Source organism: Ostrea edulis, chromosome 6, assembly GCF_947568905.1.
Source record: "Ostrea edulis chromosome 6, xbOstEdul1.1, whole genome shotgun sequence".
NCBI lineage: Eukaryota > Metazoa > Mollusca > Bivalvia > Ostreida > Ostreidae > Ostrea > Ostrea edulis.
Window position 1 is genome coordinate 3,337,631 of NC_079169.1, and position 72,089 is coordinate 3,409,719.

At 34.8% G+C, this 72,089-nt stretch overlaps 3 protein-coding genes, 1 long non-coding RNA gene and 1 pseudogene across 5 annotated transcripts; 2 read left to right on the forward strand and 3 right to left on the reverse strand.

The window, feature by feature from the left end:
- The first annotated feature begins 2,445 nt into the window (after positions 1-2,445).
- Positions 2,446-3,890, forward strand: LOC125682836 (uncharacterized). The gene has a single exon (XM_048923424.2). The coding sequence runs from the start codon at positions 2,446-2,448 to the stop codon at positions 3,682-3,684; it is 1,239 nt and encodes a 412-aa protein (XP_048779381.2). The 3' UTR covers positions 3,685-3,890.
- Positions 3,891-6,833: 2,943 nt separating this feature from the next.
- Positions 6,834-9,126, forward strand: LOC130047024 (putative nuclease HARBI1; annotated as a pseudogene).
- An 8,854-nt stretch (positions 9,127-17,980) lies between these two features.
- Positions 17,981-26,458, reverse strand: LOC130047060 (multiple epidermal growth factor-like domains protein 6). Of its 2 annotated transcripts, XR_008796130.1 has the most exons (6): positions 24,958-26,458; positions 24,733-24,785; positions 24,537-24,595; positions 22,408-22,533; positions 18,928-19,068; positions 17,981-18,611 (listed from the first exon to the last, which is right to left on the reverse strand). XR_008796130.1 is itself a non-coding variant. In XM_056141259.1 (5 exons), exons 1-5 carry the CDS (start codon positions 24,840-24,842, stop codon positions 18,598-18,600), a joined length of 450 nt encoding a protein of 149 aa, XP_055997234.1. In that variant the 5' UTR covers positions 24,843-26,458; the 3' UTR covers positions 17,981-18,597. The 2 variants fall into 2 exon arrangements, 1 of the variants encoding a protein (XP_055997234.1); XM_056141259.1 differs by having other exon boundaries at positions 24,733-26,458.
- A 6,501-nt stretch (positions 26,459-32,959) lies between these two features.
- On the reverse strand, positions 32,960-35,664 carry LOC130047061 (uncharacterized). The gene is made up of 3 exons (XR_008796131.1): positions 35,575-35,664; positions 35,354-35,412; positions 32,960-33,077 (listed from the first exon to the last, which is right to left on the reverse strand). It is a non-coding gene; the product is annotated as an uncharacterized LOC130047061 (long non-coding RNA).
- Positions 35,665-43,930: 8,266 nt separating this feature from the next.
- LOC130047062 (uncharacterized) lies at positions 43,931-57,314 on the reverse strand. Its single transcript, XM_056141260.1, has 6 exons — positions 57,262-57,314; positions 51,267-51,392; positions 48,130-48,279; positions 47,692-47,806; positions 47,101-47,141; positions 43,931-46,721 (listed from the first exon to the last, which is right to left on the reverse strand). The coding sequence occupies exons 3-6, from the start codon at positions 48,266-48,268 to the stop codon at positions 46,441-46,443; spliced, it is 576 nt and encodes a 191-aa protein (XP_055997235.1). The 5' UTR covers positions 48,269-48,279; positions 51,267-51,392; positions 57,262-57,314; the 3' UTR covers positions 43,931-46,440.
- Between the last annotated feature and the right edge of the window lie 14,775 nt (positions 57,315-72,089).

The window sequence follows — 72,089 nt, forward strand, 5'->3', positions numbered from 1 at the left end:
CAAATTTCTGTGTATGAGAAAATGAAGAAATTAGATAACCCATGCAACGTATCCTTTGTTTCATTTTGGATTTGACTACGAATAACTCCAACTACCTGATAAAGATATAGTGCTCTAGGCGGGTGTGACCGGTGGACAGGGGGTGCTCACTCCTCCTAGGCACCTAATACCACCTCTGGTGTGTCCAGGGGTCCGTGTTTGCACAACTCTCGAATTCCGTTTGCTTATTTGAGTTATGAGATTAATCACAGATCGTTAGCTTTGCCTTTCATACAAAGCAAACTACGACTCTCGAATTAGGAAGACGTAGCAGATTGTTACAGGACATTTTATAGCCTCAAATTGATAGGATTTAGCATTGAGAATGGTATCGTTTTTCAATAGAAGTCAGTTATATAAGGAAAAACGCAATGGAGCTTTCCCCATATCGAGGCTTCACTCAGAAATATGGTTCTAGATTAATTCCTCCGAACGTCTTGCTTTAGAATTAGACTCACCCATTACTTGTACCTTACAAAGATTTGTCCCAAGTAGTATTTATAATTTTGAATTTTCTCAACTCTTTTTCTTTCTTTGATTTTCCTTAAATACATTTTTAAGTTAATTTGTTTCAACATTGTTTGTCATTCACAAAATAAGTATTGGAATTAAGTTAATCTTATTGTACGAGTATATTATGAATTGTATTAGAGTAGCCTGATATCCAAACTTGTGCTGCTTTCATTTAATTTCAGTGAACTGTCACCTTCGAATGAAGTACAAAGCATTGTCAAACCAACCGAAATTCCAAAGAAAACACCAAAAACCCGTGAGTTCAAATTCTTCGAATGATATGGTATCAATGATGAATCTCTTATAAAAGTAAATGTCAAACAATCCCATCCACCTAAAAATTAGAATGTAAAATAACTACATGTTTTCTGTGAAACCTATCGACTTCATCAACATCTTCGACGAGATCAGAAGCATTTTCATCCTGAATAAAAAACCTATCATCAGGATGCAACTGGTGTTCAACGGTGTTGCTGAATGCGGGCTCGTTAATAACAGCCTCTTCGGGATTTCTAATTTTCCTATTATATTTCACTGAATTTTACGGCCGATTTTTATACAATGGCCGCGGTTGTACCCTGGTAGTTTCGTCTTCTAAATCATGTGAATTGTTGCTGGTAAGTACTTAATGTTTCTACTCTCCCCGTGGAAAGTTTCAGAATCAGTGCTGCCATGTCGATGAGATGGTTTCAGTTTTATCTTGCTATAATCGCTGCTGAAAGCAGGCATTTACGGTTGGGTGTGCTGTACGAGAAAATTTAACTGATCGTAGTCACCAAAGCGCTTATTGAATTGTCTGTATGTGTCTTGTGAATGAGATCGTGAGCGAGTTACAAGTTTTCTTTTCTTAGCCCCATGTTAAAGTGATTTAGACCGTACATGTCTTCCAGATTGCACTGCTGGTGTGTTTCGTTCCGGTTCCCGTTCTGATTCAACTTGACTTTTGCCAGAATGGTCCTCTTCTGAAGGACACAAAATCACTCCAAATAATTCACTAAAACAAATTGGAGAATGAAGGTGTATATTCATGAAAATTAAAGATAACGAACAGTGATCAATCTTATAACTCGTATAAGCAAAAAAAGCAGATAGTTGGCCAAACACGGAGCCCTGGACACACTATAGGTAGAACCAGGTGCCTTGGAGGAGTAAGCATCCCCTGTTGATCGGTCACACTCGCCGCGAACCTTATATCCTGATCAGGTAAACGGAGTTACATGTATCCGTATCAAAATCAGTGTGCCAAGAACGGTCTAACAATCGGTATGAAACACGTCAGACAGCGGTTGACTCAATGATAGGTAGTATTGGCAAACTGTAACGAGTTGGCTAGTACAATATTGTAATGTGAATTGTTTATCTAATGAGTGAATTCATCTATGAATAAAATCAATATTTGTTATAACGACCATAGAATTTGCGAAATGCTGACTTTAATCGAGACTGTTGAAACCCCTTACTACAAACTTGTTTGTCAGTACCTTGCCTCGATTAAAAAAAAAAAACCTGACCAAGCTCTTACGTATCGAATCAGTTGAGATATATAAACACCATATGCAGGTGATAATGGAATATTATTACATGTACATCAATATGGGAAGTTGACGATGGAGAAGCTGAACTCATCCCGTTTGTCATACAGTTGAGTTGTCAGTTTGCCGTTAATGTCTACTTTCAATAACATGTTTAAGTAAGAAACAGAAGTGGACGATGAGATGGTCACGTGACCTACCTGAGGAATGACCACGTAAAACTCGACTCCCGAAAATTTGGTCGGAAAGAGCTATTTTTGAAGCTTTTTAATAGGTGATTGCTGCTTCTCTGCAACCCATATAACTCATGAACTTGGATAGTTTTTTTTGAAGATTTTTGAATGTGTTTGATGCAGTAAAAATGCCGTTGAATCAACAACAAAAGAGTGGTCAGAGTGGTCAAACAAGTTTTAGAAAGACTGAGCAGTGTTCCGCAAATCAGGTTAGTGTTAACAAAGATATGAACTGTAGAATTCAAGAATTACAAAACACTATTGATAGTTTAAGGAACAAACTATCCAACTACAATTCGTTATCAAATGACATTGCCCAATTGAAATCTTTAATCCATGATGAGGAATCGGGATTTGTGAAATCACTAAAATACGTGGCAGAACAATCGGAGAGCAATTACGACGATATATATTTTATACGTCAGGAGAATGCCCAACTTCGAAGCGAAGTCGATTTATTAAGGGCCTCAGTGATTAAACTGGATAGAAAAATTGCACACCAAGACAAGGAACTTAATGAATTACGTTCCCGTTCAATGCGAGATAATATTCTGATCCACAACTTTGAATATACACCTGGTGAACTCCTATCAGATGCTATTCCCAAACTGATAAAGGAATCTTTAGGGGTACAAGTTTCCTTTGTTCGCATTCACAGAAATAGCGCCAAGGGTACTTACAATTCTAGACCCGTCACAATAACAGCAAAATTGGTGGATCGAAGCAAAAAAGATGAAATACTGAAAGCGCAAAAAGCGAGAAAGCTAGAAAAAATCAGGCTTCCTTTCTATATAACATCGCAAGACCCCCCTGCAATTCGGGAAGAACGTAAAAGACTGTATGATATTTCTGACTCTCTGCGCGAAAATAAAATCAAGGCGAGAGTGGAACGGGGGCGAGTAACTTTGCCAAACGGTGATGCATATATTGATCCAGTACAAAAGATAGAAACATCGGATACTCTACAAATTACACCCGATGAAATAGAAAACCTGGATATCTCAGACACTACAACTGAACCAACCAAACTTAAGGGTTCTGAAATATTCGCCACCGGAGCGAAGGTTACTTCAATAATAGAAGTTCAAAACTTATACAAAAAAGTTTGTGTAGACCCCTACTCAGCCGCAGCCGATCATCGAATCCTAATCTACAGGTTTGTAGATTCTTCAGGGAAAATTCACGAAAGTTACTGGGATGATGGCGAGCATGGAGCAGGGAGGCGCCTTATGACATATATGAAAACAAACAAAATTGAAAATCTGGGTGTAGTTATAACGCGCTGGTGTGGCCCAAATCATATTGGTCCGGACCGCTTCCGAATCATGGAGGACCATGTGTGTGAAGTGGCCAACACTGTACTCTAGGAGTGGCTACTGTGGGTTATATATGTATATATATTATATTATATCAGTGTGCATTACTTGCAAGTTATATTTAGAAATGTGAATTATAAAAACTCAATATTACTAATTACTATTATCAAGGTACTATTTGCAAGTGGTGTGTATAATTATGCTATAATATGTCTCTATTAATCTGCATATGATGGGTCTATAAAGCTTTGTATCGCGATCATCCTATTCTAATATTGTTTTCCGGAATTTGTAATTGTGTCAATTTTGGTTTTGATAATTTCCTTCAATATTGCAACTTCCGGTATACAAGACGACGACGACAAATGTATATATATATTATATGTACTAGGTTTGGACAATAGCACTCTTTCCGACTAAATTACTCGGTTATAATATAATGAATCAACATCTTCAACTCTTTTCATACATGATTATTATTTTTTTCTCATTTCTCTCTCTCTCTTTCTCCTTTCCTTTACGTTTCAAACTTTTCAAGGGGGCCAGTATTTTGTCAGTCCGTGTTTTGCTGAAATCTATATAACAAACAAACAGATACATGGCTGAAATTAAAATCATCTCTGTGAACTGTCAAGGATTAAATGGCCATAAGAAACGGAAAGACATTTTCCAATACTATCGCCAACAGCATTGCAGCATTTTATGTTTAATAGACACACATTTTACAATGGAAATGGAACAAGAAATAAGAAATGAGTGGGGCTATGAAGCTCGATTCAATTCTTTTACTTCAAACTCAAGAGGGGTTGCCATTCTATTTAATAATAATTTTGAGTACCAAATTCATGAACAGCCTATTTCAGTACATAGGAGAAAACAGTAGATTAATATATGATCTAATGAATCATACAGAAACAAATCATATTCCTGGAGTGTTAGTTATGATAGATTTTGAAAAAGCCTTTGATTCTGTTTCTTGGAAATTTATAAAAGATACTTTGCAATACTTTAATTTTGGACCTTATTTCTGTAGTTGGATTACAACATTTCACTATAATGCGGTTTCATGTGTGACACAAGCAGGCTTTTTATCTAATTTCTTTAAACTAGGACGTGGTTGTAGGCAAGGGGACCCACTATCACCTTACATATTCTTATTATGCGCTGAAATTTTGGCTATAAAAATTAAAAATAACAGAAGTATAAAGGGAATTCTAATCAATAACACAGAATATCTAATGTCACAGTACGCAGATAATACATCCATTATCCTTGACGGATCGGAGGTTTCATTGAGAGAAACCTTGAAAGAACTTGATGAATTTTATAAATTATCTGGTCTCAAAATAAACCGAGATAAAACTCAGATTGTATGGATAGGAAGTAAAAAATATTCAGATGAAAGATTATGTTCTGATATGAATTTCAAATGGACAACTCGATTTAAACTACTAGGAATCCATTATGATGTGGATTTAAATAAAATTTTGAAATTGAACTATGACAAAAAACTTAAGATTAAGTCAATTATTGACCAGTGGAGTAAACGAAAGTTGACTCCAATTGGGAAAATAACTCTAGTGAAATCACTCCTAATTTCACAACTAAATCATTTATTTATTACCTTACCAAACCCAAAGAATGCTTTCATAAAAGAACTTAATACTATTTTATTTGAATTTGTCTGGAATTCAAAATCTGATAAAATTAAAAGAAAAGTTGCCACACAAAAGTATGCATATGGGGGACTAAAACTGGTTGATCTAGATTGTTATATCAAAGGATTAAAGTCGACTTGGATAAGGACTACATTGGATTCTAAATTATTATGGTTTCAATACAGAGTTAACCACCACATTTTAACTACTAATAGCTATATGTACAAATTAGGTAGAGTAGATTCTAAACTATGTACCTTTTGTGATAGGGAAGACGAAACAATTTACCATTTACTTTGGGATTGTCCAAAAGTACAACAATTATTATCAGAATTTATCAGATATTGCAATTCAAAGGAGATTGAAATAGAATTTGATGTCAAAACTTTTATATTTGGTGATACAAAACAAAAACATTTCAGGTCAAATCTGCTTCATATAAATATAAAAACAGACCAGCTAACAAAGGAACACAATTTGTGGTCATAGGATTTCGAATAGACTGTTGGAAGACCTGATCACCAAAGACCACGAATATATTGTTAATGAGGATTTCTTCAACCCCCAGGGGCCATGATTTGAACAAATTTGAATCTGCATTATATCAGGAAGCTTTCATGTAAATCGCAGCTTTTCTGGCTCAGTGGTTCTTGAGAAGATTTTAAAAGATTTTTCCTATATATTTGCATGTAAAACTTTGATCCCCCATTGTGACCCGATCCAATCCCTGGGGGCCATGATTTGAACAAACCTGAATCTGCATTATGTTAGGAGGCTTTCATGTAAGTCTCAGCTTTTCTGGCTCAGTGGTTTTTAAGAAGATTTTTAAAGATTTATCCTATATTTGTGTATGTAAAACTTTGATCCCCTATTGTGGTCTCATCCCACCCCAGATGCCATGATTTGACCTTAGCTTAAATCTGCATTATGTCAGGAAGGTTTCAAGAAAATTTCAGCTTTTATGGCCTAGTGGTTCTTGAGAAGATTTTTAAATAACCCCACCCTATTTTTGCATTGTTGTGATTATCTCCCATTTGAAAGGGACACGACCCTTCATTTGAACAAACTTGAACGCCCTTCACCCAAGGATGATTTGTGGCAAGTGTGGTTGAAATTGGCCTATTGGTTCTTAAGAAGAAGATGAAAATGTGAAAAGTTTAAGACTACGACGACGCCGACGACGACAGACAACGGACAAAGGACAAGGCACGTTTGGGGCCAAATTTGGTCCCACCTCCAAATTAAATGATATTCCTCAAAATTCTTTCATATGGTGTATACTTCCATACAATGGTTATGATGTCTTCGTAAAAAGCTTTACTTATGTATAATACATATGTAAATACAGCATAGTTTACGATAACGTTGTGCCATTTTGACGTTACTTTATGCGACGTCATGAACAAGAAAGCTATGCCATGAACTCAATATGAAAATAATTCAATTTATGTCGCCATATGCTCAAAGTTTTATTAAACAAATGTGCACTATAATTTTTATTTGAAAAGTTTAATTGTCCGTAGCCAGTCCATCTCGGTTGAGATGCAGGTAATTCTTTTCTTTCTAACTCTCATACTATAGATAGTTTGAAGTAACCAATGTACAGGGGAATTCCACATTCAACAATACCATGTACAAAACAACGAATTAGCATATTTTTATATGACGGAATTGAAAAACTGAAATTCAAGTGACGTTGATTAACATGAAATATTATGAACACATAACCGCAATATATAATACAATATTTAGTACAATGCTAGCTTGTACAGTTAGTGTAATCTGAATAGGCCTTTGTTTCATACTATGACAATTGCTTAAAAAAATAATTCGAATATATGCATACATGTCGTACCTTCATTTCTTATTTGAAAGCAGTTTACGTGCACATACACAACATTTGAAATTCGATTATAAAGGGGTTTTAGCAGACTGTGTATTACCTTAGAAGTTCATGTAGCTTCTATTTAATCGATATTTTGAACAAGTTAACCGTTTTTTGTTGTTGTTGTTGTTGTTGTTGTTGTTGTTTTGCAAAATTATTACGCCACTTTGAAGTGAACAGTGACTTCACATCTCACGTAACAGTTGTACTGCCTTATGATCAAATGTACTTCTACTTCTACTAGGCTTAAGGCAATCCATAAAAATCAATCAGAAAAGGAGATGAGGGGCTGTAAACCAGAATTGTCCTTTTCCACGTGAAGCTGAAGTGAAGTGTTTGTGCTTTACAGGAATATTTGATCACAGGCACCTGCATGGAGTATGGATATTATCCACCCCCTCCCTTCCGATTTTGTTTTTGCGGCGATAATTTTCCCCTTTCTATTTCATTTCAATTCGTATAAATTTTTAACGTGTTGTTTATTGGTGTTTTGTTTTTTGTTAAGCTTTAGAGATTAGCCGGGAAGCTTCTAACAGTAGAGTATATAATAAATGTGTATTTTATACCACGCCGGTGTTGTAGTATAGGCTTTTCCCCCGCATAGACTTCCCCCCGAAAAAACGGACCCGGGATAGATTAGGGGGGAAAGCGCACCAGCATATGATTCCCCCCTATGTACAAAGTCAGTATAGAGTTTTCCCTCTGGGTGGAAAAACCGCCCTGGTATTGAATTTTGCCCCTCCTATTCTATACTGGTACGGTTTTTCCTAGGGAGGAACTGGGCCTGGATTAATTCTTCCTAGGGGGGAATTTTATATCAGGCCCATCTTTTTGGGGGGATGTCTATCCCGGGCCCATTTTTCCGAGGGGAAAGTCCATGCGGGGGGGAAGTCTATACTTCAATATCCGTTGAGTGTACATATGCAGTAATTTGTAGTAATTTATTTTTTCCATGTTGTAGGTAATACTTGCTCTTCGATTTTATGCTTCGGGGAGATTTCTTGAGGTAATTGGGGACACGATGGGTGTAGACAAAGGCACGGTAAGCAGAGCTCTCACCAATGTCACCGAAGCTCTCCTGTCTAAAAAAAAAAACCCAGTTTCTGCGGTGGCCTACACAAGATGATATGATGAAGTCGCAGAGAGTCTTTTTTATGCGTGGAGGATTCCCAGGGGTAATTGGATGTGTCGATGGTACTCACATAAGGATACAAGATCCAACTCTAGACGAACTAACTTATGTCAACAGAAAAGGGTGGCACTCAATCAATGTGCAAGCTATATGTGACCATGAAGGTAGGTATATTTCATGCCACAAACCGTGAATTTCATAATTTCCTTTTCAACCGGTTATGATTATACATCTTATTTGTAATCATTACAGTACGTGTTATTGTACCATATCCATCATCGTCGTATCAGGACAAATCATCAGCATATTTCATGTAACAAAAATGTATCATTGTATTTTAGGAAAATTCATTAGCATTCACGCTCAATGGCCAGGGAGTACACATGATAGTCACATCTTCCGAATGTCCGATGTCAGTTTGTATCTCGAGAGCCACAATCGAAGCGTTGATGATGGAATTATATTGGGCGACAGTGGTTATGTATGCTCTCGGTACCTGTTAACACCATACCTGCACCCTGCAACACCCTCACAAGAAGCATTCAACTCGGCCCATTGTAAGACACGTAGCACCATTGAAAGAGTTTTTGGTTGGTGGAAGAGATTTCATGTTTTGCATGGTGAAATAAGAATGAAGCCGGATAAGGTTTGTAGAGTACATTGGAGCCTGTGTCATATTGCATAACATTGCACTTCTGTTAAAGGGGGACATGGAGCGCGATGACCAACAAGACGGAAATGGAGTAGGCCATATCAATTACAATGGACCCGAGGACGGAAGAGTTGTGAGGAATTTCATCTCCACAACATATTTCTAATTTCAAGTTGAATATGTGCCATGGGGTTTAACAACAAGAATAACTCTTGGTGCAGGTTATGATTTCAGTTAATTTATTCCAACGTATGGTGTCTCCATTTATATATATGACGATGACCTATAATGAAAATGAAACAATCGCACATGCAATGTCTCTCACATACGATAATTTGAGCAATATAAATATAAAAAGGATTTAATTCTTATACCAGTAATATATCGTCATTTCCCGTACAGGAATATGTAGCTGTATATATAGTATCTCGGTGCGAGATTCAACCTGATGTACTGTGTTACCAAAGTCAATCTTGTAAACTCTTAATACGTAAATTCCGAGTTACCCAAAAGTTATTTCCCTTTGTCGAATTCTTTTGCATTTTATGACGTATGGTGGGTACACAATGTATACATTATATCGTAGACTGGCACTGTACATAACGATTACGTACGATTAATGTAATGAAAGCGTAACCTTTGTTTATATCAATCACTGGTATGCATATTCTGGCCATATCAAGCATAATTTGTTTGAATAAGATCATCAAATTGGCTATTAAATCATTATTCGTTTCCTCTTCGACATGAGTGATCCTTTTATCAAAGAAAGATGGCAATTATCAATATTTGTTTGAGCCATTTTGTTATTCAATATTCATAAACTCACTAAAGTTGCCTTTCCCCTGAGATAGGATGGTCTCATAAACTCTGGATATCATCTTCTAAGAAATAATACAACGATAGTAATTAGCAAATGTACCCACTGTCATCATATTTTGCGTCATAATTTACGGAAGTGTTCGATAAAGGAAAAAAAACTGTTGGGGTACTCGGAACTTCCGTATTGATTAGTGTTAATCCTCTTTGCATAAGTTCACACACGTGCGTTCACAACTACCACTCCCTAAAAACTCGTTCTTCAAAATCTGATAAAATACTCACTCATCCTACAAATATCTATCTCAGCAAACACTATTCACAAAGACATTACATGACACCACGTACACAAGAGTTAAATGACGAATACGATGACTATGTATACATGGATTAGTAATAAGGTGAAAGAATGAATGAAATTGAATTCTTTGTCTAACTTTTCCCTCTTGAACAATGTCACCTAAATTTCATTGATAGCCTGTAAGGCAAACATGGCACTTTCATTTTGGCTTACATTCTGTTTTAAACATTCAATCTCCAGAGACAGCTTTACATTTCTTAATCTCAAGTTTTATTTTTCCATATCGTCTCTGTCCATTTCCTTTTTTTCATTTCATAGTCTGGAGCTCGAAGTGTGTTTTCTGACAACGTAATACCTGTATTGTTTAATGAACGTAATATATTTTCAAACTCAAGGTTTTGCACCATACTAGTATTTTTTTAAAATTTTATCTATTATTATCAATATTATTGTTTATTTTTTTTTTTCCTTTTTACATATTTCTCTATATTATTATACGTATGTGTCACCTTATATTGCATTCTCTGCAATTCTTCCATTGATACTTTTTTCCTCCTCTTTGGTTCACTTTCTAAATTTTCGGAGACAGCAGGTTCACAGTTTTCATGTATCTCGTCTGCTTGGGGTACAGTCAGATTACTAAATCAAATGCAATATATTATTTAATTAAGTGAGCATTTCGCAAATTCTATGGTCGTTATAACGATCTAGTTCGTCAATATAACCTCGCATTGGGTCAAATGCTGTCTGACGTGTTTCATACCGATTGTTAAGCCGTTCTTGGCACACTGATTTGACTGTGGATAACTACGTTTACCTGATCAGGATATGGGGCTCACGGCGGGTGTGACCGGTCAACAGGGGATGCTTACTCCTCCTGGACACCTGATCCCACCTCTGGTGTGTCCAGGGGTCCGTGTTTGCCCAACTATCTATTTTGTATTGCTTGTAGGAGTTTATGAGATTGATCACTGTTCGTTATCTTCACCTTGTATACTTACAAAGAATTGTCTGGTTGGGAAAATGTATGTCAGTCTCGGTTGATAGTTAACAACATTTTGATTTTAGCCTGGACATACCATACTGAACTTTTATTATACTTTTAAGATATACCTTTCACAATTCGAAGTACATGCAGATTCAGGTATGGAAGCTGGTACTGAGTCCACAGGATCAGTTGTCTGCATCTCAGTAATAGTGAGTCCAGAAGGATTTTCCATCACGACTGTACTTAATGAAACTTGAAAAATATATTACATCTCAGCAATGTTATAGTCGACTTGGTATAATCTTTAAACATGTATTTAAAAAAAGAAAAGAAATTGCATTATACTACTAATTATTTGCATTCACCTCAAAATCAGAAAATTCGTCGGGAAATGTCATTTACAATCATGTTCTTCAAGTCAAAATTGATGTTGTGTATGTGCACATTATGCAATGCATATTTATTATTTTATCCGTGAATAAAGATTTATTCAATTCATTTAATTTATTTATTAATTCACTTTGCACGTTGGGATAAAATCACGTTGCACATAATGAGATTGATTGATTGAATATTGTTTAACGTCTCACTCGAGAATATTTCATTCATATGGAGACGTCACCACTGCCGGTGAAGGACTGCAAAATTTAGGCCTATGCTCGGTGCTTATATGGCCATTGCGCAGGGAGGAATCTTTATCGTGCCACACCTGCTGTGACACGGGACCTCGGTTTTAGCGGTCTCATCCGAAGGACCGCCCCATTTAGTCGCCTCTTACGACAAGCAAGTGGTACTGAGGACCTTTTCTAACCAGGATCCCCACGGGACCACATGATGAGAGATATATAAATAAACTAAATACTTCTAAAACATTTATATATTTTTCTTCTTCACAAGTACATTGTACGGTTGAAAAGCTACATACTCGATGTATAACTTTCCACTAGACCTATTTTGCCAACAACAAACTGGCTGGACAGGAACGTATAGTGTCGCCTTTGAAATTTGTGGGGGGGGGGGGGGGGGCAATTGAAACAACAATTGTCTAAAATTAAAAAAAAATTATCAAGCAACATAAAAGGGATGATAAACCCTAAAGATGGTCTTTGGTCCAAACTTCAACGTTCTAACTCTTTGGAGTGTTGGGTGTTCGTCCTTCACCAGTTGTTCAAGCTTGCAATCACTTATACTGTCAGGGGGGGGGGGGGGGGGGTTCAAGATACCTTTCTATGAAAATGACTTAACTTTATCATACGTTCAAAATTAACGGAAATTAAAGAAAATAAGCCTTGCCCCCCCCCCCCCCCAATTACAAAAATGTCTGATGCCGGAATGCAAGGTGGTCGATATAAATGACGTCACAATTTTGTAATATGTGTGGTGATGATGAACTGTTTACTTTCATAGTGTAGGCTTAGTCTGAAGCGAGTTAAATGTTTATTTCGTAACTGGACTTTTCTAACAACAAACTAGATTATTACACAGCTCTCGGGTCTCAATGCAGTGAAAGGGGTTTTATAGAGCCTTGCAGGTTTATAAAGGGGCTATGCATATGATACCAGTCTTACTATCGTAAGTACTCTTAGTTTGATATCGATATATATATTTTTTTATTCACATCTGATGCAAGAAAATTTAAGATTGTGTTATAAGCTCTAAAAATCCTAAATCTTTGACATGGCGGGCACCTCCATGCTCTTTATATGACGTCATCCTTTTGTGTGTGTTTTGTCTGTGTGTTTTGTCAAACGACAACGTAAATTTAGAACATAGACTGTCAACATTCTTATGAAATGAACTTGTAAATAATATTAAATGCAATTTCAGTGCTTCAGATATAAGAATTATTTTAAAACAATTCCGAGTTTAATTACATAAAGTCATACATAGGCCACGAATGCATATATTACGGTATATATGTACCTGCAGAGGGTGGCATTGACTACTCGAAGCCTCCGACAATGCCACTGAAGTTTGACCTGTCTTTCATCTTTCCGATGATTTTCTCCTCAGCGGCAGTCGGTGGCTTAGATGGGGGGCCTCCACCTGTCATCTTCAACGACTTCTTCGATTCGCTGAAGCTCTTCTTTGCCCCCCTGCTACAAATTCCCCCACTTAAACTTGACCTGCTATACTGTCCTTCTCTGCACACCCATTGCATTGATGTTTTCGGTGAGCTCCTGCCATTTTGCGTTTTTCTTAGCGTTTGTTATTAGATTCAAATGCTTGGCCTTTAAAATATGTTCGTTTTTTTTTTAACAAAATCCGTCAGCGCGCTTATCTCTGCTAGGCTCCAGTTGCAACTTCTGCTCTTTTTAATAGTGGCCATATTTTTTTCAGTAGGGAAGGTAAATGCACGTGCAGACGGATTTAACGAAAGTTTAACAGAGTTTTTTTTTAAAATAATAGTTAATTAGGAGTTAATAACTTTTCGTGCAACCCGATTTTAACTATCTATTAGCTAACTAATAGTTTAAAATTTAACTATTAGTTACGGAATTAACTCGAAGTTAATTTAACTAACGTTCGTACATCTGGTTCCTGCTTATTTACCAACCAAGTCGAAATTTTGCTCATTACTGACTGTCAACATGATTGATTTGTACACAAAACATCTTTGTGGTTGTTGCATGTGCTCGATTTTAAAAATGGTTTCAAAAGCATAAAAAACGTCTAATTTCGGCGATTTCGGTAAATCATGTCAATCGGAGATAGGGGAAATGACGTCACAGAACATATTACGTCACTAATTTCCACATGTACAACTGTATCATCAGGGCCAATGCCCTTGTGCATAATCACAATGACTAAACCAAGTGAAACCACATTTTAAATTTATTCTAATTTTGTGGCGAAATTTGGGCCTTAATGTACCTTGCTCTTTTCATCAGAAAAGCTCACTTGAGCCTTCGGCTCAGATGAGCTAAAATGATATTGCAAAACGCACACTCAAATTTTTCTCTGTACACCTTGCTGTATAAATATAATACTTTAACCAAAGGATGAGAACATTTTGTATACCCTTGTTTTTCTCAAGGATGCCTACTATAAAAGACTTTTTTGTAAAGACTAGTTGACAATATGTTCTCTGTTCTAAGTAAACTTCAAAATCAGCTAGAAATGATTGAACTACAATTACATTCCCACATTATATGTTCTATTGTTTCCTCCTCATTGTGACAAAAGGTACACATTTTATATGTTCTAGTGTTTCCTCCTCATTGTGACAAAAGATACATATGTTTGAGTTCACGTTTTTTATTTTAAATACAAATGAGGTTGTTGCTAAAATTTTATTAAGTATTCTATATCGGAACCATTGAAGTTTACTATTTTTTTTTATTATTATTAAAGGTATTTTGTGGATTATTTTCCACAAAGTATTATCTATTTCAAAGAGTTCACTCCATCTTGTTTTGCCTGTTGTCACAGAGGAATTTTTGTTCAGAAGTTCATAAAAGCATTTGGACTTTCTACATTTCAGTACATTGTATATGTTTGACATAATGAATGAATTTGCCAACTTTTTAAAACTTATATTTTTGAACACTTTTTAATCCATGTCTTTATTGCATGAATGATGCTTGCATACTCTAAGAAATTGATTTTCACATTCGGATAAGTATCACAAAAAGTTTTATAGCTAAAAAAATACATTCTTGTTCAATAATATCATGTATGTGTCCAATGTTACTGTCAAAGAGTTGTTTATTAAAATAACGTTTTCCCCACCAATATGAATCATATGATTATAAAATAGAGATGTGTCTGTAGTAGTATTTGATTCTGTACAAGCATTTTGTAGTTCAATCCAGGATTTGAACACATCTATCCAACAGTTGTTTTTCAAGAGTAATTTGACATTTTCAATCCCACAAGAAATGAATGCTGTTAGTTCAAAGCCAGGTATTAAGTTATTCATTCCCCTGTTTCTAGAAATAAGTTGTCGCAAACAGAATTATTTCATTGATGCTATGACATATTTTAGAATAATCATCTTTAGACCCCCATCTTTATATTTCTTAACAAGGACATCTTTTTTTCATTGAATGTCCTTGTCATATCTGGTTATTTCCTTTTAGGCTGTGAATTAAAGTATATCCTTTTCGCCACTGAAAATTTATAAGTTTACCTCTTTGATACTTTCTTTCACTGGAAATTTATAACTTTACCACTTTGATACTTTCTTACACCAAAATAAATTCACTTCTTTAAATTAATTGTAAATAAATAAGGTATACTTACCAGCTAAACACTAAGTACATTAAAAACCGAAATACTGAGGTTCCATTGATTGATCTCACGACCTCGAAAGGATGAATGTTTTGTTTTGTTCTCCCGAGTCCGATTATTCACATCTACTGAGTGTTTTGAGTGTTTTGAAAAAGATAACGTATCAGGTATGTATACTTTATTTTACGATTCCCCTTTCGTTGCAAACATTTCAGATATGTTCTAAATAATTTTCTTTCTACTGTTGTAGGATTCAGATATGCATGCTCGATGTTGTCTTATATGCAACGGCAATTCCATTGATTCTATAAAACAATTCATCATATATCAAATAAATATCGTAAAATCTACTAGATTTCTGAATGTCGTAGATCACTCCCACTCTATAATTTTATTGATATCAAATCATGCTTCATTTATCTTACTTTCAAAAATGTGATATGCATACCGTTAACTTTAATCTTGCAACCGGAAACCCTGTCACATCTATGCGTATCACTGCTACAGTTACATTTTTCTCTACATTTATAGCCAAAGAATCCAAAAGAACAGGGCTGACTGCAGTTTTCTCCAAACGATCCTATGCAGTCTGAAAATCAATACAAAATTATTCTTATTTATTATATTTAAAATAGTAAACCATTGACAACGCTTTTCACATAGAGATATTATTTTGGCACATCAGTAGGAATATTAAGAATTTCAAGTTATTGTTGAGTAGAAAATATTCCAGGAGAGTATTTTTGAAAAACAATATGACTAAGTCGTGTATTTATACCTACAAATATAATTATTAATACATAAAAAGAAAATATTGCTTGCAGTTTTATTTGTGGATGAAATATGTAAGTTCGCATGAATCCGAAACATTCCTGTATTTATTCTGTGACATATAAAACACAGAAGGAACATCAACATTCACAGTGATATTACCAGTAAAATGTATTTAAACGACTTATTTAAACCCTGTTTCAATAGTATTTGAATTAATGATATGTTGATACTTTATAAACAACTAATTTTATCCTTTCATAACAGCTTCTACTTGAGAAGGAAAATTCGATGTCTGTGGCCTTTAACTCGACAGTTAGATATATCAACATTTTATCTCTTAACAATAACCATTTTCACTCATATGCCGCTTCAATATAGTCCTATGAACGTTGAGATAAAAGACACCACAGAATCATCCACATCTAGCTGCTTCGTACTTATTGTAACGGTAAACTAACACCTCAGACTTGTACTAACTCCTATAAGCAATACAAAATAGAGGTTCGGAAATCATGGACCCCTGGAGATACCAGAAGTGGGGTCAGGTACCTAGGAGGAGTAAGCATCCCCTGTCAACCAGTAACACCCGCCCTGAGCCCCATGTCTTCATCAGGTAAATTGAGTAACCTGTAGTCAAAATCAATGTGTGAAGAACGGTCTATCTAAAAACACGTCAGACAGCGGTTGACCCAATAATAGGTAGTATTGGCAAACTAGATAATTATAACTATAAATATCTGGCTGTTACGATTCTAATGTGAATTGGTTAGAAGTCAGTCTCTAATGAGTGAATCTATGTATGATGGAATCAATATTGTGAGCAATCTAATCATGTTATGTGTGCTACTATTGTTTCGTTACGTAGGCAAAGTGAAGGTAGACAAACACGTGTGAAGTATGTTAAACTTCCTAAATTTTCCTTATGTCTTTTGTCGAAATAATTGTACATATGTTCTTACACATGTACAGTGAACATTCTACTCGATGATTTAATCCCGTTGCGTTTCTATCGCTATTTACCTTTTTCTTGTATACACATATTGTAAGCTGCAGACGTTTTCTTTTTATCACAATAATGGCGCAATGCATTATCATCAGCTAAATCCGTTTTACTTCTTTGATCTGCCAAAGTATTCTTGGATTTGTTGGTTTGAGAGAAGAATTGATTAAAGTTATATCATTTGATTATACCTCAGAATATTTTTGTTATATAAATGTTAGGTGAATAAATTTTCTATTTCTTCTGAATAACGCTAGCCGTGAAATATTTTCTGAACTATCTCACCCTAGGGAAATAGTCTCGAAATTATTTACCGGATGCTTTATTTTCCTGTGTATAGGGAAAAGAGTACCAATTCATTTCCCATAGACCTCAATGTTAACCTTTGGTCCTCTCACTAATTAACTATATCGATTTTAAACAAATGACCGCAAACATTTCAAAGTTCATTCCAAGTGTTGATACAAAATGACAAAAAATATATAGGGTCCCGTGCCTTTTATAGGCCATATTTGTACTTTTTTTACAACACATAAGTACTTCGTTACTAGCTTGAAAATATGGATGTATATTTAATTGCTGTTATAAAATTTAAAAATTCATTTCAAAATTAAGGATTATCTCCCTCATGCATAGCTCTTATCCTTGGACGAATTTGGCTCCACTTGTTTGGCACGTTGTTTTTGGCTATATTTAGATCTAAAACATCATAGTTATTTCGAATTTCAAACATTTCGGTTGAGCATCACTGAAGAGACATTATTTGTCGAAATGCGCATCTGGTGCATCAAAATTGGTACCGTATCAATATTACATAACATTGGAAACATTTAAATCCGCTAGTCTTAGAAATTTGTTTCACCTTGAAAATTAAAATATAGAGATTTTGTTTTGTTTGTTTTCAGTTTTATGTATATATATAGCGTATGATTATAACATGCCTTCATCTATCCATCTATATTGTATCTATATAATACTGTTGGGTGTATACAGGAATATGTTTTAGGTCCATAATGTAAACTAATTTTTAAACTCATTGTGTTATCCTGTGTAAATAAAGGGCATTATTATCATTAATCCGTGTATTAAACAGAGTAACGAAGATTAACGACGGTTACGCGACATAAGCATGCGCTTTACATTATACCTTCAGGATACTTTTATTTTTTAAACCCTAAAACGAGGAAATTCGAATTCGCTATCAAATATCTTTCTTTAAATGTAGTATAATTATGTCAAAGTCATATGTAATAATGAATCCTACATTGTGAAGTGTATGAGAAATCATCTTTCCTCATCCCACCATAGAATGTCCTTGTCTTATCTTGTTATTTACGTTTTGAAGAGGGTATGCTTTCTTCCATTGGAAATTTATCAATTTACCCCTTTAAATTTAGATTTGTAGATAAATCAGGTATACTTACCAGCAGCACACTAAATACATCAAACCCCAATACGCTGAAGTTCCGATGATTGATCCCGCTACCTCGAAAGCTAAATGTTTCATTTTGTTTTCCTGAGTTCAATTATTCACATCTATTGTATGATTTGAAAAACATAACGTATCACATATGTTTGATTTCTTTTAAAGATTCCACTTTCGGTTTTAACAATTCAAATATGTTTTTGATAATTTTATTTTTATAGTCGTAAGCTTTACGTATGCATGCTTTCTGTGTTGTATCATATGTTGCAATAATTCCATTGATTATATCTAAAACTTCGTATTTCAAATAATTATTGTAAAATCTACCAGAATTCAGTGTCGTAGAGAACTCCCAATGCATATTTTTCTATTGATATAAAAATCATTCTAAATCTATCTTATTTTTTAAAAGGGTGATATACATACCGCTATCTTTAATCTTGCAACCGGAAATATTGTCACACCAATGCGTATCACCGCTACAGTTACACTTTTCTTTACATTTATAGCCAAAGAATCCAAAAGGACAGGACTGACTGCAGTTTTCTCCATACGATCCTATGCAGTCTGAAAACCATTACAGAAAGTCTTATTTCTATTAATTATTTTAACCCGTTATGATAATGCAAAGTGAAGATAACGAACAGTGATCAATCTCATAACTCCTATAAGCAATACAAAATAGATAGTTGGACAAACACGGACCCCTGGACACACCAGAGGTGGGATCAGGTGCCTAGGAGGATATGATAGTAAACATTGTTATCACCTTTTACTTAGATATATTATTGTTGCCATATCGGGAGGAATATTAAGCATCTCAAGATACTCGTATTATCTTTAATTCCAGAAGAATATATTTGAACGGATTTTTTTAAATCATAGACTTATACTTCAGATATGATTGACACTATATAGAAAATAAACATTAATTACAGTTTAATTTGCGGAACAAAATATTCACGTTCACCTGACCCCGAAACAATTCTGTATTCATTGTTTGACATTATTGTAATATATCATCACACACGTAGGTTAAGGACACTAGTATTCAACAATCTCCATTGAAGTCAGCATTTCGCAAATTCTATAATCGTTATAACGATCTAGTTCGTGAATACATCCTATCATTGGGTCATATGCTGTATGCCGTGTTTCATACCGATTGTTAGGCCGTTCCTGACACACTGATTTTAAATACGGATAACTCCGTTTACCTGATAAAGATATATAATGTAGGGCTCACGGCGGGCGTGACCGGTCGACAGGGGATGTTTACTCCTCCTACGCACCTGATCCCACCTCTGGTGTGTCCAGGGGTTCGTGTCTGCCCAACTATCTGTTTTGTATTGCTTATAGGAGTTATGAGATTGATCACTGTTCGTTATCTTCACCTTTCATATATAGTATGTGAGTTTTAAAGTAAAATACGTGGGAAATTGTATATCATATACACGTATAATCATGCAAAAACAATCAATCAGTATGCTACAGTTCTCCATTTGTGACAAGTTACATCCTTTGTTTCACTTATGTGTCACCTAAATGGTAAATTTGCGTAACATATTAAACCTTTATTTAAGAAAAACGAAATGTTTAATGTATTTTTATTTAAATTCAAAATTATACACAGGTATGGAATGAACTCCTTATCCTCAATACTACTATAATCTTTTTTTTTGGCATTTGCTACGTATGTCATACATAGTCTAGAATACATTTACCAACTCGTTAAGAGTGTGCTACCTTATAGAGTTAAACAAACGCGAACAATGATCTCAAAGAAGGTTTTGACTCATTGATTTATTTTATGTTGTTCAATATCCCTCTCGAGAATATTTCAATCATATTCAGACGTCACTACTGCCGGTGAAGGACTGCAAACTTTAGGCCTATACTCGGCAATTACGGCCTTTGAGCAGGGAGGGATCTTTACCATGCCACACCTGCTGTGTCACGGGACCTAGAATTTCGTGATCTCACCTGAAGGTCCACTCCATTTAGTCGCCTCTTACGACAAGCAAGGGGTACTAAGTACCTATTCTAACCCGACTCCTCACGGGATAAGACGGTTTTGAATATCCAGAAAATGACAAACATGTATTGATGTAGAAACGTTAGTTTAATTCATATTGCTGGAATACAATTAGAATACGACAATTGATTTGCATGGACAAGTGAAGGTAACGACTAGTGATTAATCTCATGATTGTTATAAAGAAAATAGGAGAAGGGTGCACAAGAACCCTTTGGGATCACCAGCTACTTATACCCAGGCAATTGCAAATTATCTATGTACATGTATTGGTTGTGGTAGGGAAGAAACTTCAGATTTTAATACAGGATTCGGACCCGAAAAGTTTAAATGGATCTCTGATTCTTTGACCGAAATTTGATGTGGAAGTTCCACTTCGTATCAGCATGTTGATGATATTCTAACGAAGTGATCTAATAGGGTTATAATTACAAATGTAAACGTGTACGACATAATAAAGAAGCTTAGGCAAATGAAAGTTTACTAAAGGGTGGTATGCTTAATGTTTATGCTGTCAGAGAGAGCAAACTTGATTGTTATATTTTTGATTCTGAGATTAAAATTAACGAATACATTGTTTTAAGGAGGAAACGGTATGAAGAAGGTGTCCTTATATTTATAAAGGGTAAATGAACTGTAATGAACGGAAGCCGGTTAATATAAAAATTTCCGTATTCATAATAGACCTAAAAGGCTGTTGGACGAAATCAGTGTACGGTTGCCGATTATATCAGGTTTGTATTCCGCCTATTGTATGTAATGAAAGTTAAGGGATAGTAGTGGGAGTGTGGTAGAAGAGTAAATAAAATCAGCAAGCTCCCGACAGTGCTGCGCTTTCACTACGACCATTTAAAAGATCTTTCGCGCTGTTTTCCCGATTTTGGAAATTATATTCCGTTCTTATTACGAATTTATCCAACATGTTATTTGTCACGATCTTGCTAAGCTTCTTTTGAACGTGTTCAAAATAAATGTGTCGAAAATGTAAAGTAGAGCTTATCTATCATGAAAAAGTGTACAACATTAAAAGTTGGCCAAACTTGGACCTTTGGATATACATGTACCAGAGGCGGGCGCAAGTGCCTAAGAGGAGTAAGCATTCCCTTTTGACCAGCCACACCCACCGTGAGCCCTGTGTTTCGATGAGCAGAGTAATCTGCAGTTAAAATAAGTGTACAAGAACGGCCTAACAATAGGTATAGATAAAAAACGTCAGATAGTATTTGACCCGATGACAGATTCTATTAGCAAACTAGATAGTCAAAACGACCATAGAATTTGACTTTAAACGAGACCGTAGATACCCCAGTATAATCAACTTGTTTTTCAGTGGGTTGAAACTGATTATATGCAGAACAAGCTCTTGCGTATTGCTTGATTGATTGTATTGTGTTCAAGTCCCGCTCGAATATATTTCACTTATATGGAGAGGTCATCTATGCCATTGAAGGACTGTAAAGTCTGGGCCTCTGCTTGGAGCCTACAACCTTTGAGCAGGGAGGTATATTTATCGTGTCACATCAGCTGTGACACGGGATCTCGGTTTTTGTGGTCTCATCTAATCAGTTGAGATACATAAACACCACATTCATGTGATTGCGGAATATTGCTACATAAAGATGGGAAGTTGGCGATTGAGACGTTGAAATCATCCCGTTTGTCATTAAGCTGAGTTGTTAGTTTTTGTTACATGTAGTATCTATTTGCAATAAAATATTCAAGATTTTAATTACTCTATTTTGTTTCTATGGGATGTGTATGTCTCCTAAGATGTACAGATGTCACGATCGCCAAGTTTCAAGTGACATAAAATGATCTGAGCAAATTTCACTTTTTTTCTTTCAACCAAACTACACAAGAATAAAACTTACCTAGACAACCATGAACTTTGTGGCATGATTCAGTTGGCAAACAATCACATTTCTTTTTACATCCAAATCCATAAAATCCCTCCAAGCAGGTGGTATTACAGTCCACTCCAAATGATCCTATACATGCTGTTTACAAATGATTACGAAATATTAGATATTTTAATGCATGTGTACATAATAACGTTATATATTCTATTCGCTAAACTCAAGCAAAAAAGATATCAATTTAATGAATCTCAGGTGAGGTAAAAATAAAATAACACAGAGAAGCCATATGGAAATCAGTTGACAAAATAGAAAAGTGCTAACACAGTGAAGAGGTCTTAGCACAATAGAGAGGTGTTACATCTAGCATAAAGAAGTATTAAGATAACAGAGAAAATGTTACAACAATCGAGAATTATAGCATTTGAATAGTTCCAACACAATGGACAAGTCTTACCACACTTGAGAAGTATCCAGACAATAACTAAGTGTAAACGCAATACAGAAATGTTCACACAATGGAGATGTTTTCCGAACATGGATATGTTAACATACATATTATTATGTACATGTAACACGATGGTGGAGTGTTAAAACAATAGAGAAAGTCTTACTACAATCGAGAAGTATTCAGGTCTTCCAAGTCTGTTGGAATTCCCAGGGGCACGAATTGTGCTCCTTTGTTAGCTGACCTGTTTTTATATTCATATGAAGCAGAATTTATTCAAAAACTTCTACGTGAGAAGAAAAAATCTCTCGATGTGACCTTCAATTCGACTTTTAGATATATTGATGACGTTTTATCTATTAACAATGATAGGTTTCATTCATATGTCGATTTGATATATCCCTGTGAGCTCGAAATAAAGGACACCACAGAGTCGTCCACTTTTACTTCATACTTAGATATTTTATTGAAAGTAGACATTAACGCCAAACTGACAACTCAACTGTATGACAAACGGGATGATTTCAGCTTCTCCATCGTCAACTTCCCACATTTATGTAGCACTATTCCATTATCACCTGCATATGGTGTTTATATATCTCAACTGATTCGATATGCAAGAGCTTGTTCTGGGTATAGTCAGTTTTAAATCGAGGTAAGCTACTGACAAACAAGTTGATGGTACAGGGATTTCAACAGTCTCGATTGAAGTCAGCATTTCGCAAATTCTATGGTCGTTATAACGATCTACTTCGTCAATACAACCTCGCATTGGGTCAAATGCTGTCTGACGTGTTTCATACCGATTGTTAAGCCGTTCTTGGTACACTGATTTTGACTGCGGATAACTCCGTTTACCTGATCAGGATATGGGGCTCACGGCGGGTGTGACCGGTCAACATGGAATGCTTACTCCTCCTAGGCACCTGATCCCACCTCTGGTGTGTCCAGGGGTCCGTGTTTGCCCAACTATCTATTTTGTATTGCTTGTAGGATTTATGAGATTGATCACTGTTCGTTATCTTCACCTTGCATTCAGACAATAACTAAGTGTAAACGTAATAGAGAAGTGTTCACACACCATGGAAATATCTTTCAAAACATGGAGAAGTTCATGTCAAACTTTCTTTTAATTTTCGGTTGATATTTTTCTAACGTGCAACGTGTAGTAAACATTTCAAGTCCCTGCTTTTATTCCACAGTTTTCACCATATACAATGTTTATTTGAATCACTTATGGTAGCTTCATCCTCATCTGAATTATCAATTTTAGTGATTGATATTGGAAAATGTATCAACATTTATGTAAAACAGAATAATAAAAATCAAATTAGATATAAACTTATTAAAATGAGAAATTTTTAATATCAACAGTTAAGCAAGCCTGTTAATAACTGGATATGTATTAATTGTGGGTGTTATTGAAATAATTGTATAATAGACCTAGAGCTTTTTCTTTTCATTATAAATAATTAATTCACGCGCAAAGTTCAATTTAATAAAAAAAATTCGCAAAAATCTATGACACTATACATGTATATCTATACAAACGTCTGTGAATCACGATACAATGTTGTAGAAAATGTTAATGACGAATCAGTCCTAAAACCCAAGACACAATACAGCGATATTAAGGCAATCTCTTACCACAAATTGAGATGAAATCTCAACCGTTCTAATAACAACAAATACATACGTTCACAACTTCCTGAAACGTTTCTGTAATTCGAACAGCATTTCGTCTTTCCTCTAAAACTTGTAAATGAAATGAAATTTTATTATCAAACGTACCATGAAACAGGTACTATATATTATCACAATTCATAAAATGCCTTGGTGTATCTACATGTATCTAATCAGAATGCATGATTAAAGATTCAAATGCCACTTACTCATTAGTACAATACGCACTCTCTGTTTCATTTGTTGGAAGGCTGAAAAATCCCTTCAAAAGTGAATAGAAATACCATATCTTTAAAAACGTCACTACATACATTTTCATCGAAAGAAACTATCAAATATTTTCAAAGCAATATTTCCCTATACTCTTTACAAATATTTCCTTTTATACTATATGAAAATAGAATATTCGCTGGGGTAAGATCATAAATCCGTACTCTAGTGTACTATCCCCAAAGTATATCAGTTGATGGATCGATCACTTCCTGAACGGAGGGTAGTGAACTCTACTCTTCACAGTGTCTGACCTAAAAATTCAAATCATATAGAATCTCTCTGCATTAGAAACAAAATGACTTGTAATGAATACCTTTTCGTTGTAACCTTAAAATCCAAGGACACACCACAGGAGCTGGAAGTTATGGTACACTGTAATTGGCGATATTTCCCAGCTTGAGTGTTAATTTTACGAGACATTAGATCTCATTTGATTCATTTGATGTCAACAAGCGATTAGGTCTACATCATATTCGCACAAAACTTTACCCTTTTCTTTTGAAAGTTTTCAATAAGTTATTTTAGGAATTTAAGAAAGTCCATACATAGAATCTTCAACACCAGATTGCAGACCTAATTCTGTTATTATGAATGGTGTTCATCAAAGGTTCTTTAAGGTGACGTTACTCGCATGCAATTCATTGATCAAAACCATGCTTCAGTTTTAGACACATTTAATATTCCAGTCAATGTGTCGAATGAATATGAGTTACCGTACCTATACTGGATTCCTAAACTGCATAAAAACCCTTACAAACAAAGATACATTGCTGGATCCAGTAAGTGCTCTACCAACGCAGCTGTGTTAAGTAGGGCCATAGAAATATATCAGGAAAAAAGCATTAATAAACAGATCAATTTATGACAAATTCTGTAAACACAACCCTTTTATACAAAAACAATATGTATATATCATTAAGTGCATATTGACCTCTTATACATTTTTCACCAGACCGACAGCCTCAACATCAACTCTTTATCACGTGATCAAATATCAAGATAAAAACGTATCGTGTATGTATAAATCGTAGAATTGGCACGATATCCAGATATCAATGCAAGTTGAAGTTAAAATAACTTCAAAGCATATTAATTTCTTAATTTGAAAAGTGCTGAGAGCAAGTTTATTGTGGCTTGCAACATGTCTAATTTTTGCATTGAATATGCTAGATGAAGCGATTTTTGCACATACGAAGTTGAATCTAGCCTGAAAAACATATTTTCTGTTGAAGCCAGAACTTGCTCCCCTAACTTTCCTTTGGCACTGGAGTTCACATGTCACATAAATCAAACATCTTTCACTTAAAAACCTCGGGGTGTCGTGCCAATGATGATTTTTTTATGTACGGAAACCCTGTTTATGTAAATGAGTCCATTGTGAAAGTAACTATACGTGTAGATTAGGGGCGATATCAATATCACAATATAATATGGATATTACTTTAGCATGTATGCTAGATAAAGAAGAAATTGAAACTTTTTCAATATCAAAGAGAATTAATATAACCCATTTGACAGAAACTTTTACGCGATTGCAGTTTACCGTTTGACAGCGGTGGTAAATAACAAAACAATATTTTGACATTTCCAACCACAAAAGGACTGTAGATATGTACGTCATGACCTTCGTCATGACGTAATTTTCATTGTGACGTCGTGCAATGTGCCATTGCGGTAAAATATATTTATGTACAGCACTGGTATTTAAAATTTTATGGGGAAAGCCTTAACTCAACCGCGAAGCCCCTATCTTTGCTCCTCACGAAAATGTTAACAGCTGTCAAGGAGAAACTTCAAACTTACTGTGCGACTAAATATGTCAGAAGTGGTGTTAATCAAATGTGGATTCTAAAAAATTCTAAAGAACTTTTAGTAAACTTGAAATCACAGAATTTTCCCCAAATAAATAGCATTAAAACCTATGACTTTTCAACACTGTACACGACCATTCCTCACGATGAATTAAAGACTAGACTTTTTGACATCATAGACAGTTGCTTCTTTAACAAAAACGGAAATACTCATATCTAGTGATCAGTCATTCAAAAACTTACTTTGTTAAACACCACTCTGATTCCACGCACAAATACTCTGAAGTTGAAATAAAAAATATGCTAGAGTTCCTCATTGACAATATCTTCGTGGTCTTTGGTGATCAGGTCTTCCAACAGTCTGTTGGAATTCCCAGGGGCACGAATTGTGCTCCTTTGTTAGCTGACCTGTTTTTATATTCATATGAAGCAGAATTTATTCAAAAACTTCTACGTGAGAAGAAAAAATCTCTCGATGTGACCTTCAATTCGACTTTTAGATATATCGATGACGTTTTGTCTATTAACGATGATAGCTTTCATTCATATGTCGATTTGATATATCCCTGTGAGCTCGAAATAAAGGACACCACAGAGTCGTCTACTTCTGCTTCATACTTAGATATTTTATTGAAAGTAGACATTAACGCCAAACTGACAACTCAACTGTATGACAAACGGGATGATTTCAGCTTCTCCATCGTCAACTTCCCACATTTATGTAGCAATATTCCATTATCACCTGCATATGGTATTTATATATCTCAACCGATTCGATATGCAAGAGCTTGTTCTGGGTATAGTCAGTTTTTAAATCGAGGTAAGCTACTGACAAACAAGTTGATGGTACAGGGATTTCAACAGTCTCGATTGAAGTCAGCATTTCGCAAATTCTATGGTCGTTATAACGATCTACTTCGTCAATACAACCTCGCATTGGGTCAAATGCTGTCTGACGTGTTTCATACCGATTGTTAAGCCGTTCTTGGAACACTGATTTGACTGCGGATAACTTCGTTTACCTGATCAGGATATGGGGCTCACGGCGGGTGTGACCAGTCAACAGGGGATGCTTACTCCTCCTAGGCACCTGCTCCCACCTCTGGTGTGTCCAGGGGTTCGTGTTTGCCCAACTATCTATTTTTTATTGCTTGTAGGAGTTATGAAATTGATCAATGTTCGTTATCTTCACCTTGCATTGGTATTAATGTTAAAAGTAGAAAGCCTGTATTAATTTCCACTTGATATATTTGGATTTAATACATCTCCAATGAAAATATATATGTTGCCACCATTATAAAGATGTCAGACATGCATAAAGAGAGGTAAAGTAAAAATTTAAAAAAAAACCCGCACATTCTCTTTAAACAACATATTAAAAATACATAAAAGGAGGCTGAAATGACAAAATTTTAAACAAACTGCTACATTATGAATTTATATAAATAAATTCTGGATATCAGGGAAATCATCATTTGTATAACATACATACGAAAAGATACCAGCATAGGTGATATCGCCCATGGAAACATTGTTTTAAATATAAATAATCGATTAGATATAGTAATAATCTTTTTTCAATATCAAATAGATTCAAGACTAAACACTCCAAATCATTAATTTGCGGAAAGATGTGATGGTCTTCAACTGTACCCATCACATGATCTAAGAGTCTTGTACTTATCCAGAAGAGTTAGCTCCTAAATTTGACGACTATCATATATTTAATTAGTCAAATGCAATATTATTTCAACAAGTTGTTAATTCCCTTCCCTTTTTAGCAATTTATGCGGAGACTGAAAGTATCGAGATATTTGAAATAAATCATTACCACTCAATCGTTTAGTTTAAAGTACATTTCAAGCATAAATGTTATTGAGGATTCATTTTTAATGAGACGGGTCTAATCTATTTGCCTATCAAGTCTTTCTAAAGCACATTTCCCGACAAAATATTACTAATTGACGAACTAATTGTTGCAGTTCCATACTTACGATAAAACATTGTTTGCTATTGAAAACTAAACTATCTTAGCATCGTTTGGAAAAGCATGCCACTCTGTTAGACGAGTTCATTCCCAATCCTCGTTTTGTATCCTCGTCTTGCATGCCGTCTTGATACGTTTTGTTTCCCTGGTGATACGTTTCGTATCCACGTTGATACATTGTATAGAAAGAACAGATAAGACAACTTTACATATAACATTTACACTCTGGGTCTCTGTGATACTCAATCTAATGACAGTGACAGTGATCTTTACTGTACCTAGAAAAGGCATTATAATGAATTCATAAAGAATACTGCATTAGATATACCCAACCAGTTATCATTACGTGAATACACTTTCGTCATTTCAGTGAAGAACTACTATACAGGCAGCACAAGACATCCTCCATTGTATGTTTGTGAGTTTAGCAGAAAGAAATTTAGTTTCAATTTGTGAGAAATCATTGACATACATGTATTCATCCATATTGCAGAACTTGAAATAAATGTCTGGGCTGTTTATATTATGATGGAATATAAATATTGGAAGCATATGAATGTTTATACAATAAAAAGCGAAGCTGATTAAGAAGAATTTATTCCATGCTTATGTGTTACATTGTTTTCACATCCCCAGAAAACAAACAACATTTATATGTATTCTTTGTATTCAATTTTGTGATTTATCGGTTTTTGTGTCAAGTTAAAATTTGAAAGTTTTAAAGAGAAATTAAATAAATTGAGACAACATGTTTATTACTGACAAACTCAAAACATAGGGATAAGGACAATCTACGTTACCTCCATCATCCCCGATGAGATATGCTTTTCATCTCACCAATGCCACTCATGTGACCAATTGCAACCTGTTTTTATAAGTCGCTTCTTTTTAGGCAAGGTTCCACCAATTTCATCCAATTTGGGTATATAACATTTATGGACGAAAGGAGAACAAACATGAATTCCATGGACTCTGCCTTCTTCGGTTGGGGGGTTGGTTGTTCGTTCCTTTTACTTTGGTGTCGAATTTTTTCTGTCATATTCGGACGTCACTATTCGTAGGTAACGTACCACAAATCTATCCCTATGTTCAGCGCTTACGGCCGTAGCATTGATCGTTTTTTAATCCTCCAACGCCTGCTGCAACATGGGACCCCCAATTTTATGGTCATAGCCGAAAGACCTGTGCTTCTCACCTCAGAATGCCGAGCGTTTGGCGAAAGATGCTTATTCAGTATTCAATGCATTCATTAACTTTACCTTCTGTTTTGCTTATTATTGATATAATAGGCCATCATACCGTAGTTTCAGCGGGTGAAACGTCACAATAACACAAATTACGTTGTATGAGCGGTTTCAGTGGATGAAACGTCACAATGTCACAATTACGTTGTATGAGCGTCTTCACAGCGGCTGCCACGTAACTAATCTATTCACTCGCCATCTTCAATTTGCATGATTTGTAGCTTCCAATATCATTCGTAAGTTTCCTTCCGGTTGATGAGTAAAAAGTTTTACTTATATGTAGAACTAAGGTTTTATCATGCATGTTTACAAATATGTAAACAATTTCGTATGTTTATAAGTATGGAAACCACTAAGCATCATTATTCTACTGTTAAATTTTTATATGTTTACTAATATAGAAACAACTACATGTTTTATACTTATATAAACAACTAAGCATATAATTCGGGTTTTCTATCATATATATATATATATATATATATATATATATATATATATATATATATATCAGTATTTAAACATTTACATATATAAGTATCGTAGCATATTAATATTATAAATATAAACTTTGCGGTTTTATCGTTTTAGTTTATATAAACATGTATGTTAAAGTATAGATGCAGCTATACATCAAATCCAGGTATATTATAAGTACATGTATATGCAAATATACATAAAATTCAGGTATGTTATTATACATATGTATTTTGTAAACTTCTCTTTTTATGACAAACATTTAGATGCAATGTCGCAGTTTGTGTGTATGCAGGCCTGCTACATACTATTATATTTAATATATGTAAGCTTGTTGGATGTATGCGATTTGTGATTTTGCATCTATTCTGTATTTTCATTAATTAATTAAATCTATATGTTTTGTAATTAAGTATACCACTTCTTATGGTTAATATTTTATCTGTCATACAATTTTAACATAAGTACTAACTCACCACTTATTACATTATGCATCTTCAGTTTTATACACATAATACAATCTATCGAATAAGAATTATGGAGCCATGTCGTGCTACGAACTGGATCCAGTTACAGAAACATGGTACAGGGTCTGAGGAGTAGCACCTGACGACGACCTCGAAATTCTTGCCTAATGACGATCTCAAAATTGTTGTCTGGCATAATTCTATAATTTATGATTAACAAAGTAATAACTAGTGGAACTCTATTATCAAAAGTTTCTTTGGCGACCCTACCCTAATTCTTTTCTGTATATATTTTAGTTATTTCACATGTATATACATACCTACATCCCTATTACTATTACCTGTTACTAATATTACTAATTATGTAATAATTATGGTATATTTATTTCGGTGTATCTTGATTTATTTGGACGAAGGACGGAGACTCGTGCGATTACTAATTATTACCTCCTATTAGAATCCAAATAAATAAAAAAATATTTTAAATATTTAATTTTATATTTACTTATTAAATTTTTTTTTAATTTTAATTTACTTATTGAATAAATTAAATATATAAATAAAAAATATAATTTATTATAAATAAAAAATATTTTAATTATTTAATTTTAATTTACTTATCATATTTTTTTTAATTTTAATTCATTGAATAAATTAAGTAAAAATTATTATTAAAATTATTATATAAATAAAAAATATAATAGTTTTTTTCTTTTTATTTAGTTTTGTAAAATATAAGTTACTTCTTTATTTCATTATGATTTATGACATACGACCACATGTATGTGTCCGGCCATCAAAAGACAGTACCGCAGTCATCAGACTAGTTGGAACACGATGGTCCTGATTTATTTTTATTTATTTATTTTTAAAACCATGGGACAACGCATACGTCCCATACGGAGCATATGTATATTCCTACAACACACTTCAACTTCACTATGTTGGTGCATTTTGGAGGTGTTGGAGGGTGAGGCTGGATCGCAATGAGATGGATAGTATTATGGCAGATAATACAGTCACCAATCGGTTAACGATATATAGTTAACCAATCCTACGAATATCAAACAAACAGAAATGGGATAGCGAAGTAGCGCTATCCTGTTACACAATCATAGAATGTGCAAGATGATTACATTAAACGAGAATGTTGAAAGCAATACGAGCAGTAACTGACGGCAAATAAATATATTTCAAAAAATCATAGAATCAGGGTAAATCTGAAAGAATGAACCCGTCAAGTTAGCAGAAAATTTCGATTCATGAATCATTGTCATCGTGTCAGTACTTTCGACTCGTAATATTCGATGTGCATTGACCCCGGAGGTCACCAGTTCGGAAAAAAGGGAAGAGAAGCACTCAACACGTGTCAGATTTGAAAAAATGTAATAGAAAATTCAATATCAAAATTTCATTTGAGTGGCACATTTGCGTAATCATTATTTTCTTACATTAAGAGTACTTCTTGCCATTCATGAAACGATGCAATATTTTAAAACAAAAGAAACGTGTAGTTACTCGTGTCAGTTTCCGTCTTTATATATGACCTCGGCCTCAACAACCCGATTCTGTTCTGCAATCATCGTTCTAATGACCTTGTATATGTAAATGGAGATTTATACGAAATGCTCTTTGTATGTATGCTCTTAAACAACATCCCATTGTTCATTTTGCTGAATTTTTCTTGAAATCTTGGGGACTATATTAGTTATACCGAGAGGTGATATTTATTCGATAATTGAATAGTTGTAAAATACCGTCAGCTACAGCTTCTATTGCTTTGAAACCCCTGTTATATCAACTTGCTTTTCAAAGCCTGTCTCCATTTAGAATTCATCATACATAGAACAAGATATTGCGTATCGAATCAGTTGAGAGATTTAAACAACATACAATGTATTCAGGTAATAATGGAATATTGTTTCATCAATATGGAAATTTGGCGATAAGACTAAATCATCCTATGTGTCATAAAGTTGAGATATTAGTTTGTCGTTAATATTTATTTTCAATAAGATATGCAAGACTTAAATTACTGTATTTTATTTCTATGGCATTTTTCCGTCTCCTAAAAATTTAGAGATGTCACAATCTTCAAGTTTAAAGTGAAATAAAATGAATTTAGCAAAATAAGCTTTTCCTTCATCGAAACTAAACATGAATAAAACTTGCCTAAACAACCATGGATTTCATGACATGACTCAGGCAAACAGTCACACTTATTTCTACATCCATGTCCATAATATCCATCCGGGCAGTTATTTTCACAGGCCTCTCCAAATGAACCTAGACATGCTGTTTACACAAATAATACATTTTAGATATCTTAAAGGACATATCTCATGTTTTCAAAGTATACAATATTACATGCATTTTGTCTTCTTTATGCTTATAGTAATTAATTCTAATAGTTCGTTCGCCGAAATTTTGCGATAATTAACCACAATACAGACTTAAATCTAAGCCCCGATTTCAAAAAGTCAAGTTAATTAGGTAGGTAGTCACGTGGTACAGTGACGTCACATGAGCCCTTCGGATTGTGAAAGTACTGCGAGATATTATTAAAAACTCAACTTTTAGGGGCCTAATTAATTTACCATGGGCAACATTTAAATCGATGTTGATAAATTGTCCGAGTTTTATATGTGTTCGCCACCAGTGCACACATATAACGATGTAAATACCCAAATAGAGCGAGTAAAGTGTGTATGAAATCGGCAAAATTGTGAGCAAATAATGTTTATATGGGTCGCTGTCTACAAACTGTTTGGGGATGTTATTCCTTTATACATCTGTAATTGGCGCTGTTTTTCTAAAATAAACAGTGCAATCATTATTTATTTTTGGATTAGACAAATCATGATACGTTAAATTGTTGACAACAGGCCCTATGCCAAGCTATTGTCACACGTGCATTTCGGAAAGAAAGAAAAAGACAACACACACACACAAATCAATAAAAATATTCAAATTTAAAGTGGTAATCACATTATTTTATTTTGATAAAGCAATCTTATTACTATTTTTGAATTGTGATCTGCACGTCTTTAGGAAGTACGAAGTGGGAGCACGGCGTTATAGCCTACTGACGCACTCAAGATGCTACGAGTTCAATAAAGACAATTTTATAATTCAATTTAAAGTTAGGAAATACAATATTCTATTATTTGTATAATTAAAAGTTCAATTATTTTGTATCTTTATGTTTTGTTGTTGTAAATCTACCAGTTGATAGAAGTTGCATTGTATCGTCGATATATGTTGTTACAAGGTGAAGGTCAGTTGATCCGAGTTTATATTGAATTTGAAGAGCAAAACAGAATGTATGCTATAGGCCTACCAGTGCTTATAGCTTCGATATATCCATTTTCTCGCAGTTTATCAGGGTCTCTGTCCAAGCGATGTTTGAAAAGGTGACTAGGTGTGTTTTTTAAGGTAAAGTTCTTGCTCCAAGAAAAAAATTATCCACGTCTTTTTTCTCGTACCTTCCTTCGAAAAATTGAAAAATACTCAATCTAAATCCTTTCTACCGACAACTAGTACACCTGAGCACGGCACAAAACATCTTAATGCATTATTATTTACAAGCCGTTAACGTGACAATTGGTTTTTTGTCGATTAAATCTAATCTGTTTATGAAATGGCTAATATATGTTTTCAAACCCGAGGACGCATATGACGTCACACAAAATGGCGGGTAAACTAGCGAAAGAAAATATGCATATCGCAGGATTTGAATTTCATCGCTTTCAAACTCGAAAACTACGCAAAATATTTCATTTAAAACACATTTAAAGTAGTTTTCGGCATAAAAAGAGTTAATTTTGCTGAAAAAATGAAAAAGTTTAGAAACATGCGTTGTGTCCTTTAATACATAATAACTTTATATAGTTCATCCCCTCAACTCAGGCAAAAACTATTAATGTAATAAAGCTCAGGTGAGTTAACAACAAAATAACACATCAGAGAAGTCATATGGAAATGTGTTGACACGGTGAAGAATTGTTATCACAGTGAGAAAGTGTTAACACAATACTGTAGCGTTACATGTAACACAAACAACAAGTGTAAAACCAATAGAGAATATGTTACAACAATAGGGAAGATTTAATGCATTTAAATAGTTTCAATCAAATGGACAGGTGTTACCACAATAGAGAGAAATGTTAAGATAACAAATAAGTGCAAACGTAATAAACGGAATAGAGACGTTTTAGAAAAATGGAGACGTTCACGTACACTTTTCTTTTAATTTTTGCGTTGTAAACATTTTTGTTATCGGCTTTATTGCACAATTTTGACCGTATACAATATGTATTTAAATTACTCAAATTCAACAGAAAATCTGAAATAACAAAACGTAACCTTTCTTCGATACAATGAATAATCATTCCCGTTTTAAAAACAACATACAATGTATATATAGTAATGTGTTAAACTGCTATACAACTTTTTAGAAAATGTTGATGACGAATCAGCCCTAAAACTCAAGATGTAATACAGCTAATTTCAGAAAATCTCCTACAGGTACAATTACACATAAAACCGCTGTAATAACAACGAATACGTACGTTCACATCTTCCTGAAACATTTCTGTAATCATAGCAACATCTCAGCTTCCCTGCCGATCTTGTTTGTAAAAAGACAATTTATTAGTGACGTGTCATGAAACCGGTATATATTATCACAATTCCTAAAATGTCTTGGTGTATCTACGTGTATTTGATTAGAATACAATTATAATATCACGTGTCTTTTACAAAATATAAAATATATTAAAATGCTACTTACTCATCGAAACAATAGCCGTGTCCTGTTCTATTTGCTGCAAGGATGAAAAATTCTTTTGTGCACAAATAGAAATACCATGTCTTTAAAAACTTCATCACATACATTCTCATAGAAAAAACTCTCAAACTATTACCCGAGTAATGTTTTCCCGTGCTTTTTACAAATATTTCCTTTTATGTAATATGAAAATAAAGTATTTTCTGGTGTCAGTTCATAAATCAGTACTCTTGTGTAGTACCCACAACGTATCTCAGCTGATGGATCTATAACTTCCTGAACAGGTGGCAGTGAACATGATTTTTTGCAGTGTCAGATCTAAACATTCGGGTGTAACCCGTCGACAGGAGGTGCATACTCCTCCTAGGTACATCATACCACCTCTAGTGTGTCTAGGGACCCGTGTGTGTCCATCTCTTTATTTTGTATTGCTTATAGGAGTTATGAGATTGATCACGTGCACTATTCGTTATCTTCATCTTTCATGTATAATCTTTCTCTGAATTAGACAAAAAGAGAATTGTAATGGATTTCGTTGTAAGCTGAAAAAACAAGATCAGGCCACAGGAGTTGAAAGCTTTGATATTTCCCAGCGTGACTATAAGATTTCCAGGACGTTTTTTTTTCACTTTAAACTTAAAGGTACATCAACAAGCGATTATGTCTGCATGTACATCATATTCGCTCAATTTCTTTTTTAATTTGTTCTTTTGAAAGTTCAAATAGGAAGTCAAGGAAACTACATACATCAAATCCTCAATACCAGATTGTAGACTGAATTCTGTAATTATGAATGTTGCTCATAAAAGGTGAATATAACGAACAGTGATCAATTTCATAACCCCTATAAGTAATATAAAATAGAGTTGGACAAACACGGACCCCTGGATACAGGAGTTATGAGATTGATCATTGTTCGTTATCTTCACCCTTCTTTTACACTATTAACTTGGTAAGTTGGGAACGTTATCTCTTCATTGCTTCATCATGTATGATGCATCCACTTTGATTGTAGAAATATAAAAGAAAAGGAAAAACTTACAACTAAGTTGATGTCACGGGGTTGCCAAAATTGTCGTTCAAAATCAGCATTTCACATATGTTATGGTCATCATATTGATATAATTTACCAATACAATCTATCATTGGGTCAAATGCTGTCTGACATATTTCATACACATTAAAGCAGTTATTTACACACTGGTATGGTGTTTTTGACCGGTCGACATGGGATGTTTACTCCACATATGCATATGGTTCAAACTTGGCATACCCAGAGGTACGTGTTTGCCATACTCGTAATGTATTTTGATAGGAGAGTGTAAAACACACATAATATCAAGAAAGGTTACATACAACCGTTTGACAAGCAGATTTACACACATACAGCTTAAAGCTTAATAGTGGTTGTGAATAACGACGAATTATTATTGAGATACAATTCCGTACAGCACATTGCTTTTCTAGGAAGGTCTTAGCTAGGCTGCTTTCACTGCTAATACTGTGTTCGTGTGTGCCTGCGATGTTTGCACATGCGTTGCTCACTCCACATGCTCACATCAAAAGAACATCTATTTGCAAGGTGTAAACTACAAAATCCAGGCCTGTTCATCAGAAAACTCTATCAAATATAAATTTGAAGATTTCAAAACAAAATAATTTATTATACATTATATTGTACATATAATGTAAATCATAGAAAATGTATGAGGTAATAATCGAGGTTGTCGTACACATGTATGGAAAAAACAATCTCACATGGATGTCTCCCATGAATATAAAGCATCACATGGATATAATAATCACGTATTAGACACATCAAAACAGATGTGTGAGCTATCTAACCTATTCTGTTTAATAAATTAGAAGTGATACAAGAATTAGATACGTTACATGAGGAAATGTTTTGGTTCTAGCTGATAAAGCTTATGATAACATTGTCTTTATTTGTAATGCTAATCATTACAACTGCATTTTAATGGAACTTTGCACATTTGGTAATCTTATTCATACTCTCAACTTCCTTTTCAAAAGATGAAATTCTTCAAAGCCACGTTTTAGCTTTAAACACATTTGGTATTGTAATCAATGGGACAAATGGCATGAATTACTCTACTTATCCTGGTTTCCTAAACTTCATAAAAACCCTACAGAGATACATTGCTGGATCTATCAAATGCTCTACCGAACCCCATATTTCATCTTAACGGAAATATTCACTACTGTGAAGGAAAAACGTCAAACGTATTGTGAAACAATATGTGCCAGAGATGGTGCAAATCAAATCTGAATTCTAAGATATTCTTTTAAAAACTATCAGTAAATTTGAAATCACCATGATTTTCTCAAATGAATATCAAAACGTATAACTTCAACACTTTATACACCCATTCCCCACCATATCCTAGGCTTTTGACATCAAAGACAGGGCGTATTTTGATAAAAATGAAAAGAGGATATATCCATATCTTGTGATCAGTCATCCAAAACATTACCTTGTTAATCACCATTCTGATTCTACATACAAGTAGTTGATATTAAAACGATACTGGAGTTCCTCATTGACAATACCTACGTAATGTTTGGTGATGAGTTCTTCCAACAATCTGTTGGAATTCCCATGGACACAAACTGTGCTTCTTTATAATCTGACCAGTTTTTATATTCTGTCGAGGCAGAATATATTTTAAAAAGCATCTAACCGAGAACAAAACATTTCTTGCTAGCCTTCAACTACACATTCAAATATATCAAACACGTTTTATCTATTTGTATTATTACTCAATTACCAATATGTGTCGACTCTATATAGCCCCGGGAACTCGAAATAAGACACAAGGGAGACTTCCACACATGCTTCATACTTTGAGATTTTATTGAACCTATATTTAACAGGAAACTAACTACTAAACTTTATGACAAACTGCATGACTTTGCTTTCTTCGTAAACTTTCCATATTTATGTAGCAGTACTTCATTTTCACCTGTATGTGGTATCACTCGACTGATATGTTCATGGGTTTATAGTTACCATACTCTTACTTTTGTATTCGTTATAGGAATTATGAAAATGATAACTTTTCCTTATTTGCACCATTTTATGGGTAATGCCTGTACTACACATTCACAATGGTGATAATGTTGTGAGAATATTTGATCCTATGTTTTGCAATACAGTGCTGCAATAACACTCAGAATCTATTATTACCAAAACTCTGCATACAATTCCGATATATGTTTTGTATTTGAGGAAATTAGAATAAAATTGAATGAGGAAGATTTTAAAAAGTATTTGAATGCACTTAAAATGTACTTTAGAAAAGTCGATAGTTATATTTAGACAGAGTTGTTGTGATTTGACGACGGAAAGAAAATAGTTGAAATACTAAAGGGGCAGACAAAAATGTCCTCACATGCTTCTCCATTTGACACAATATCGGTTATGCTCTCGCTGGCTGTTTAATTGGTATTTATGTTTATAAGACGATATTGATGATTTTAAATTTTCTCATATTTCCTGCATTCATGCACCAACCTGTAAGACAAATATGAGACAAATAATTATTTGTGTTCCTGTGGACTCCAAACTCTTATTGTTTTCATTATTCTGTAAATTATAAATTTGGAATGCAAGAAAAAAAACTTTGACATTAAAACTGTTGTGATGAATTCGATGTCTTTTATTGTTTATATATGGCGGTGTAATATCGATTATCCGTTTTCTCCGATTTGTATTGTATAGTTTAAAATAATTGTGCGGTCGTCATCCATTCTGGATGAGCCCTATATCCCGATCACGCAAATGAAATCACCCGCAGCCAAAATCTGCGTATTTAAAAAAAATAGGTCTGTAATGTTGTACATTCAATCACGAATTACTGATATGTAAATCACTGTTAGACTTATGAGTACATTCTATAATTAGTTTACGTATATAAGCATTTATGATTATTCTAGACAATTTATTAGCTGTTAGCTAATTGTTTCTAGTAAATATTCATCCCGTCATATTCAAATTTGCTCGGCATTTCATGATGTTACAGTGGTTTCAACAGTTTCGTTGAAAGTCAGCATTTCGCAAATTGTTTGGTCTTCATTACGATCTAGTGTTCCAATACAACCTATCATTATGTCAAATCTTATCTGATGTAAAACTTATACGGTACCAATTTTGATGCACCAAATGCGCATTTCGACAAATAATGTCTCTTCAGTGATGCTCAACCGAAATGTTTGAAATCCGAAATAACTATGAAGTTTTAGAGCTAAATATAGCCAAAAACAGCGTGCCAAAGAAGTGGAACCAAATTCGTCCAAGGAAAAGAGCTATGCATGAGGAAGATAATCCTTAATTTTGAAAGGAATTTCTAAATTTTATAACAGCAATTAAATATACATCCGTATTTTCAAGCTAGTAGCGAAGTACTGATACATTTTATACCGATTGTTAGACCATTGGTGACACGCTGATTTTGGCAGCGAGTGATTTCGTTTGCGTGATCGGGATTTAGGCCTCACATAGGTTTTGACTGGACAATAGGGGATGTTTACTCCTCCTAGGCACTTGATCCCACTTCTGATGTGTCGAGGGGTCCGTGTTTGCCCAACTATCTATTTTGTATTGCTGATAGGAGTTATGTTTTCTTTCACTTTGCTCAGCCGAACATAAATTATTTCCTGTTCTATTATCAAAATGAAAATAAAGATATATTTAGGTGGCGACAATATTAGTTAATTTTATTCACATATGTACAAAATAGCAAGCGATTATTTCAATCCATAGACAGGCAACCCGGAATGGAAGCTGCAGTTGACAAAGTATGTCGTTCGAGGGGAAACCAGGATTTCCGGACACTAACTTGAAAAAAATGTATCTGAAAAGAAAATTCATTCACAATAAATTAATACGGTTTGAAGGAAACTTACTGGTCGTAGCTAAATTGTCGAATGATATTCAAAATTCGAACCTGATGGACAAATAACTGCGAATAATAAAGTCACTTATCCTCTTCGTGTTAGGTAACACATAAAGCTTCCAACAGCGTCCGCCAACCAGTTCTGTCCTTTGCTTTTCTTTCTAATTCACCCCAACTGTATCCCAACTCTTTCATCTCCCTTTCAAGCGTCCTCCTCCATGTACCCTTTGACCTTCCTGGTTTCTTCTTGCCAGCCGGTGTCCACCTCAATGCTCTTTTTACATGCCTGGTGTTATCCATTCTTAGTATATGTTCTGTACATACCCACCTTCTCTTCTTAATTTCATCATTGGTGTTGTTGATTCCTGTTCTTTCTGTGAGTTCGATGTTCGATACTCTGTCCATTTGATGTCCATGATCTTCCGTAGTAGCCTGCCTTCTACTCCTCTCATTTTTGCATTTGTGTTCTTTGTTGCAACTTTTCCATTATGCCCCTCTTCACCACACCTGAAGCAGACTTCGGAGCCTTTAAAATTTGTTTGGCCATGGCCAAATCGCTGACATTTAAGACAACGCAGCGGATTTGGTACAAACATTTCTATTTTCATCTGGTAAAACCCGACTTTGATATTTGTTGGACTATTGACATTCTAAAAGTTAATAAATAAGTATTTGTTGGTTCAATATTCTCATTCCCTTTTTTGTAAACCTTTTGACATTGATCACTCCCTGGGGTTCCAATTCTCTTTGGATTTCCTGTTCAGGAATGTCATCCAGGTCGTGATGTCTGTCAAAAAGGATGCCTTTACTTTGATTTAATCCATAGTGGGATTTACCAATGACACTTATACCTGCTAGGTCTTTCAAGCTCAGCAAGGAAGTAGAATGGGTTTTTTTAAAACTTCTATAAGAAGAGCTCCAAATTTCAACTTCTTGACGGATTTTGGAGTTCCAGTTATTCCTTGTATACCTTGTTGTATAACAAAAGGTGACACCTTTGTTAAAGGTTTTGTCTGCTTGTCTGATATTTCTGCTTCAAGTGTGATAAAACGGGGCCAGTGCTCGGTAACAGGGGTAATCTGCTCATCATTTAGAGTGGTCTCTAAAACTTTTGAGAAACAACGATTAAGAAAAGAATACTTGAGTATGTAAAATTCAATTAGTATATCTATATTTTGAAATAACTAATAGGGAAACACTTATGTGAAAAAAAAACAATGACCTGAATCATCATGGTTAAGAAAACTTAGTATGCATTGTCAATTACGCAATAATGTTAGTGATTTCATTTAAAATTTATACCATCATGGGTCAAGAAAACTTATTATTATGCATTATACATTGAAAACATTTCTCGCTGTGGCCTTCAATTAGAGATTTAGATATATTGATGACGTTTTGTCTATTAACAATAATAACTTTCATTCATATGATTTGATATATCCCTGTGAGCTTGAAATAAAGGACACCACAGAGTCGTCCACTTCTGCTGCATGTTGCATGCTTAGATATTTTATTGAAAGTAAACATTAACGGCAAATTGACAACTCAACTGTATGACAAACGGAATGATTTCAGATTCTCCATCGTCAACTTCCCATAGCTATGTAGCAGTATTCCATTATCACCTGCATATGGTGTTTATATATCTCAACTGATTCGATATGCAAGAGCTTGATCTGCGTATACTCAGTTTTTAAATCGAGGTAAGCTACTGACAAACAAGATGCTGACACATGGGATCCAACAGTCTCCTTTTACGTCAGCATTTTGCAAATTCGATGGTCATTATAACGATCTAGTTCGTCAATACACCCTATCATTGGGTCAAATGCTATCTGACGTGTTTCATACCGATTGATAAGCCTGAAAGTTTCAATGAATTTACTCGAAATTTTGTTCTTGGCACACTGATTTTGACTGCGAATAACTCCGTTTACCTGATCAGGATATATGGCTCAAGGCGGGTGTGACCGGTCGACAGGGGATGCTTACTCCTCCTAGGCACCTGATCCCACCTCTGGTGTGTCCAGGGGTCCGTGTTTGACCAACTATCTATTTTGTATTGCTTGTAGGAGTTATGAAATTGATCACTGTTCGATATATTCACCTTTCATCAGTCTTATATATGAAGCAACATATATCAATTGTAATGAACTCTCATTTACTTTCTACATGTTCTAAACATAATGTACAAAGAAGGAATGCGATTCTTTAGAATATGGTTAGACCTTAAACATGCCTCTTTCAATAGAATTACTATTCATCATTCAATAAATTTTCAGCTTGCAGGTCATGGTTTGCTACATTATAAATATATATTTAGGGGGATTCCAAAACTGGGTGCCACAAGATAACTGAAAAAATTGTTAGATGTGGCGAAAAACAGATTAAAAAATAAATAAATAAATCCAATATATTTTTGAGCTATTTTCATAATGGTATACTATAAGTTGAGCATTCAGATATACATATATTGTTGAAAGAATCTTTACATGCTATAGAAAGCAATTGGAAATAAGAGGTGAAGATGACAAACATGATCAATCTCATGATTCCTTTAATGAATACAAATTAGAGAGACAAACACGATCCTTGTAAGTACCAGAGGTGGAATCACGTACCCAGGGGGAGTAAGCATTCTCTGTCGACTGGTCACACCGGCCATGAGCCCTATATTTTGTTAGGTAAACGGAGTTATCCGTAATCAGAATTAGTATGCTAAGAGCGCTCTAACAATTGGTATGAAACACCAGACAGCATTTGACCCAATGATAGGTTGTTATCTTCATTTTACTTTTTCGCCCATCTGATCTACTTCTGACCAACGCCCTTAGATTCACTCAGACACAGGGGTATCAAATGACTATTCAATGTGCACATATCTACAAGTCAAAATTAGTGGTTACCTTTATTCAGCTGTCAATTGGCATAGATGATTGTGGCAAACCAACAACTCGACTTTATGACAACCTTTATCTTCTTCATCCTATGCTTACATCGCAATATTCCATTATTACCAGCAAGCTCTGAGGAAAGCTACTAACAAAAACCTTGATGCTACACAGCTTTCAACAATCTCATTGGAAACAAACATTTTGCAAATTCTATGGTCATTCTAATTCTGTAATTTGCACACACAATCTTCCATTAGGTATCTAACGTATTTCATACTAATCTGTACACCTTTTTTTACACACCGAGTTTGTCTACGGATTACTCATGGCGAATGTGACCGGTCCACAGGTAATGTTTACTCTTCCTAGGCACCCCCAAATTCGCGAAGAGACGTAAAACAAACATCATGATTATGACTACGGGTGTTTCCAAAGGTCTGTGTGTGCCCTAGTCCCAAAGTCCAATTCTTTTTGGCATTTATGAGACACTCTTCGTTATCATCGATTTTTCACTGAATAATTTTTCTTTCAAATAAATCAACATGCTAAAATTCTATATTTATTGATATACATGTACATATCAAACAAGTATTCTATAATTGTTCACGGAACAAGAAAAAACATACATTTCTTAACTAAATATGTATCTCTATTAAAAGGGGTCACTTCTCTTTAGATGTCATTGCTGGTTCCCACAGGCGACACTTCAATACAGGTGTGATTTAAATACAATTCAAAATAGAAAGCCGATATCACACATGTACAATCACAATAATTATATGAAAAAGGATATGCAATTATATAAATATATCGAGCAGATTCACAAATAGCAAGCAATTTCTGGATACTTGACATACATTGTTAATAACATTATGAAGTACTAATAAGTTCCTAGCCATTTGCTTAAAATATTGTTGTCATTTACTATCAAGCTTTTCACTATTTCAACAATACTGCGTATCAGATTGTAATTCCATTCAATTAATTTCAAATAGGTTGTGATTTGGTTTCTATGATTGGCTACAAACACCTTCATGAATTATCTTCACCTTTCACAAATAACTCAGATAATTCTGTTCTTTGCATTTCATTAACAAATATTCATTCGTATAAATCTAGAGTCGACATCACCAATATGTGTAAAGTGACACAATGTTTGATATATTCATAACACTGAAGACCGATACTGATTCTTTACCATGCCAACGCCTATCGCATAGTCACATCCGAAAGACATGCAACTTCTTATGTCAGTCCACTGGCAACATGACAGTCACAACATATGTTAAACCGATCCCAGTAACTCAGTACTTAGATCATTAGCTTTGTGACCGGAAGGTTGATATTGTCAGGTCATTGTTTAAGTCTTCCTTATGTCACGCCCCCATCAAACCTAAGGCATAAAATAGAAAGTGCTTGTTTCTTTTTGTTTGATATCCCGTCGAGAATATTTCTCTCAATTTGAAGCGTCACCAGCTGTAGGAGAAGTACCCCAAATTTAGACTTATGCTTAGCGATCAGGGCCGTATCAATTAGGGTTCTTTTGTTTGCCAACACCTGTCGTGATACTGGACCTCCGTATTTAAGATCATATCCGAAATACCCAAGATTTTCAATTTAATCACTACCTATATCTATTTATTTGCTTTGACCGATCATGGCATGAGGGGGAATTAGATTTACGACATCCAGGTTACAAAGCAAACAATTTACCACTCAGATACCACAACCGTTGCAATATGACTGGTAACGTAGAACAAAAGTAAAACCGGTTTCATTGATATCTATGAAAATATTTGCACGTGCGACCAAATGAAGTAATACGCTATTTTTGGGACGATAGTACCATATAGCGAGACAAATAAACTGACAGACAAGAAAGCTAAGATTGAATTAAATGTTTACATTTACGGCTGAAATGTGCATCTTCCAATGAATAAAAATACAAAATGAATGTTCATTAAATTTACTTTTTTCACATGTGAATTCATTAATTAGTTATCCCTCACTACGGAGCAAATTACGAGTCCATAATTACGACGACTTACATATGTAGCTGTTTGTTACTGGCCATGTCATAGCCTCGAAATGAGGGAAATAAAGATTTGGCATTGGGAATGGCACCGTCTGTTGGTACCAGTTATAAAAGGAAAACAACACAATGAACCGTTTCCCAGTTTGACGTTTCACCCAGAAATATGGTTCTAGAGTTATTTTTCGGGAAGTCTTGCTTTGTATTTAGACTTCCCAGTACTTGTATCTTACAACGATTTGTCCTAATTAGTATTTATGATTTTAAATTCTCTCAAATTCTATTTCATAAATTTTCTAAAATACCTCGTTTTTCTTCAAATTTAATATGATTCCACGTTATTGTTGTCATTTACAAACCAATATCGAATTTGTATGCACCTTATTGAAAGAATAGATTCTGAATTCCTTTGCAGTGGGCTGATATCCAAACTTTTATATTACTTTCGTTTGATTTTCTTGAAGTGTCACCTTCGAATCAAGTATAAAGTTTTGACATACAAAATGGTGTGATGGATTCCATTTTTATATTGGATATACATTGTGATTGAGACTAGAGTGTCATCAAAATTCATTGAATGACACCCCCCCCCCCCAAAGCAACCAAACGTCTCTACCAAACACTAGAATCTCTGTCTTCAAATTGTTCAAATCATCTGGTATTAGGAATGGGTTTTCTTAAAAAGTAATAGTCAAGCAATCTTATCTAAGTACTAGAATGTAAAATAAGAACATGTTTTCTCTGAAGCTCACTCACTTGAACAACATTTTCAACAAGGTCAGACGCATTTTCGTCATGAAGGATGCACCTGGGATTCAACAATGTTGCTAAATATGGGTTCGCAAATAGCAGTCTCCTCGGGTTTCTGATTTTCCTCTTATATACTGTACGAACGACGTTTATACAATGACCGCAGTTTTAGTTCTGCGCTAATTTCATCTTCCTAATCATGTAAATTGTTGCTGATAACTATTGACATATTGCTACTCTTCCTCAGAAAGGTTTCAGTGCTTTCATATCGATATTATGGTTTCAGTTTTATCTTGCTATAATTGCTACTGAAAGCAGACACTGACGGCTGATTGTGATGTCCAAGAAAGTCTAAGTGGTCGTAGTTTTCAGAATGCCTATTGAATCGTCCATATGTGTCTTGTGAATGGGATCTTGAACGAGTTACAGGTTTTGTTTTCTTAGCTTCAAGTCGAAGTGATTTAGAGCGTACATGTCTTCCAGATTCCACTGATGGTGTGTTACATTCCCGTTGCCGTTGTGATTCACCTGGACTATTGCCAGAATGTTCATCCTCTGAAACACACAAAATCACTGGAAATAATTCATGGAAATATAATTGACAATGAAGGCGTATATTCATAGGAAAAATTTATTTTCTTTGAAATGTTAGATTACACTGCGACTATTTTCAAAATTATAATATAGAGATTATGTTTTCCAAACAGTTGCAATCATTAAAGGATAAAGATATGACAAAGCACATCCTTTACTGTGGGCTTAATTTGGTTGAGTATTATAGTGTATATATATACATATTTCTAATTAGAAAAGATGTGTAGCTTCTGGTATCCACAGACGTATTCAGAAAATGGTATATTCTAAAAATAGGGGTAGAACAAAAGGTGCATGCATTCATGTCTGTTGAAAATGCTTACTTGTGAAAAAAATGTACCTTTCATGGTAACTTTCATCGTTTTATTCGATCTTCGTTTCCTGCACATTTCAAATTGAAAAAGAAATTTGCTAACATGTACAAATCGTCAAGTAATATATATTACGTTCAGATCCGATATATATAGTAAATTGTTTAAGGGCCATATGTAGAACGCTCAATCCAGCATAGTAAAATAAACTGTTATGATAATTCCTGATAATACACGTTTAGATTCAACTTTAAACAGCCACAAGTCAATACCTGTCTTAATCATACTGACAAGGATTAACGACAGGTGCGCGACATAATTATGTGCTCTACAATTCTTTAAAAATCCTAAAATGAGGAAATTCGAAATCATAATAAAATAGTATACCTTTTTAAATGTTTATATACATGTACACTGTAATTAAGTCAAAGTCATATCTAATATTGAATATCACACTGAGTTGTATATTTAACCCTGCTACACTGTACTCTTGGATATCCTTGTGTATGTCATATACTGTTATTTCTGTTTTGAAGAGGCTATGAATAGATGCTTTCTTCCGCTGGAAATTCATTATTGTATTTCTTTGAATTAATTGTAAATAAATGAGTTTTACTTACCAGCTGCACATTAAATATATAAAAAACCAAAATGCTGAAGTTCCAATGATCGATCCCACGACCACGAAAGCTAAATGTTTTGTCTTGTTTTCCTGAGTCCGATTATTCACATCGACTGTATGTTTTGAAAAACATAACATCTTACATATGTATATTTTCTTTTAATATTTGCCTTTCGATGTAAACATTTCAGACATGATCTTGATAATTTTCTATTTCAAATTGCAGATCTACACACATGTATACATGCTTTCTTTTGTATTATACATGTATGCTGAAGTACTTTCATTCATTCTATTTAAAATCTCATCACATATCAATTAATTATAGTAAAATTTACTAGGCGTTTAAGTGTCATAGAGCACTTTGTCAGTATATTTTTATTGATATCAAATCATACTAAATTCATATTAGTTTCAAAAAATGTGATATGCATACCACTATCTTTAAGCTTGCAACCGGAAATATTATCACACCAATGCGTACCACTGCTACAGTTACACTTTTCAAGACAATTAATGCCGAAGAATCCAAAAGGACAGGGCTCACTGCAGTTTTCTCCAAAAGATCCAGTCATATGAATACAGGCTGAAAACCAATACAGAAATTCCTATATCTGTTATTCATTTTACCAGTTGTGTTATAATAGGAAACCTTTGTCAATGTATTTTACTTTACATATAGTAGGAGGAATATAACGTATATCAAGATATTGTCTTTAATTTCAGGAGAACGTTTTTGTAAAATTTTAATGCAGTCTTATATTCATATCTCCAGATATGATTAAAAAGATATATTAGAAAGAAAATATTGATTACGGTTTTATTTGCAGAACAAAACATTGATATATACATGTACGTGATACGAAACATGCCTGTATTTATTTTTGTGTGACATTTAAAGTAACAATGGAACAAAACCAGTGACAAAATGATCTCAGTACATCATTACACAAGGAAACTAATGACGCACATATACAATATGCATAAATATTAAAGTAAACTATGTTGGATTGATTGATTGATTGATGTTTTCCGCACAGTCAACAATTTTTTCAGTTATCTGGTGGCGGCCAGTTTTTATTGGTGGAAGGGAGAACCCAGATACAATGTACCTGGGAAGAGACCACCGACCTTCCGCAAATAATGTGGGAAACTTTCTCACTTACCGGCGCGAGTGGGATTCGAACCCGTGCCGATCAAAGGTGTGAAGCCATGTGATTTTGAGCACGATGCTCTAACCACTCGACCACGGAGCCCCCTCTCCCCCTCAAGTGATTTGAATTAAAAGCCCTTGAAAATGGATCACCTATAAAGAGACGTCTCGAGCGTAAGATAAAGTGTCATCAACTTAGACCTATACTATGTACTTAAGGTCAGTTAGCAGCAAAGATTCTGTATCATACCAACACCCAAGAGAGAAAGGGCATCGCATCAAAGGTACGTTGTAGCAGTACTTTTATTGAGCATACATATGTTAATCACCTGTATATTATAGGTCCAGGGTAGAGGTAGTGATAGGGCTGCGCAATCATTGCCTGATAGATCGATCTTGTATTGGCGTCGATACCCAACACTTTGACAAAGTTAAGTCTTCATTACGACCGTACTACGATGATTCTACTCAAAGGCGCTCTTGACACTCTTTCAATACAAACTCAGATCTGACAGCGGCCGATTTTACGACATTTATACTGCGTTACCTTCACGACATACAAGATCATATTACAATGTAACATATCACTAGAAGTCTATTCGACGATATTAGTATGCTGTTGCCGATCATAGAACGCTTGTAGTTTGTTATGAACATAGAAGGATCGTAGTGGGAACGTGGTAGAATTTTAGTTAAAATGAATAAGTTAACGACTGCACTGTGTTTTGTTCTACGACCATACCTTTCTATCGCGTTCTTAATACAAATTTATCTCGCTTTTTGTTTGACATGGTCTCGTTATGCTTGTTTTAACCTGTACAACATATGCATGGTGATAGAGTAGATATTTGCTATCATGAAGATCTTATCCCTATCATACTACTATTTTTAGTCAATCCGCGGGCTGGTTAATTATGATACGAAACATTTTGAGCCATCGCTTGCGTCCAGAGGATTCTGGGATGTAAAATAGAAGTAATACATTCCAGATAACTTCGTGGTCAGTGAAATATGAACCTATAAATACTCTAAGCACGTCCCTGTTGTGGGTCATTAACATTAATTTACTACTAGAACGCTATAAGCTTGATGAAGATGTTTACCAATGGAAGGCATGTGTTTACATTTCATATGTAACACCCTTTTCACAAATATTTAAGTTTTGATTTCTTAATACTTTGAAACTGGACTAATTGTATCATTACATTAGTTCTTTTTAGATTCCAGTATATCCAGATAGTTACGTATCGGTGCAATCAGATTAATTAATAACAAGGAAATACGAATCTGGAAATTTAAGTTTTTACTTCTTGAGCAAACGCAGTAGCTTATGGTGCTTTCACCGATGTCCGTGACTTGAGCGTTTTCTCGTCGTTTTGCAGCTGGTCAGTGAACGTCTCTGTGAATTAATATTGTATGAATATCAATTGTTAGGACGTTCTTTACACACTGATTTTGACTGGATTATTTTGATTACCTAATTGACATACAGAGCTCACGGCGGATGACCTCGGATGAGTAAGCATCCCCTGTCAATCTGTCTCATCCGCCGTGATCTATGTATTTCAATCAGGTAATCCCAAGGTATCCGTGTTTGCCTAACTGTTAAATTTATATTCCTTATTGGAATTATGAGATTAATCGTTGTGTGTTGTCTTCAACTTTCCGTACTCTGTTTCGTTTTGTGAAAACAACAAACCCGCTGAAGATTGCCATATCGTTACAATATGTAAGTTGGTTTGGTAATTTGACAAGAATACTACTGTTTATAGCAATGTGTTGTCAGTGCTACAATTATGTAAGAATGCTGATTCCCATCACTAGAAAAGATTCTGATCCTTATGTTAATTTATCCAGGGTACTTGTCTGGTCGGGATCCGGGCTAGAATAGGTTCTGAATACCCCCTGATTGCCATAAAAGGCGACTAAATAGTGCGGTCCTTCGGATGAGATTGCAAAAACCGAGGTCCCATGTTACAGCAGGTGTCGCACGATAAAGATCCCTCCCCTCAAAGGCCGTTAGCGCCGAGCATAGATTTAAATTGTGCAGCCATTCACCGTCTATGGTGACGTCTCCATATCAATGAAATGTTCTCGAGAGAGACGTTAAACAATATGCAATCAATCAATCAAATTAAGGTACTTATTTTGTTTAGCTTGATTATTATTTGTTTATCAATAACAGTATCATGATCTTATCTGCACCACTGTTAGCCATCACAGAGTGGTGCATTCTCAGTATAAGATTAATTAATACCTGCAAAGTATTCTCTAAATGCAAGTGTATATTTTTGTTTGGAGTTTTCCCAAGTAAAGAAAAATGTAAAGATCTCACAATCTTGGAAGTTTCAAGTGAAGTCAAATGAATTTAGCACCGTGTGCTTTTTCGTTCATTCAAATTACTAACGAATAAAACTTACCTAAACAACCAAGAACTTTGTGGCATGATTCAGTTGACAAACATTCACATTTCGTTTTACATCCATGTCCATAATATCCATCGGGGCAGGTTCTATTACAGTCCACTCCAAATGACCCTAGACACGCTGTGTACAAATCATTGAGATATGTAATGCAAAACAACTTTTTTATATTTCATCTGCTAAACTCAAGCAATAATGATATAAATGTAACGTAGGCAAATTTTCTTAGTGAAAAATACATCGAACAAATAGCAATAGCAGATCGTAGAAACATCATGAACTTCCCATATTTGTATAGCAATATACCATCATTACCTGTATCAAATGTGAAGTTAACGAACAGTTATCAATCTCATAACTCCTATAACCAATATCAAATAGAGAGTTATGCAATCACGGACCCCTGGATATACCAGAGGTGGGATCATATGGTGTTTATATCTCTCAATTGATTCGATACACAAGCGTTTGTTCTGTGTATGGTCAGTTTTTAAATCGAAGTAGGTTACTGACAAACGAGTTGATGGTACAGTGGTTTCAACAGTAAATATTTCGCAAATACTATGGTCGTTATAGCGATCTAGTTTACCAATACAACCTAGCATTGGCTCAAATGCTGTGTGACGTATTATGAAATTAATTGCTGTTCACTTTTTTCGCCTTTCAAAGCGATTGTTAGACCTTTCTTGGCATACTGATTTCGACTACGTATACCTCGGTTTACCTGATCAAGATGTAGGACTCGAGGCAGGTGCGCCCGGTCTACAGGGGATACTTATTCCTCCTAGGCACCTGATCACACCTCTAGTGTGTTCAGGGGTCCGTGTTTGCCCAACTCTCTATTTTGTATTGGTTATAGGAGTTATGAAATTGATCACTATTCGTTATCTTCACCCTTCATGAATATTTGGCTTCACATATCATACCTTCGTTCGGTCAGTTTTCTTGGCACTGATGAGCATGTTGAAATCGCAGGAGGTATCTAGATAGGATACTTCGATGTGAAGAGAAATATGCCGTGTTATTTAATGATTTTAAAGTTATCGTAGAAATATCTGGGTACAGGCGTAAATAAGGCGTCCACAGGACATTACAACAGGTGGACTGTAGGCGACCACCAGCGTCGTCGATGTCTTTACTACAATATTTATTCGATTGTTCTCGTGTCAACCGAAAACGTCAACCGATTTACGTCATAGTGTACCGTAATATTTCAACACACGGCTACGGGGTCCATTGTCTTATTGATACAACAGAAATTAATATATGTATATAGATATTCATACAAATATGTATACGAAAAAAAATATATAACAATATGGACCTTCTAGTGTTTGTAAATGAAATTTATTGACACAAACAGAATTACAGTAGATGTAATTAGCACAAATACAAGGGAGTCAATAATAAAAGAACTAATTATTTATTATTATCATTGATATACTGAAAATAAATTGTAAAAGAATGTTACCGAAATACTTTACATTAGTACCTCATTGTTTCAGTTATATTTATCTTTTAGATTTCATCAGCAAATACTCAAAACCATAACATTTATAACAAAATCAGAAATAATGTAAAACTTATACGTTACCAATTTTGATGCACCAGATGTGCATTTCGAGAAATGATATCTCTTCAGTGATGCTCAACAGCAATATTTGAAATCCGAAATCCGAAATAACGATAAACTGATTGAAATAGATGTAAATATATCAATGATACTAGTTCCTGCAGTCAAACTTGATGCATACATTTTTTAAAATTATTATCCTATATATTATGTAAAATATTGCTAAGAATTATTAAAGTATATTGTAAGAACGGAACTCAGTTTTAAACCAAACTATCATACTTAATTAAGTTTGAGTGTTTGTAGAATGGAGGAAGTGTCTGATAATGGAAAAAGGTTTCCCTGATACATTTTATGTAAGAAGGAACTAAACTTAATGACAGGAAGAAATTTGAAAGTGTTGAAATAAGCAAGTTTTCATGGTGGATGCCAAACCACAGATGTATTGTACGATAAATCAACTCATATTTAGAACATGTATGTTCATATGATACCTGTATATTTATGTTACATGTATTGTTAAGGTCTTATGCTTTCTTTACATTTACAAAGCCTTAGAAATCAGTACCTGGCAACACGCTTTTTTAATTCAACCGAAATGTTAATGCACCGTGAAATTAACAACTTAATCGATAAATTCTTATTTCTACCTATGTGAAAATTAGGTTATATTGGCAATTCCACCAGACTTTGTTTGCACACAAACCAAATATATACGAGGAGTTCTATTAGCTGTACTAAGATAAAACTTTTTATAAATGAATTCATTTCATAAATGTTATGAGTTATAATGATAATAAGGCAGTTTGAAATACAGAGATATATACCATTGTAATAACTGATCCGGATAGGAAAATAAAGAAATTGAATAATAAATGGAACATATTTTACTTGATGATAAAATCACAAGAACATTTCTCTTAACCTGATGTGAAATAGATTATCTTCATATGATTAAATTCAATGTTCATGTGTTATTCTCTACATATACCGTTACTTTCATAACCGAGTCCCTTCCCACTCCACACACACACACACACACACACACACACACACACACACACACACACACACACACACACACACACATATATATATATATATATATATATATATATATATATATAATACATCATAAATGTAGCTCCCAAAAACATGTAAAACACAAAATTTTATACAGCAATTACAATTCATGTGCAAAAATTAAATTTAGAAACATCGGATAAAAAATATTTACTCTCCCTCTCCAAAATTGTACATGCAGTAACATATCTCTGAAATAACAACACCACTGTTCGAAGCCCGGCTGTTATTGTTTTTCGGGTGTTTACTTGTACATGTGGGATAATAATCGAGATCATTTGAGTTGATATCAAATAGTCCGTATTAATTTTGATACACCCTGTAGGTCGGGTCTACGTGACTTTAGCGGCTAGACGGTACAAGTTAATTTGCATGCACTACGTCACACTCGGTACTCCCTGTGATCGAACCCATTCATTACACTTTTTCCAACCGAAGCAGCAACGTGGGTCTTGTATTAGAGGCGGAAACCAAGCATGTGGCCGAAGTTTTTTCACCCTTTTTTTGGATGTATTCCCTACACATAGCTTTTTGACAATTTTTTCCTGCATTAGGAATGCCACCTAAAAAACGAGCAACGACCCAGAGATCCCCGGCTAGGGGGGTCGGGATGAAACGTAATCGTCGGACAACAGCTCAATTCCGGGAACGAAGTCCAAATCACACGGTCACACCTTGGACGGATCGACTAGCCCCTGCAGAGGGGCAGCCACAGCCCCCTGAGGAGGTCCCTCGATTCCCAATCGATAATACATGTACACCGGATAACCCGGGTGAGTCTTGCAATTTTTTGTTGAACCAAGCGGCATATTTACCCTTGGCTTTACCTTGTCAAATTACATCTACATGCGATGATATCGGCAGTCATGTCCCGCTTAAACTCAAGCAAAAAATATGGGAGGGGGATTTATTGATCTGTCTGTCCTACTCAAATCTGCTACGGAATTGGAGAAATTTGAGTCCCACAGGGATTTACAACTTGTCAATGGCAAGCTGTGCGTAGTCAAGCGCCAACTTAACTCCTGTTTGAGCATAGAAAAGTGGACATCAGCCTTCATGATTTACATGAGCATTGTACTTCAACATAGTCAAACGGCCCAAGAAATGCTTAAGTACATGCGAGATATAAGGCTTGCAGCTAATCGTTCACAAAATTGGCAAAAGTATGACGACCAATTCCGACTCCGTAAGGCCTCCAACCCTGCTATGTCTTGGGGCAAAATTCACAGCGAATTCTGGTTGATGTACATAAACAACCAATCAAATTTCTCTCATCCCTAGAAGGTGTCAAGCGGTTTATAGGTGTCTCAATATATCAAGACTTCCTATATCTTTCGTGCTTTAACATCAGTATGTCGCTCGCCTTTTTTTTTTAATCATGTCTTATTTTGGGGGGGCATTTTTACGGTTTGCGCAGTCAGTAAGTTTTGTCATCGTCGATTCTACAAGTTTCTCAAAACCAGCTAGGTCAAGCGTTCGTATTTTCACATAGGTCCAAGACCAACCAAACCGGCAAACCCCTAGTTTGTCAAATTATCTGCCCAACACTACTAATTAAGGCATATTTATAGCCCTCCTCCCATTACTTATATATTGCTCTTTTCATGCGGATGGCAATCCTACGACACGTTTTCAGTACCTAGAAGATATGCCCATAGTTGCATGATAAAAATTCATGGCTAACCAGGTTGGAGGTTTGTACATTGGACACAACCATGCCATCAAGGCTACTGAGATTGAGTTGTTCCGAACAGATGGCACTCGTCTGTATGTCGGTCCTGGGAAATCAATTATTTCTCAACAATATCAGCGGCCTTGGAATTTTTTCTTTTTTTTTTTCTTTTTCTTCAAATGTCAAGGTTTTTCTTACCCGCCGCACAAGTAATTTATCATTTCGTGCTTGTTGCTGTTTGTCAATTGTGCGTTTACTGTAATTTTTGTGCAACTCCAGTTTCAAGTACTGTGGTTTGGTTAAATGACTTATTCTTATTCATGTAATTCTTTATTGTATTTTGAGTTTCACTCAGTTTTTAATCCTACAAGTTTTTTTGGGGGACATTGTTCCCGAACTGGGGAGTCGGTAATGGTATGTGATGACTGTTTCTGCTCCAAAACCTGGTTGTTTCCCCCACGTGCTTCTAAAGCAGGGGGCAATTTACAATACTAAAAGTCGTACAAGTTAAAACAAGTAAACTAATAGTGGGACCACCACCGGGGACGGTTGGGCCCACATCCACCTCACTTCAGTGAGGGGATGATACAGTCTGATGCATGTTTGGGGCTTATGTTCAACATGATAATGTACATACCAGGTAGCACTGCAGGAGACAGGGTGAGAAGGGCGAGTCTCGCTTACATCCTTAGAACGCTGGTGTCCGTTCAGGTCTGGGCACTGAATGTTTTACTCGGGTCCCCCAGTGTACCCCTTACAAGTTAAGTTAAACTGGCTCACTAGGCGACTCTCCAGTTACCCCACAAAATTTTCACATGCGGCCGATATTGTCCATTTCAGTATATTCCGAATGTGTCATTGCTGTTATATGAATAAATTGGTAAACGTTGCTTGTGTCTGTTATTCACTGCAATGAGTCATGGACTGTTATTACAGCCAGTTTTTTTAATTTTATCTATCAGGCGGATTCTTTAATTAATAACATGAAAATCGGCAAACTTATAAACGATTGTTGATTGAAGTGATCAATATGCAACATGGCTACATGTAATTTTAAAACGCATATACAATTGTTTGAAATCTCTTCAGTGGTGCTCAAGCTGAAATATTGGAAATCCGAAATAGTAATAAACTTGTTAGAACTTAAAAAACAATCTGAGACTAACGTTAGTGTCGAACCCTGCTTCCTCGATTAAAAAAATAATCATACGAAGAACAAGTTCATGCGTTTTGAATCAGTTGGGATGAATACACATTATATGCATGTGGTAATGGAATATTGCTACATAATTATGGGAAGTTGACGATGGAGAAGCTAAAATCACTCGGATCCCGTTTATTATAAAGTTGAGTTGGTAGTTGAAACACGTAGACGGCTTGTAAATCCGTCTTATTGCAGTTTTGATTCATTTATCTACATTGGTAAAATGTCAAACAAAAAAACCCAAGAAATAGCAATACATAACTTGCCTTTGATGCAGTTCATGTCTTAAAAACTACATGTATTTACACACTTGTTAAATTGCTATACAAGTTTGTACAAAATGCTGTCGTCTAATCACTTCTAAAACTATAGACGCAATAGAGCAATATCCTACTACAAATAGACACGAAATCCCAACTGCTCTAATAATAACGATTACGTAAAAACAACGAATACGTACGTTCACAGCGCCCTGAAACATTTCTGTAATCCGTGCAACATTTCGTCTTTCCTGTAATACTTATATACGAAAAGACATTTTATTATTACCATGTCAAATGTCTTGGTGAATCTATATGTATCTACATAAAATACAGTTATATATTTTTTCTACAATAAGAATATCTAAATGCTACTTACGGATCGGGACAATGGAAGCCGTGGTTTAGATTCGCTGAAAGGCTGACAATTCCTTTTAAGCTTAAATAAAAATACCATGTCTTTAAAAAATTCATTGCATACATTTTCAAAGAAATTAGTAATCATAAGCTTTTTCTGAGCAATATTTCCTCGTTCTCTAGAGAAATATTTCCTTTCATATAATATGACATCAAAGTAGCATCTGGTTTGAGTTTATAAACCAGGACTCTCGTGGTGCAGTACTCTCACAATATCTTGGTTAATGGACATACCATTTCCTCATAGTTCATAAAACAGGAATATCATGGTGCAGTACTCCAAAAGTATCTCACCCACGGATCAATCCCTTCCTGAACAGGTGATAGTGAGCTCGACTCTTCGCAAAGTCAGATTTTAAAATTCATGTCATCTCCATCTCTGCATTAAAGAAGGGACATGCAATATATATCTTTCGTTACAGTAAAACCTTAAAAACCAAGTCATATCATTGGAACTGAAAGCTTTGATACATTGTACTCTGTATTTGACGATATTCCAAATTACAACCTCCCGTCAACAAATGTTTAATTCTACATCATGTTTAGATTCGATGGTGCAGGGGTTTCAACAGTCTCGTTTCAAGTCAGCATTTTGTAAACCCTATTGTCGTTATAACGATCTACTTTGCTAATACAACCTATCTCGATTTTAAAAAAAAACTTACCATACGCAGAACAAGATATTGAGTATCAAAAACACCATATGATCCCACCTCTGGTAAATCCAGGGGTCCGTGTTTGCCCAACTCTCTATTTTGTATTGCTTATAGGAGTTATGAGATTGATAACGATTCGTTATCTTCATCTTTGATTTTAAAGAATGAACAAGTATTCATTGTTTACAATTTTACAAATGAGTACAATTTTATTGACCTCAATATCATGTATACGATAAGGCAACGTGAATAAATTAATTAGCCCGTGCAACATTTCATACAAAGCAAATTACGAAGACTTAGCAGTTTGTTATTGATCATTTTATAGCCTGAAAATTACAAAACATTGATAATATTTGGCATTTCGAATGGTACATTTATCGGTAATTGTTATATAACGGAAATATTCATATCTAGTGATCAGTCATTCAAAAACTTACTTTGTTAAACACCACTCTGATTCCACGCACAAGTACTCTGAAGTTGAAATAAAAATATGCTAGAGTTCCTCATTGACAATATCTTCGTGGTCTTTGGTGATCAGGTCTTCCAACAGTCTGTTGGAATTCCCATGGGCACGAATTGTGTTCCTTTGTTAGCTGACCTGTTTTTATATTCATATGAAGCAGAATTTATTCAAAAACTTCTACGTGAGAAGAAAAAATCTCTCGCTGTGACCTTCAATTCGACTTTTAGATATATCAACGACGTTTTGTCTATTAACAATGATAGCTTTCATTCATATGTCGATTTGATATATCCCTGTGAGCTGGAAATAAAGGACACCACAGAGTCGTCCACTTCTGCTTCATACTTAGATGTTTTATTGAAAGTAGACATTAACGGCAAACTGACAACTCAACTGTATGACAAACGGGATGATTTCAGCTTCTCCATCGTCAATTTCCCACATTTATGTAGCAATATTCCATTATCACCTGCATATGGTATTTATATATCTCAACTGATTCGATATGCAAGAGCTTGTTCTGGGTATAGTCAGTTTTTAAATCGAGGTAAGCTACTGACAAACAAGTTGATAGTACAGGGATTTCAACAGTCTCGATTGAAGTCAGCATTTCGCAAATTCTATGGTCGTTATAACGATCTAGTTCGTCAATACAACCTCGCATTTGGGTCAAATGCTGTCTGACTTGTTTCATACCGATTGTTAAGCCGTTCTTGGCACACTGATTTGACTGCGGATAACTCCATTTACCTGATCATGATATGGGGTTCACGGCGGCTGTGACCGGTCAACAGGGGATGCTTACTCCTCTTAGGCACCTGATCCCACCTCTGGTGTGTCCAGGAGTCCGTGTTTGCCCAAATATCTATTTTGTATTGCTTGTAGGAGTTATGAGATTGATCACTGTTCGTTATCTTCACCTTGCATGAAAAACAAAGTCAATGCTGTTACAAACTTTGTATAGAATTCTTTTATCACTTCTGGTTTACTAAATACAGAAGGATAGATGGTACGTACTTTTGTTTTGATATGTCTAATGCAGAATGCTCATGCTTTTAACCCATTCTGACAACGTATCAAGTTCTTTTCATATTTGTCCCATCGTCTGGCATAATCTTCGACAGAATTAATAATAGAGACGAAGTTTTGTCGCCAATTGAACGACCGATGTTCTCTGTATCTGGGACCTTTAAGAATAATTGATTTACGGTCCTCATTTTCAACTTTATCAATATCACCAGTAATGACATGTCCAGCTGGACTATAGTTGAAAGAAGATGAAGAACAATAATACGTTGGTGGATTACATATAAAATAGTATATGTCTAGGTACTGCAAAGTTTGTTTATAATTAAAAAGTTTGGATGCAATAGTAGAGAGATAGTTGTAGGAAATACAGGGTGTAGACTTGAACTTAACATGAGTTGGAATACACTACTGAAATACTCTATGACGAAGAATGTTGCTTAAGTTGACAGCATATATTCCTTTGTCTGTAAATTTGAGCTTAAGGAACTGACGGCATGATTTGGAAGGAATTTCGTCCATGACCCGTGCCGGTTTAACGAGTCTGTGATAGGCAACATCCATAATCATAAGTTTCAGTCTATATTCAGGTGATGAAAATTCTATGTATAGGCTACCTGTAGCTTCTTCAAATAACGTATGTAAAACTATCAATGGAACAGAGTAAAATTTTGTACGAATATGATGTGGACCTAATTGTCGTGACACCATTTATACTTGGTCCTTTGTATCCATATGGAAATGCAGTGGCTAGTGTAATGATCCAATGATCTTCTCGTTCTCTACGAAAAGGGGTGTTTAATGTTTGATTGTTTGTGTGGTGATAATGTTTTTCCAAAATTCTTACCCTCATGAACAGGTTGAATGCGGTCCGGTGCATTAAAATGGTTGCAAAGAAGTTGGTTACCTCCATTATTCATTTAATCGATTGATTGATTGGTGATTCCCGCCATAATCAACAAAATTTCATTTATATGGTGGCCGACTCCCTATGTTTATGTAGCAATATTCCATTAGTACCTGCATATCGGTATGGTGTTTATGTCTCTCAACCCAGAATGCTCTGAGTAAAGCTAAAAACAAAAACAATGATGCTACAGGGCTTTAAACAATACCATTTAAAACAAACATTTCGCAAATTCTATGGTTATTCTAATTATCTAATTTGCACACACAATATTCCATTAGGTCTCTAACGTAATTCACACTAATCTTTAAACCTTTATTTACACATCGAGTTTGCCTACATATTACTCCGTATATATCGCTAATGTGACAGGTCCACAGGTAATGGTTACTCATCCTAGGCAAAAAAACAAATTTGCGAAAAGAGGTAAAACAAACATCCTGATAATGTCTACGGATTACCCGTTTTATAGAGCTCACAACGGTCTTTCCAATGGTCTTCGTTGCCATAGTCTTAATGTTATATTCTTTTTGGCATTTATGAGACAGAACGCGATTCGATACCATTGACTTTTTTCACTGAATAAATTGAAATGATTTCTCTTCTTCCAAATACATCAACATGATAAAATTCTACTTTTATTGGTATACATATGAAGAAAAAGTATTCTATAATTGTTCCCGGACCCAGAAAAAAAAACATACATTCCTTAGCGAAACGTGAATATATATTCAAAGAGGCCACTTCTCTATAGAGGTCGCTATATGTACGACTCGTGCCCACACTATACTTAAATACAAGTTTGACAATATAAATACAATCCAAAAAGTCGATATCACACATGTACAGTCACAATAATTATATGAAAAAGGATATTCAGTTGTATAGATATTATTAACATACTGACAAACAATAAGCACTTTCTGGATATTTGACGTACATCTTTGATAACGTTTTGAAGTCTTACATGTAATTGATTCTTAGTCATTTGTTTAAAATACTGTTGTAATTTGGTATGAAGAGCATCAGATTCCCATTCCATTCAATTAATTTCAAAAAGGTTATGATTTGGTTTCTATGACTAGCTACATATATTTATAACCCAGAGACATTCTGTTCTTGGCATACCATTCAATCAAAACTATTTCATTCGTATAAATCCAGAGTTAAAGTCACCAATCTATGTTAAGTGACACAATGTTTAATCTATACATAACATGAGACCGTCGCGATACTTCTTTACTGTACCTACGCCTATCTCATAGTAATATCCGAAAAACATGCAATTTCTCCATATAATGTCAGCCCATTGGCAACATGAGAGTTAGAACATATGATAAACCGATCACGGTTTTAGACGCAGTACTTAGAACGTTCGCTTTGTGACCGGAAGGTTAATATTGTCAGGTCGTTTGTTTGAGTCTCCCTTATGCCACGCCCCCATCAAAGGACAAGGGACGTTATTGGCTATATACCGCCGAGAATTTCTTTATTTTTTCAACTTTCATACCATGCTTAATTACTTGTTTTATTTACTCATCTAGGACGTAATCATTATCCCACTTACATGAAAATGACGTAATATTTTATTATGACGTCATGATTGTGCGCTAAAGTTGGGTCGTTTAGCGGAATCTGTTGATTTTTGATAAGATATGAATAAACTTTATTAAAAACAAACACTTTTGCATGCAACAACCAGATTTATATTTTGCATGTTTGATTATCCATTAATAATCTTCTTTCATTATCAATATGGTGTCGGTTGTTGGCTGCAAACAATATGAATTTTGAAAAAGACTGAATGCGGAAATCGGCAGTTTTCCAGTATGAATCTGTGTTATATAGTATTTTCCTTGGAAAGGAAATATTGCGGTGATGCAAAGTGCGACATTGTAGAGAAAATCCACGGAGATACACTGTGTCCTCCGTGTGGGTAGGTCGCTACAAGCTACAAGGCTAAATCCTTAACTTTCAAGCTTTTAAATTACACACTCTCCAATTCTACGTGCTTGTAATCAATATTTAAGGATGTAAATCCTCGGTGTCAAATACAACTAGTTCATGAAAAAAAAGACTAATATCAATATAAACAGAAATAACTTTACGATTATTTGCTTTTATTCATATACGCTATCGATTATTAAAATCTTTAATTTAATCTTTAGATGCATAAGATAATGAAAGCAACACACCACACACACACACACACACACACACAGAGAGAGAGAGAGAGAGAGAGAGAGAGAGAGAGAGAGAGAGAGAGAGAGAGAGAGAGAGAGAGAGAGAGAGAGAGAATCTTGAAAGGACAATATCTTTCTGATTAATTATCCACCCCCTTTCATTATGATATATTTTTTTTATTTCCCATGTTGCTTTCTTTACATGTTAAATTTTTCGGCTCGTCCGGGTTAGGACTAATGAATTAGTCCCCCCCCCCCCTCTAAAACGATGTTACGTGCTTAGCTGTCTATCTCTTTCTCAGTCAAAAATAAAATAAATACATGCTATATATACTGCAACATCATTGGATTTACTGGATAATTCTTCGATTTCACCTTCATAATATATTTTAATGCAAGCGGACTATCTAGGCATTTTTTTCCATCTTCGCTAGCCAAGATTATTTGTACACAAAGGCACAGTTGACCCAAAACCCATTGCTAGTGGAGATGAGATGAATTTTACCCCCGTATTATGTTATAACTGACCAAAACCTAGTACGTTTGTTTTACAACTTTCATTCAGAAGACGCGCAAGTTTGTGAGTTACTGAATAAACGAGAAAACGTCTGCATTTTTATTTCAATCGTTGTCAACTCTATACTTTGTGATATTTCAAGACTACAGTACATGTACTGAATTCAATTTATTGGATCTCATCACCATTATGCAGTGGTATACAAAAATATAAAGACAAAAAGCTGTTTGATATACATTTAGTAAATAATACATGCGTGTAATAAAGTATTTATCAATTTAGGGGGAAAAACGTGTTATTATGAATGTGAAGTATGGGCATTCTAGGTAGGGGACCACATTTTATTTTATTATTTTCTTAATGAAAGTTTTCTAAAGGTTTGTTTAAAAGGAAAGATATTTTTAATTTTTATTTGTTTAGGTGACAAAAATTTGATTCTTTGCTCACATTGCTTCACAGATGAATACATAATGAAATTCATTTCCAATGTAAACATGTACATGTATATAGCTGACCTTAATCACCTATTCCTAATTACACTGAAACCCTTATGTTAAAATTAAACCATTGCTTATGGTACACATTTCTATGAACTCCTATTTATCAATTTGAAATTACTGGCATGTGATTGTCGTTGTTCATGACCCTTCTTTTATTTGGTGAAATTGTGCTGCACGTGCCATGAAACAATGTATCGACGAGTGGTAGGAATAACACAGGTGTTTATATACAGGATGTCGAGAATTTGGGCGTTTCATAAAAAGGTGTGAACGTCTGCAGGGAAGTCTACATACGGATATATGTGTACCGAAAACACCAACGTATCATTAAACAACAATTATATTTTACATATAAATCGCATTTTTTTCATGTACATTGAATCTGTAGGTTAATGACATTATGATACCATTCAATCAAAACTTGAAATAAATTTATACGTAAGCTGATGCAATCTCGTTGTAGATGAGTATATATATATAACTTTTAGAAAGATATTTCATGAGATTCAGAGGAATGAATATCCCAACGTTGATGACGTTGTACCGAAAAAGCGATCGTCTGAAGACGGCGTCAGAGTTAACAATGCAATATTTGAACGCTGTTTTCGCAAATTCAACAAAAAAGAAATGGTACATGTTATATATGAATGAAACGAGAAAATTGTCGCTTTTCTACCTGCAAAATATTGTTAGTTTTTGAAGCGCGGCCATATTTGGCCAATAACGTCCCTTGTCCTTTCAGGCATGAAATAGAAAGTGCTATTTTCTTTTTGTTTGATTTCCCGTCGAGAATATTACACTCATATTGAGACGTCACCAGCTGTAGGATAATTAACACAAATTCAAACTTATGCTTAGCGATCAGGACCGTACCAATTATGTTAATTTTATGTGTTAACGCCTGTCGCGACATGGGACCTCCGTATCTAAGGTCATATCCGAAATACCCAGGATTTTCAATTTAATCATTACCTGTATTTATGTATTTGATTTGATCGATCATGGCATGAGGGAGAATTGGATTTACCACCTCCCAGTTACAAAGCGAACATTTTACCACTGAACTACAACAGCCGGTCCAATATGACTGGTAACGGGGGACAAAAGTAAAAACGGTTTCATTGATATCTATGAGAAGGCTTGCTCAAACATGTGCATGCTTGATGAAATTAATTGAAGCGCCGTTTTTTGAACGATAGAACCATATAGTACAACAAACAAACTGACAGACAATACATCTGAATTTATATTAAATGTTTACATTTATGATTGAAATGTGCATTTTCCAATGAATCAAACTAAAAAAGAATGTTCATTCTAAAAGTATGAGTTTTTCAGGTTATATAGAAGCCTGACACAAGCAGCCACAGCTCGTGTATCATGTTGAACATGCCTCATTATGATGTTATAGGGGATGATCCTCTATCTCAACTTTATTTGACCAGAGAAGGGAGAAGCTGTCCAGGAAATACTCACAAGATACAGATGGAATTAGCGGGGAGTATACCCATTACACTGGCCTCTCTTCTTATCATTCCAAAATTACAATTTATTTTTTTTCCCTAAATTACCTTTTTTTATTATTTAATTTGATTCCACATTATATATGTTGTTTACAAAATCAGTACCGGAATTGTATGCACCTTATCGTACAAATATATTTTGAATTGTATTTGGGTGGGCTGATATCCAAACTTTTATTGCTTTCATTTATTTTTTTTTAATTGTCATCTTCGAATCAAGTACAAAGTTTTGATATAAACAATGGTGTGATGGATTCTATGTTATATATATATATATATATATATATATATATATATATATATATTGGGGTTGAAACTGTAGTGTCATCAAACTTAATAGGCAGGAATGACCAAACTCCCCTCCCCCCAAAAACAAATGAAATCCCCAACGAAACACCATAATCCCTGTGTTGAAATTGTCCAAATTATTTTCATTCGGAATAACTTTCTTATCAAAATAATAGTCAAGCTATCCCATCCATCTAAGTATTTGAAAGTAAAATGATAACATTTTCTCTGAAACCCATTCATTTGATCAACGTCTTCAACTAGATCAGACGCATATTTGTCATCAATAGAAAGCTTATCATCATGGTGCCCTGGGCGTTCAACCATGTTGCTGAACGCAGGTTCGCCAATAGCAGCCTCTTCGGGGTTTCTGATTGTCCTCTTATAAAACTGTAAGACCGATGATTATACAATGACTGTGGTTTTAACCCGGCAATAATTTCATCTTACTAATCATGTAAATTGTTGCTGATAACTATTGACATATTGCTACTCTCCCTCGAAAAGGTTTCAGTATCAGTGCTGCCATATCGATGAGATGGTTTCAGCTTTATCTTGCTATAATTCCGACTGAAAGTAGACACTGACAGTTAGGTGTGATGTCCAAGAAAGTCTAAGTGATTGTAGTCATCAGAACGCCTATTTAATCGTCCATATGTGTCTTGTGACAGAGATCGTGACCGAGTTACGGGTTTTGTTTTCTTAGCCCCATGTTGAAGTGATTTAGACCGTACATTTCTTCCAGATTGCACTACTGGTGTGTTTCGTTCCGGTTGCCGCTGTGATTCACCTAGACTATTGCCAGAGTGTCCCTCCTCTGAAACACACAAAATCACTGGAAATAATTCACTTAAATATAATGGAGAATGAAGGTATATATTCATACGAGAATATAATTGTTTACACATTTTAAATTCCCTGCGATTATTTTTAAAACTTTAAGATAGGGGTTATGTTTTCCAACAATCACATTCAGTAGAAAATGAATGCGATGGCAAATCACGGCCTTTACTGTGTGCTTACGTTAGTGAAAGTAATTATAAAAAGATATATAGCTTCTAGTATTCATTTAAACATACATATCTAGAAAATGATATATTCTAAAATTAGGGGAAGAACAATACGGTATCTATGTCTGTTGGAAATGTTTACTTATGAAAACGTTTTACCTTCCATGGTAACTTTCATCCTTCTATTCGATCTCCGTTTCCTGCACATTTCAAATTTCAAAGGAAAAATTACTAACATGTACAAGTAGGCAAGTAATGTATATCATCGAAAAAAATATTTTATTCGGCACCAGAAGTACATTTTACGAAACAATGTGTATTGGCCATATGTAGAATGTTGAATTAAGCATTGTAGATTAAGCCTTTATACAAATGCCTGTTAATAACGTTTTAAATTCAAGGTTAAACTTGTCTTGTTTTCATTTTCATAATTACCTGTGTTTGTCAGACTGACAAGGATTAACGATAAGTGCGCGATTAAAGCACTCGCTTTACATTACACCTTCAAATTACCTTTAATTCTTAAAGCCTTCAAAAGTGAGAACATTCAAAATCATTATCAAATATGATACTTTTCTCTAATGTTTATATATCAGTTTTAGAGAGCCTATGCGAGGTGAAGATAACGAACAGTGATCAAACTCATAACTCCTACAAGCAATACAAAATAGATAGTTGGGCAAACACGGACCCCTGGACACACCAGAGGTGGGATCAGGTGCCTAGGAGGAGTAAGCATCCCCTGATGACCGGTCACACCCGCCGTGAACCCCATATCATGATCAGGTAAACGGAGTTATCCTCAGTCAAAATCATTGTGCCAAGAACGGCTTAACAATCGGTATGAAACACGTCAGACAGCATTTGACCCAATGCGAGGTTGTATTGACGAACTAGATCGTTATAACGACCAAAGAAATTGCAAAATGCTGACTTCAATCGAGACTGTTGAAATCCCTGTACTATCAACTTGTTTGTCAGTAGCTTACCTCGATTAAAAAACTGACTATACTCAGAACAAGCTCTTGCATATCGAATCAGTTGAGATATATAAACACCATATGCAGGTGATAATGGAATATTGCTACATAAATGTGGGAAGTTGACGATGGAGAAGCTGAAATCATCCCGTTTGTCATACGGTTGAGTTGTCAGTTTGCCGTTAATGTTTACTTTCAATAAAATATCTAAGTATGAAGCAGAAGTGGACGACTCTGTGGTGTCCTTTATTTCGAGCTCACAGGGATATATCAAATCGACATATGAATGAAAGCTATCATTGTTAATAGACAAAACGTCGTCGATATATCTAAAAGTCGAATTGAAGGTCACAGCGAGAGATTTTTTCTTCTCACGTAGAAGTTTTTGAATAAATTCTGCTTCATATGAATATAAAAACAGGTCAGCTAACAAAGGAGCACAATTCGTGCCCATGGGAATTCCAACAGACTGTTGGAAGACCTGATCACCAAAGACCATGAAGATATTGTCAATGAGGAACTCTAGCATATTTTTTATTTCAATTTCAGAGTACTTGTGCGTGGAATCAGAGTGGTGTTTAACAAAGTAAGTTTTTGAATGACTGATCACTAGATATGAATATTTCCGTTTTCCGTTTTTGTTGAAGAAGCAACTGTCTATGATGTCAAAAAGTCTAGTCTTTAATTTATCGTGAGGAATGGTCGTGTATAGTGTTGAAAAGTCATAGGTTTTAATGCTATTGATTTTGGATAAATTTTGTGATTTCAAGTTTACTAAAAGTTCTTTAGACCTTTTTAGAATCCACATTTGATTAACACCACTTCTGGCATATGTAGTCGCACAGTAAGTTTGAAGTTTCTCCTTCACAGCTGTTAACATTTTCGTGAGGAACAAAGATAGGGGCTTGGTAGAGCACTTACTGGATCCAGCAATGTATCTTTGTTTGTAAGGGTTGTTATGTAGTTTAGGATTCCAGTATAGGTACGGTAACTCATATTCATTCGACCCATTGACTGGAATATTAAATGTGTCTAAAACTGAAGCATGCAAGTTCGTTTAAAATACAGTTGTAAGATTGAGCCTTACAAACAAAGTCAATGTTGTTACTAGCTTTGTCAGCTGGAACCAAAACATATTCCTCATGTTAATTTTTTTATTTCAACTTCAGAGTACTTGTGCGTGGAATCAGAGTGGTGTTTAACAAAGTAAGTTTTTGAATGACTGATCACTAGATATGAATATTTCCGTTTTCCGTTTTTGTTGAAGAAGCAACTGTCTATGATGTCAAAAAGTCTAGTCTTTAATTTATCGTGAGGAATGGTCGTGTATAGTGTTGAAAAGTCATAGGTTTCAATGCTATTGATTTGGGAAAAATTCTGTGATTTCAAGTTTACTAAAAGTTCTTTAGACCTTTTTAGAATCCACATTTGATTAACACCACTTCTGGCACATGTAGTCGCACAGTAAGTTTGAAGTTTCTCCTTCACAGCTGTTAACATTTTCGTGAGGAGCAAAGATAGGGGCTTGGTAGAGCACTTACTGGATCCAGCAATGTATCTTTGTTTGTAAGGGTTTTTATGTAGTTTAGGAATCCAGTATAGGTACGGTAACTCATATTCATTCGACCCATTGACTGAAATATTAAATGTGTCTAAAACTGAAGCATGGTTTTGAAGAATTTCATCTTTTGAAAGGGCAGTTGGAGTATAAGTATGATTACCAAAAGTGGAATTCATGCCAAGTTCGTTTAAAATACAGTTGTAATAATGAGCCTTACAAACAAAGACAATGTTGTTACTAGCTTTGTCAACTGGAACCAAAACATATTCCTCATGTAACCTATCTAATTCTTTTATCATTTCTGTATCTGGTGTAATCAAAACATGCAATATCTATAATATTTGAATTTACATTTACTGACAAACTAATGCCATAACTTAAATATCAGTTCTTGATATGATGGGAACTCAATATTCACTGCTTCATAGGCGCACCATCAGGAGTACGAACTTCGAAACCATTATCGGCTTTTATTTTTAGAAATATTCTTATTTGCAATGTCTTTTTAAATTTGATTTATATGCAAGCAAACTATCAATAATATTTACTTCTTTATTTGATAACAAAAACGTATTGATAGATTATAATGCACTAACAAGTTATTCATTGAATTATTGTTTCCAACTCGCTCTTCGTTGGTTGTAAGGCTATTTTGAGGCAAATGATTTAGGTCTAGGTCAGCATTCGGCTAAAAAGGCAATGGTTGTGTCTCCAATTTGACATGAGGACCTCCAATTATTGCTTAAATCACTGCATAAATTACGGTTGGTCTCTTTATATTTAATACTAGCCGGCATGTGTGATGCCGGTGTGATGTTACAGCTGAATAGCTCCGTTCTAGTGTTCTCTTGCATTTTGAAAGCGAGTAAAAATAGCTGCATTATACCATTGACGACTTATTTCTATGCCGATTTTGATGCAGTTTTTTTCTGCTCAACTCAGCAAAGAATATCGTTTTTAAATACAATTAATTACGATTGCATTACATAGGCCCTTTAGATTTATTGTAAATAAGTGGCGTATACTTACCAGCTGCACACTAAATACATTAAAAACCAAGCTGCTGAAGTTCCAACGATTGATCCCACGACCTCGAAAGCTAAATGTTTTGTCCTGTTTTCCTGAGTCCGATTATTCACATCTACTGTATGTTTTGAAAAACAAAGCGCATCACATGTGTATTTTTATGATTCCCATTTCGGATAAATTTTTAATAATTTTCTCATACGAGTTGTAGGATTTAGATCTGCATGTTTTCTGTTGTCGTATATGACACAGTAATATCATTTATTGTATAAAAAAAAAATCATATATCAAATGAATATCGTAAAATCTACTAGACTTCTGAATGTGGTAGACCACTCCTACTGTATAATTTTATTGATATCAAATCATGCTGGATTTATCCTACTTTCAAAAAGTGTGATATGCATACCGCTAAGTTTAATTTTGCAACCGGAAACACTGTCACACCAATGCGTATCAGGGCTACAGTTACACTTTTCATGACATTTATGGCCAAAGAATAGAAAAGAACAGGGTTCACTGCAGTTTTCTCCAAACGATCAGAAATTATTTCTATTAATTATATTCGTTATAGTAAACCACACACCGGATTCCTATATCTTCATCAGCTAAACGGAGTAATACATAGTCAAAATCAGTCTGCTAAGAGCATTGACAGAACTAGATCATTATAAAGACCCTAAAATTTGCAAAATGCTGACTTCAAACGAGATTGTTGAAACCCTTGTTACATCACCTTTTTTGTCAGTAGCCTGCCTCGATTTAAAATTGATTATACGCAGAAAAAGTTCTTAGTATCGAATCAGTTAATATAAACACCACTGACAGGTGATAATGGAATATTGCTACATAAATATGGCAAAGTGACGATAAAGTTAAATCACCATACGAGTCATAAATGTGAGTTATTAGTTTGCTGTTGATATCTATTTGCAAAATGATATGCGAGACTTTAATTACTGTGCTTTGTATCTATGGATTTTTTCTGTCTTCTAAAAATGTAGAGGTGTCACGATTTTCAAGTTTAAAGTGAAATGAAATGAATTTAGCAAAATGCGTTTTCCCTTCATCGAAACTACACAAGAATAAAACTTACCTGAACAGCCATGAATTTTGTGGCATGATTCAGTTGGCAAACAGTCACATTTCTTTTTACATGCATGTCCATAATATCCATCAGGGCAGATGTTTTTACAAGCCACTCCAAATGATCCTAGACATGCTATTTGCAAATAATCAATATGTTTTATATATCTTAATACATGATTGTACAGGCTTTATATATTTTATCCCTTAATTTCAAACAAAAACTATTAATGTAATAAAGCTCAGATGAGTTTAAAAAAAATAACACATCAGAGAATTCATATGGACATGTGTTGACACTATATAGAACTGCTAACACAGTGAGGAAGTGTTAACACAATACAAATGTAAAACCAATAAAGAACATGTTACAATATTAGGAAAGATTTAATGCATTTAAATAGTTCCAACACAATAAACAAGTGTTCGCACAATAGCGAGACATATTAAGACAATAACTACCTGCAAACGTAATAAACGGAATAGAGACTTTCTTATAATAATGGAGACGTTCACATATACTTTTCTTTTAATTTTTGGTTGAGATTTTTATATCGTTTGAAGCGTGGATGCGTTGTGAACATTTTTGGTATCGGCTTTATTGCACAGTTTTGATTCTATACAATATGTATCAATGTATTTAACTTACTCAAAGTCAACAGAAAATCTTAAATAACAAAACACAACCTTCCTTTGATTTAACATACTTGTATGTAAAAGTTCTACGGTACCAATTTTGATGCACAAGATGCGCATTTCGACAAATAATGTCTCTTCAGTGATGCTCAACCGAAATGTTTGAAATCCGAAATAACAATGAAATTTTAGAGTTATTATAGCCAAAAACAGCATGCCAAAAAAGTGGAGTCAAATTCGTCT

What these genes read in the sequence shown, in the direction of transcription:
- LOC125682836 (XM_048923424.2), top strand. Translation starts at nt 2,446, where the DNA reads ATGCCGTTGAATCAACAACAAAAGAGTGGTCAGAGTGGTCAAACAAGT.
- LOC130047060 (XM_056141259.1), bottom strand. Translation starts at nt 24,842, where the DNA reads ATGAAAATGTATGTAGTGACGTTTTTAAAGATATGGTATTTCTATTCA. An exon ending in CGTTTCAGGAAGTTGTGAAC is followed by an intron (nt 22,534 to 24,536) that starts GTATGTATTTGT and finishes ATTTGTAAACAG; the next exon opens with CATGTATAGGATCATTTGGA. An exon ending in CAAAGTTCATGGTTGTCTAG is followed by an intron (nt 19,069 to 22,407) that starts GTAAGTTTTATT and finishes AATGGTTTTCAG; the next exon opens with ACTGCATAGGATCGTATGGA.
- LOC130047062 (XM_056141260.1), bottom strand. Translation starts at nt 48,268, where the DNA reads ATGACTGGATCTTTTGGAGAAAACTGCAGTGAGCCCTGTCCTTTTGGA. An exon ending in ATATATTTAATGTGCAGCTG is followed by an intron (nt 47,142 to 47,691) that starts GTAAGTAAAACT and finishes TGAAATGTGCAG; the next exon opens with GAAACGAAGATCGAATAAAA. An exon ending in GATGAAAGTTACCATGAAAG is followed by an intron (nt 46,722 to 47,100) that starts GTACATTTTTTT and finishes TGTGTGTTTCAG; the next exon opens with AGGATGAACATTCTGGCAAT.